This window comes from Symsagittifera roscoffensis, chromosome 6 (genome assembly GCF_963678635.1).
Source record: "Symsagittifera roscoffensis chromosome 6, txSymRosc1.1, whole genome shotgun sequence".
Taxonomy (NCBI): Eukaryota; Metazoa; Xenacoelomorpha; order Acoela; family Convolutidae; genus Symsagittifera; species Symsagittifera roscoffensis.
This window is the reverse complement of record NC_087067.1, coordinates 20,188,572-20,249,519: the sequence shown is the minus strand read 5'-3', so window position 1 is coordinate 20,249,519 and position 60,948 is coordinate 20,188,572. Positions and strand designations below refer to the sequence as shown.

Genomic DNA, 60,948 nt, shown 5'->3' with positions numbered 1-60,948 from the left:
TTATTCAATTCTAGAAATTGCGAATATTTCTCCAATTTTCAAAAGAATATTTCTTCCGCTTGGCCTTGACCTTAATAAAGCTCTTATGCCGGAATTCAGATTAGAAGAAACTTCTTGAGTGAATTCTTATACCTTTCGCTTAAAAATTGTTCCTAACAATTATTTTCAGTCATTGTCTCAAATAGCTTAACCATTATGTACATGGTCGATTTGACGCCAGCTTAAATAATAGAAAATGGTCCACGATATTCCTTTAAAAATCACACATTTTAGGAACAATTGTAACTACCTAAAATAGATTTATATCATAGCAACAACTGATAACTTTGCTGTTTTCTCTAGCAGCAGAATAGTGTCTTTGAGAGTATCTGTTGGTAGAATGGCTTGCTCTTCCGCTTGTTTTTGTTCGTGCCCGGGGGAGGGGCATGCATCTCCGCCTGCATCAGTGACGTCATCACACTGGGTTTCTCCTTCAGACGAAACTGAAGCAATAAAAACACCTGTCGCACTGAGTTGATAATGAAAAATAAGTCTTTAACTGTAAAGCGTGTTTTTGTGGTTCCTCAGTTTTCAAATTAGCATGTGAAATAGCGTTAACAAAAGTATGGAAGCTTTTAAAATACTTCAAGCTCTTCTAAAAAAAAACGATGAAAAGTTCAAGCTCGATATACTTCACCAAGCCTTATTCGTGCATGTACGATCGATGATGCATATTTGAACCATAATTCAAGCACATCAACCCTGGGGCAATGGTCCGAATTATTTTTATGTCACCTTTTCTTAGAAGAAAAGTTTGTAAAGGGGGAGTTAAATTGCACGTTTATACAATTCGTCTGATACTTTCTATCGATACATTATTTAACTGGCGTTTAACTTGATTTATGTTTAAGAAGTCCTTATGTTGACATGTTCAAATGGCAATATTTTAGAATGTTTAAGGCAGTCAGCTTTTAGAAAATGTCATACGAAAGGTATTGTTGTCCTTAACTCAAATTTGAAAAGATATTTCACCTGTGATCATTTTTCGTAAAGTTACGGGGGTTTAAAGATTGCCATTTTAGTTAATTTGGGACAATTAACGCGCGATATATTTCGCGTTATTAACGCGTAAGCGGAGAGTTAATCCATCTTAGAAATCGTTCCAAATTGGTTAAAAGAAGCCTATTTGCCATAATTGGTTTGTCACATGGAGCGAAATCTATCCTTTTGTACTGTATATCGCGTGTGGGGGGATTATTTTTTTTTTTCATTTTGTTTTACTTCATTGAATTTTTCCAATGTTATTACTGCTCCATAAACCTTAAAAGGCAGTCGGAACATTCAGGGCTTCGCCCTGATACGAGCAGTCTTGTTAAATAATTACGATGGATTAAGTTATTGATGGCAGCATGTGAGGTAACTACGACCTAATGAGGCCGGATAAAGAATATTATTTAGGAGGTTAATGTTTTTACGAGAAATAACCAAATTAATAGGGTGCGCTCTGCCGAAAATTAGTAACACATACGCTCTGCCTAGAAAAATTACAAGTCTCATTTTTCTGTCAGTAATCCAAAATTCGCGCATCTAACGACTGTAATCTTTTAATAAGTACATTTTAGTAAAATTTTACTTCATCAAAAATAAGTTTTGTGATTTTTTACAAAACTTATTATGTATTTATAAGTGAGCTCTGCCTAAAATTCATAGTTATAGCAATCCCTGTTGTGTCGATTTTTAATCAAAGTTCAACATCTGTAACTGATTTAAACTACATGCCTCGATTGCCTTCAAGAAGAAAACATGGTTTTATTTTAGTGTTTTTTTTTGCCAAAAATAATGTTCATAAGTGCGCTTTGCCGTTTGCTATTTTTTTTCGATGTTCAACAGGCAAGGCTAAAATATAATGAAAAATGCTAAAATAATATACATTAGAATGCACAATGTCAGCAACCGCTTCGAAGCCTCGTTTATACTTCTTGATAATCAGATACTATAATAAGTGTGGGTTCTAATATGTTTTTCAAGATTTTCAATGTTTTTGAAAAGTTTTCATGGGGGCAAAAGTTTGCCATTAAACAGAAAAATGATTTTTTTTCCATGGTAACATTCTTTGCCGCACAGGCGTTATCTTCAATCCTTTGAACCAGACATATTAGGGGCAGAACAAGTTCATATTAAGCTATTTTATCCCAACTCCTTTTTTGCGCCAAAAAATTGACAAAATTTTACACATTTTAAAAAAGTTTGCGTTTTAAAAAAATTGACAAAATTTTTTTTCTGCTATTGGCAAAAAAACAGTGTGTTGCAACATATTTTATGCATAGTAAAGGTGTCGAAACTGACGAATCGAAATGAGCTTTTTTCTACATTTATTCTGGGATTTTTTTAATGCGAAAATGCACAATTAGTTTATTTTTAGGTAGCAATGTACTTTTTTGGGTTTGAAAGGAATGGATTTTTTTAAATGAAAAAGTCAATTTTCACTGAACCGAATTAGCTTGATTATGAGGTACCAGTTGAAGGAGAATTTGCCTATTTGATGTTCACGCTCACATTTGTCGAAGAGTGGAAGAACCCCCCCCCCCCCCCCCCCCAGGATTTCGATCCCCTCAACAAAGGATCCACCCTACTGGATTATTTTTCGATATCCATTTTCTGCCGACCGACACTGAAATTTTTTATAAAGACGTCATTGGCGCCATTTTATACTCATTCTGAGGGATAGCGCGTTGCGATTTCCTGCGGCGCAATTTTTTTGTCCAAATAGGGTCTTCTTTATGTTTTAAAAGAGCTCGGAAAATCAATTTTTTTGACGTAAAAACGGGCACCAATTGTTTTAAAAATCCGCCCTATCTCTCCCTCGAGAAAATCTTAGATCCGCCCCTGATTTTGAATCTTAGATCCGCCCGAATTTTTTTTCACAAATGACGGTTTTTGTTTAAACACTTTAGCCAATTTACTTGTCTTGGCGTTCTCTTCTGGCAAATATATTTACTTGCTAAGCAAAGAGCAAACTCAAAATCACACTCATGTCAACTGAAAATCGCGTCTTATCTTAATTCACGTTTGGAGTTTACACGGTGTACAAACTCAATAATCTAAATTCACTTTTGCACGAATACGAATTAGCTTCAAGCTTTCTGAGCCAAAGAATTTAATCTTACCATATTTGTGTAATAGTTTAATCAAAATATTGTTCAACTAATAAAAAGTTTTTCATAATTTATGGATTCGGAAATGTCAAATGTACTTCTGTATAACTACTTTCGCAGCTCTTGTTCGTGGCGTATTCGTGCTTTTCTCGCCTTCAAGGGAATAAAATACGAGTACAAAGCAGTCAATCTTCTCAAAATGGAACATAAGCAAGAAGAGTTTTTGAAAATAAACCCTAACGGTCAAGTTCCAGCTTTAGTTTACGACGGACATGTGATGTCCGAATCAAGTACTATTCTGGAGTTCCTGGAAGATATGTACCCAAAAAAGAACCCATCCTTGCCCTCAGATCTTTTTCAACGACAAATTGTTCGGTATGCGACGAGCATTTATTGTTTCCTGAAAATAGTTCATTAATTTGGGTCTTTTGCTATATTCCCAAAACTGATCTTTTTGTTTTTTTTTTCGAAATTTCTATCAGAATTATCGAATTTGATTGCTTGAAACTATTTGCCGTCAATCAGTATCAGTGTTTTCATAAAAAAAGGAGCTTAATTAACTTTTTCGTAATTTTGTGCCGTAAAACAGAAAAGACTAATTTTCGATCAACTCAAATTTTCATTCTGAAGAGGATTCACATATTTTTTAGAAAAAAAATGAAATGATTTTGAAAAGTTTACAAAACGTAAAGTTCATCTGTGAAATGCTCTTCAATGGAATAGACAAATGTGCTATCTAATTGGAGGTTTCATTCAGCCAATTCAGAATCCGTTTTTGGCGGGGAAAATAGCGAGAAAATTTGTTCCTGACGACGCTGAAAAACAGGACGTGACCAAGAAGGAATGGTCCCATGATGCTATAAAAGTAGGGTTCATGGCTTTTGAGAAGTTGCTGCAGCAGTATTCAGGGAAGTGTAGTTTCGGAGATGAAATAACTATGGCGGACTTTTTCTTGGTCCCACAAGGTACGTTTCCTTGAATTTATCTTAAATTACTCTCCCTGGTCATCGTTTTGACCCACTTGTCGACGCAATTTGGAGCACGGGAATTTGGAGAGAAAAGAGTTGTTTTCCACCTTTCTTTTTTCAGGGACTCTACCCCTTTTAAAAAAAAAAACATTTTTCCATTTTTAGCCGACTGAACCTAAGTTTTTTAACGATGCCTTGGAACTTTGGTCATAACCTTCCAAAAAGTGTTTTAAAACGTCGTTTAGCCTAATTGTGAGAATAATGCTTGCGGTGATAATTTTTTGTCAAAAAATGGGCTTTTAAATTTTTGAAAGCTGTGATTTATTGATACAGTTTTTAGCTTTTTATCTAATTTCGTGAGAACCTGCGAGTATTTGAAACAAGTTTCTGACATTTCCCGGATTTCAATCAAGAAAAAGTCTGAAACGTGAGACTTAAATCGGTATTCGTTTCAGTGGCCAATGCTATGCGATTCGATGTGGATCTGACTGAGTTCCCGCTCATCAAACGAATCAACGAAACATTACTAGATGAAGAGTGTTTCAAATTGTCCCATCCAGACATTCAGCCGGACAACCCCAACACCAAATAGAGCAAGAATAATCTTCAAAATCATTAAAACTATTAAAAACCAAATTCTTACTATATTTTATCTATCAAAGTACCCAGGTTTTTTTAAATAATACTAGCCTAATAGATGATTTAATTCAAGCTTTATCAGGAAATCTTGTTAATGACGATCCCATTACGAAAGAATATTGGACAAAGCTCTCTATCAAAGTTACAAAAGTCTAAACCTACGCGAATTTGCGGTAAAACCCATCCAATAGATGCCCAAAAATATGCCTGGCTTTTTTCAATCGTTTACCGGTGGCACAGAAAGTTTGCAAATAGTTTGGTCAGCCTAACCAAAAAATATAATTATAATTATCTTGAGATCAAACTTAACACATGTTTTACCAATCATCATTTTTTTGTAAAATTGCCCGTTTGATCAATTCGTGAGGGATATTTATAACGCGCTAAAGATCCTTTAAACTTGAAAAAGGGATAATTGTTAACATGATGCTATTTTTTTATTTTTTTTCTCAATTTTTCCAAAAATTACGTCGCAGTTATTGAAGGGCACTCGGTAGTGAGAGTTTACTTGTTTGCAAAATTAAGGCACAATAATTTCGAGCCAATCGAAATACGAACAAAATGTATCAGGAAATACAGTCTTCTATCTAATTTGGAAAAATTGGATCTACTTGCCAATTACCTCCCCTTTTAAGAATGTGGAGGTAATTCTTAAATAGATTGAGGCTACAAAGATATTCGAATTTCTGGCCAATGATACAACAAAATAATATAAGCAAATAGTAGCAACAGCTGGTAAATTATACAAGAGGTAAATTAAAAGGGAGCCGAATGAATCTTTAATAGATACATAGGGGGGAGTAATTGATAAGAAGACCCAAAAGCTTACAGAGCCGAAATGTTCGCTAAAGCTCTTCATCTATCGATGATAATTGTTCCGACTTTCGAACAAAGTGGCCAATATCTATGCTGTTTATAGTTTTTTAAAATCAATTTTTGTCTTACCTAGGCGTTTTTGACGGAATATCCTAAGCTCAAATTCAAAAAGATCTCTCACCTGCGATATTTTTTCGTTAGGTTACGGTCGTGTGTAAATTACTGATCTGGTGATATTTCACCTGTGTGTGGTGGTATTATGCGTGAGCACTACTTCATAATAAAACTCAGAGAATCAATTTTGTTTCTTAACCGTAACGACAGCCAATGGCTGTACGCATGTTGAACGTTAACTGTAACGTTGACCTCGACAGTCATATGACGTTACGTAATGGAATAATATTACATATAAAATTGTTATAGGATCATATTATGACCTCTACGCCACATTCCCCCTTCAATTTTGTTCAATATAAATCATCACATCAAATAAATATACTATCCAAATGTCTTTAATAGTCCGATAATGTAATAGTTTTCAAAATGTCACTTCATTTTTGTCGGTCATTTATACCCACTATTTTTCCCCATCACGGTAAGGCTCCCCATTGCAGATTTTCCAGTTGTTCCAGAATTTGTCTCTGGTCGTCTCCGGTCATGCTTATAGCACAAATTTCATCTGCTATATCCAGATCATCCGATGCAAACGAGCCGCTCGAATCGCCGCTGATGTTTACTACATCCGCCTTCCCCGGTATCATTCCAGTTCGAACGACTGTTGTTCCATCATCTTCTAAAGCCCGTTGTTTTTCCTCCGTTTGTACTAAATTTCCCTCCGGTGGCTTTTGCTTCGCTCCTGGGCAGCCCAAGGCGTGCACTGTTGTACTATGTCCCGATGTTCATCTCGTTTGATAGGTGTGCTGATCTTAACTCGTCGTTTGATCTGCACTGACGTCCCCGACTCTTCTCCAATTCGCTCCAGTAAATCTTTCCCTGCACGATCTATTGCCTCACGCGTTCTCTGTATTTCCGCTTGTGCAATGTGCAATGTCCACGGACTTCCCCAGATCAAGGTTTTTCTGCTATTCCTAATCCTAGCTTCTAACCGGTGGATTCTAACCGGGGATTGTAACAAGGGTTGTGACAGGAACCCGTCTATAGCATTGCCTAGGGAATCTGCAACCGAGGAAACCCCCGCTGTGTGTTTAACAATTCGTCTCAGCTTATCCAAAGCATCTACAAAATTCCCAGATACCTCCTCGCATAGCCCCTTTATGTCTTCCTGCACATAGTCCTGCCCTAATAAAAACGAGACGTCTCCCTATCAACATAAGTCTCCTCCGCGCTTATCTTCTTTGGGCTGGGTATTTTCTGTGGTGAGATGAAAATCACCGGTTCCTTCGTTGCATGACCCCTAATCTTGTCCTGCTAACCATTCTTAAAAGCACACTCGGTATTGTTTTTGACGGTTCCTCAGGTTCTTCGTCCGATGTGTCTTCTGGCATGCTAACGGAATTTACTTGACTAGTACCGGTGGCGATTGCACCAGAAGAAAATTGTTCTCCAAGAAACTTTGGTGGCCTCCTTTCTCGAATTAGCCGTGTGTTGTGTCGTGTTGCAACCGTCTTTGATGACGTCCCTACCGTCCTTTTCTACTTGTCGCTTGTCCGCCTAGGTTAAAGTGTTCTAGGTCTTTGATCTTTTAATTCCATCGGCTTTGCCCTGGGCGATGATGTGTCTTCTCACGAGGATTGTGGCTCCTTGGTCACCCCCATCCTCTGAGTCTTCTCCTTTCTCCTCCGCTGATGATAGCATCATCTGGAAATCCGGATGGACGGTAGCCTCCATTTGCACCACACTCCCATCTTCCGATTTCGAGTATGGTACAGTTTTTCCCGAGGGCGGATGAATTACCGATGGTTTCGCCTTTGGCTCGCTTGCTCCCCTTGTGCTCTTAAGCGGTCTGCAGACCTCTCTGATGCCAATGGTTTCCCGGCTGTATTAATCTTCATTTCCTATCCCAAAACGACTATATACTACTGGGTTCTCCGGGGACATTAGTCGTTCCGATGAACTATCAATGTTTATCGGGTTTTCTGCGGATCCTCTGGTATTTATTCCTCTACGGCCATTGGAAAAACCTTTCCAGGTGAGTTCTCCGCTGTTTCCGCCGTTGCTTTAAACGCCGCCGTTTTCCTTGCATCCCACTCTTGTTTCCCGCTCGACTTCATTGGCTGACTTTTCGTACAATGTGCGTCTGAGGCCTTTGGTGTTTCCGACTGACTGCCTAATTTTATTGAGATGCCATATTTATGGAACATTTCTCCCGAAAACAAGGTAACCGCATGATCCATCTCCCTAAGTATTTTTTCTTTGAGTTGTTCAAATTAAGGTTACGTTTTGAAACGATCCTTGAATTTCCGAAAAATTGTCTTATCTTTTCCTGGACATGTAACTCTTTGTGTGGTACATTCTCGACATTTGCACTTCATGAAATTCCTGGGACTACTGTGCCCGAATTTTGCGGGTGTTCGATACGCTCGAACATGTCCATGGTTGACTCGTCGTCTGGTCTCCCGTAGTCTTGCATTATCTTGGCATGGAACATCTTCTTGTTGCGATCTATTGAAAACAAAACATTTTGCCAAAACAGATTTTAAACCGAGAGGCGCTACGTGATACCGAGTGCCAGATCGTGTTCCGTTTTTTACTGAAATGTGCTTCAAATGGGGTACACCCTAAAAACTGAGGTATAGTTGTTCTTATATTGAATTAGAATTAGTTCTGAACAGGTTTCAAACGGGTTTAGGTTTCTGGAATGAACAAGATATAGCTCTTTCACGTGTGCGGACACAAAGTGCGGAGACAACGTTCCGCTAGGCCCGTGGACCGATGCATTCCTATTGGCGCAAAAATTATTTGTTTGTTATTTGTGTACAAAATTTTCTTATCGATTTAGCAGAAAATTTTGAGCCTTGATAGGTTTTAATCACCCGTGGTATTGCATGTAGCGTTATTTAGTTATCCACGTTTTTGTTACAACCGCCGTTGTTGTACGAATAGTTACCTGAAATGTTAGAAAATTCGAGAATCGATTAACGCAAATTAGCAAATACTTTTTTCGTACCCCAGGTTTGTGGCAACAGGCCCAAAAATCTACTAATTTTTTCTGATTTAGTTTTTCCATTGCATCTAAATTGCGATGTCCGTCATTGGTATAGCTGATTTGAAATTCTTACACGATTTAATGCACTCTTTGCAATTTACCGCAGTAAAATGAATTTGACGAATCGTATGCGGCCAGCAAAAAAAACTAATGGGTACACACTGCATCTTGAGCAGATCAGCATGGTCCCTGTGTAGCCGTGCCATTATAGGTGCCCGTAGCTTTGGTCGATTTACCATGTTGTCTTCCATAAACAAAATCTTGTTGGAATTATAAACAGTTTCGACTCGTTATGGCTGAAGAAAGGTCCAAGGTTTTGAATAGCTGTAAAATCTTCAATCAAAAATGCCTCCATAACGCAGCTCAAGATTTCATCCGTTTTCGTTAATACAGAAGTAAAATCGGCATCAAAGAGTTCCGGCAAATCAAAAATAGTTAATCGAAAAAAGTTTCTTCGCAGTTTTTTTTCCGATTACGTAATTCGTGTTCAGGTTTGTTTGTAAATGACATTCAGATTTGTTTGTCATTTGCCGCGAAGCTATCTTTGGCTTATTCATGTACCAACGGCGCTATTAACCGATTAATTGCCCTAAACTGCGCAAGAACAAAAGTATTGTCTAATTGTACATTTTCGCGGGTTCACCAACTGAATGGCGAGATATGTAGTCAACCAACCTCATATTGTTTCCTGATATATGTTTGATTTTATAATTGAATGGGAGTAATCGATCCACCCGTTGACCTAATCTTGTTTGTGTTGTTTTGGAATTCTTTTCCTCTGAAAAACACAATTTAACGCTTTGTGCTTCGTGAATAACTTGAATGGAGCTCCAAGAAATGTTTATAATAATGAGTCACTGCCGACACAACAGCTGGCAATTCCAGTTCGTTGAGACTATACTTTAACTCTGCTGCATTCAAAAACCAGGAAGCATACAAAATGGGTTTCCATCCGTCAATGTAACTGTTCTAGGGCAGCCCTAGGCCTTTTTTCGACGCATCACATTTCACATAAGTTGCTTTTTTCACATCAGATTGATGGTTATGCACGAAATGGTCAACTATGCTATTCATCGTTTCAAACGCTGCATCGTATTCCCTTCCCCATTCAAACCTCGAATGCTTTTTCATTAGATCCCGGAAAGGTTCTATTGTAGCCGTTAAGTTCGGAATAAACGTAATGAATTGGTTTATTGGTCTAATCAATGACCTAATAACCGTGATATATTCCAGGTTTTCCATGTTGACAATCGAGTCCACTTATCTTTCCAGCGGCACTGTACCTTTATTAGATTATTTGAACTTCAACCAAACGATATCTTTGGCGAAAGTAGTGCGCTTAATTCATTTTACGGCAGCTTTATGTTCCTTCGTCTCATGCGAGACTTTTCTTAAAATTTGCCAATGGCGTTCCACCGACCCCCGGGTTGCAATTAGGATATCTTCCAAGTGCACATAAACCCTTCGCAGATGGCCCACCGTCGAATCCGTAACCCTTTGAAATTCATCAAGCATGTCCCCTAACCCATAAAACCTGGTCTCAAAGGTCCGTTACTGTTTGGCTTTTGGTACCGAGCTCCGATAAATTTGCTTGTTTTTCAAAATAGATTTTAATGCCAAATTTACGGAACCGTCTCGTTTCGCCGTTACACCCGTAGGTAAGATGAAACAGTTTTCGGTACATTTACTTAACTTTACAAAATGACCTTCTTGAAGCATGCTTCTCATTGTCTCTTCGAAATTCGGTAATACAAGTGTTGGGACTTTTTTCCCTTAACTTGTACTGGAGCTAACGTTTCGTAAAAATTTGTTCGAACCTCGAAACTTTTGAAGGCCCTTTTTCTTTTGATCAGCTTCTTGATTTTTTTTAGTATACTTTATAATAATATACTTACGTTGGACCGGTGATTATTCAGCGGCCGAATCACTGGTAATGTCATTTTCCCACTTCATTGACGGACCCTGAGCTTTTCTTTTGTCGCACCTCAATACCCTGTGCAGGCAGAAAATTGTTTTTAGAGATATCACCTTAACCTCCCTTTGTGATATAAAAAATGGCTCCCTGTGCTAACCAACGTTCCGATTCAATCTCAATACCTCAAACTCGTCGTCGTCATGTTGTTCGAACTTGCGAATGACAATTGTCTCATATTGCGTGAGTTCGTACGATACGTCCCTCGCTTTACCGAAGTTTTCTTGCAAAACTTTGCGAAAGGACCTCAGCAGCTGCAGGTGTTACAAATTATATTTTTTGCTTCAGAATAATCCATGTGGTTTGGTTTCAGAGGGTTTGCACATTTATGACGTTTGTCTAACGCCGTAATGTTGAAACCATTAACCGGTTCACGTTAAACGTAACTCCCACTTTGTCCTGTATTATTGGAGACGGAATTGTTTGGTCGATCGCTATTAAACCTTTTTCTACTAAATTTTGGCAATCTTCCACTAACTTTCTTATACATGAGTTGGCCTCTCTCGGATTACAGCAAAATTTAAAGCATCACGGTTTGACTCAGCATTTCCATGCACAATTGTTTTTTCACTTCTTCGTTTTGTTGAAAATGAAAATGTTACGTAGTATCGATTCCCTTCGATCTCCGAAATCGCATCCCGGGCTGAGATCACTCAGTGCCCCCAAATAATTGTTCCATGCTTTCATTGTCCCTCTGTTTCCGTCCAAATAATGTAATTCTCCTAATAATAACATTAGGTTCTTTTTGGAAAGTATGCATTGATAATTTCCACAACTCAATGAAAGTAAAATCCACATTCTTTGGAAACAAAATGGGTGTTTACGATTAAACTATCCCTACTCCTGTTTGCCCAATGACAAAAATAGCTTCGGTTTCAGACGTTTGTTCGCTTCACCCCTCGTCGATCACTTGAACATTCTCCGCCCATGTTCCGCCCTCCGGTGCTCGTCGTCTTGCCATAGCGTTTTTGTCGCGGTATTTGTCGTCTTTCATTTCATTTTTGCCAGTTCGTCCTCCATTGTTGGTGGCTCCTTCAGTGTCGGATAGGGGTTGTGTGGCAATACATTAACTTGTAACAAATCTTCTATGTCATTTTCTTCTTTTGCAATGACGATTAGTTGGAATCTTTGAGTCCAGTCCTCCCACGATGCCGTGGGTTCCTTGGAAGCACCGGATCAGAAATTTCAAGGCCGCAATAGGTCGAATCCGTATTTGACCTACCATGTGGAAGTAAGCGTGAGCACTACTTCATAACAAAACTCAAAAGTTAAACGTAAGAGAATCAACTTTATTTCTTAACCGTAACGCCAGCCACTGGCTGTACGCATGTTGAACGCTAACTGTAATATTAACCTTGACAGTCATATCAAGTTATGTAAAACAAAAATATTAATAAACCATATAAACATGTTATAGTATCGTATTATGACATTTACGCCACACTGCGATCTTTTTGTGAGGTCACGGGCCTTTGAAAATTGCTGATTTGGCCCCATTGGGATAACTACGGTGCTATATATTGCGTCCGTATAAAAGAAGTATAAAATTTTTGTTTTGTTCTTGCCGACATTCCAAGAACAGGTGAAATATTGTCAAAAATGGATGTGTTGTTGACTCACAAAAATTTATTTTCAAATTTAAGCGTAAAGTATGCGACAAATTATTAATGCTCAGAGAACATTATTATTTGAATTGGGATCTTGTATATCTAAATGTGTTACTTGAAGCTTTTCAAATAGAAAAGGATGAATAAAAAACCTCCATTCAATTTTCTTATCAAAAGCTCTTAATAAAAACAAGTAAGTAGATTTCTGTGGCAAAAACAAATAAAAATTTTTGGTTTAAACTTTGTTGGTTTTAATTGAAATTCTTTAACTAAACCAATTTAGTTGGCTTTTTTGGGCTTTTCGCCCAGCAACTGCCTTACCTCTCCTTGTTGTTTTGATCAATCCACTTCGGCTATGTTTTGCTCTCTCTCACTTTGAACTCCTCACAAAAAGCTCGTAGCCGGTCAGTTGTGATCCTTACTTTTTTGCGCCAAATTCAGATTCGATTGAAAGTTATACTTTGAAAAATGCATGCAGTATAGCGAAAGCGTATGAGTAATTTGTAGTTTGGTCTTTTTTTGTTAAATACGATAAGTATAAAAGTACACAAAGGTCGAGCCCAAAATAAGTTCAAACCCTTACAGATTTTGTCTCTCTTATGGCTGAAAACCCTAGTGAAGTAAAATTGGCAACCACCTCCCTCAAATGGGAACTAAGGAAGCCTTTTTTTAACGAAACTCAATGGACGGATACTAGAGACAATTTGACACGGGCATGCAAAACACGGACCACGCGGACCGCCTCCCCCCCCCCAGCTCAAGTAATAACGGTTACCGGATTTGCAGAGAGCCCTATTAGAACTCAGCATCTGGAGGTTGGAATGGGACGAAACTTTTATATGTGATAGACTTAGGTAAAGTAAGCTTAACTTTAGAATCCCAGACCCAAGCACCCCTACTTCCGGTGTTATGGCCCATGCAAGTAGTCCCCACCCCAACTTCCAGAAGTTGTTGCTCGGAGCCGACTGAACATAGGGAGCCAAATTTTTCATGTATGATAGGAAGTGGCAAAGGACATCATGTAATACAGTTTGAGCAAAATTCAGAGGTTGAACCGGAATTTATTAGTTTTCAGAAAAAACACTACTTAGACCAGAAACAGGCGATTTACGCCAAATTATGAGCAAAGGCATATTGATCAAATAGCGGCAATAGACCCTAAGCACAAATCCTGTAAAAAGTGTTCTGGTAAGTGAAAACCCTACCGCAACGTCTTCAGTTGTTAATAGCATTTTCTCGGGAGAGCTGAAGTTAAAACTTAGGAATGTGATAACTAGGGAAGTATTAATGGGATACGGACCATTGACTACCGGCTCAAATACGGACCATTGACTACCGGGTGACCCCAGAGCGACCTTTAAATGACCTTTGGATGCTTAGGACTAAAATTTCAAACCATGGGAATGACACCGGAAAATGGCGTATACCCCAGCCCAGCTCTCTGAAATGATAATTATTAAGAATGGAAGGGAACTCATCTTCTGGGAACTGAAGCAGAAGCTGAAAAGGATATGTTTCACATTGTAACATTGTAGTTGTGGGATTAATTTTGGTGGATGTGGCGAACATTGGGTTCAGCTTAGCTTGGCGAAAAAAGGGTTTGTTACAAAATCACCCAGACTAAAGAAAAAAAGTCCCAGGTGAAATCGGCAGCAGTAAGAGCGCGGCAGGGAATTTAGGTCTCCTAAATATAATGAGTGGACGGTAAAGTTACTTCGCTGCCCGGAGTTGACTTTTTGGCTTAAATTGAGGCCGAATAGACCAACTACGTTCCTTGATAGCTAGAAGGACGGGATTGGAATTATGTGTAGATAGAGTGTTTAGATGCTTAAAATGATTTAGTTTCGCATGAAAAGGATCTCCCCCTCCCTCCCCTCGGAATAACACAAACATTTATGGTATAAATAAAATAAAGACCTTGGGAGGCTCACTGAGTAAACAAAACCTTGTTTGGATTTTGAGTTGAACTCGGAGCTAGAGTTCAAGGAGGCCAGGAAAAAGTTGATCAGGATCGTATGAAAATTGATTGTTTGGTCGGATTTTGACACGTATCGCATGCCGGATATCTATTAAGCGTGACAATTTTGTTGAGAGGAACCGAATTTGGCCCTTGCAAATGTTGACAAGTTGAGGGGTGTACAGAAGAGTGAATAAAGTGCGGAGGGTGAAATTGGATTTTATGTTGTCAAAATTTACTTGGAGATATCTATAAAGAACTTGCAATTTAAGACTATTGTCTTCAGTGGAAGAAACAAATTAGGATCTTATGTAAGAGTTTTAATAGAAAAACATAAAAAGCATTAGCAAACAGCCACCTTTTAGGCAGATCAGTTATTATCACGTAACAAGATAGTTGGTTCTCATCAGACAGTTAATTCTCATTATAGCTGGTTCTTAACAAGGACTCCTGAAGTTAGCGAGATCAGTTAAAGCATCTCAAAAGATAAGTGAACAGTAGAGACACCTAATTTTAGCAGGTCGAACTGAGTAGTTGTGTGAAATTACGGAACGTATATGGATAGTTAGGATTCTCTAGGGAGGTAGAATCATTAAGCAGAATAACAATAGTCGATAAATCGCGGACCTTTTCCTTTTCACTAGATTATTAGGCTTTTTTCCAGTCTCCCTTCGATTTCAATTTTGAAAAGCTTATTTAACGTTTTCATAATGCAATGAAGTTTGGTTTCGCGTGGTGAACAAATCAACAACTGCGAACAGATTTGTTCCTCATACTTTTCAGCTTAACATCACCAATTTGAGCCCCCTCTCAATTCTGGTGACAAAAGTTTTCCAAGTCCTGGGTATTAAACTTTTCCTCCCGTTAAAACTATTTCACCCACCTCACTTTGTTCGGCCAACCGAAGGCACCAATATATTTTAAACTTCAACGAAGAGCGCGCGCCAAAACAAAACGCTTTTTTGTAAAACTTTGGCATAAATTGTAGTTCGAAAACGTCATTTTTGGCCTTTTTTACCATTTTTTTGTGGCGCTGTAGTTTTCGGCAAAATAAGTTTTTTGATAGTATGTTTGGGGGCGTTTTAGAAGAAGTGTGTTATGTTTAATCAAATAAGGTTTGAAAACCATTTTTGTCACCTTTTCTAATCGCTATTCACGATTGTATTATCATTGTATTATCGGGTCTTGAATCTGAAATATATTTTAAAATTTCCTTGTTACTCAAAAATGTTACTCCTTTGCTTTAAAGAGCTGTTCAGTTAAGTTTGTAATGATTTGTCCTGCATGTAGTAATTTTTGATCAGGAAGCAAAAATTAAACAAGAAGTTTTGCTTACAATAAAATGATTTTGATCACTATGATCCCTGAATTCTGATTGCCATATTTTTTCAAAGGTTCTCATTTTGCTATACTTTTTTACGAGACATTTCAAAACAATTGGTCGGTGTAATAGAAAACTTTGTCAAACTGGGGACTTTATAGGGTTTAAGGGAAACTGTGAAAACCAAATAAGTCAACACAACATAAAGGAAAAAGTCAATTGTGTCAAGTTTTTCCAAAACTTCGCCCATTCCCCTCTGTGAACATGAAGTAATAAAAAAAAAATTTAATGCCGGCTTTGTTTTTCCGTTGCTTTTTTAGTCATAATTCAAACAATTTCATGATTCAAACATAATTCAAACGATTGAGAGTTTGAGAGTTTCAGCAATCTTAAGTCACAATTTCAGGCCTGGACTCAAAGCAGTTAAGGAAACGATAAAAACGTAACGAATATGATGGTTTTTACTTCATTTCAACATTTATTTAGTTTTTGTTTTTTATAACAACCAAAACGTTGTATTATTTATCATAGATTTAAGTTTCAGATTTCTCATCATAGTATTTAGTTTCAGCCTATCAATTTTAAATATTATAGATTAATTTTGAGCTTAATGAGAGAAAAAACCTAAATGCTTTAGTCAGGCCCGGATTAAGGATTTCCCCGAGAAGGGGGTTCGAATAAGTTTCCAAAAATAAACTTGTCGACCGAAATGGTTTCCTCTAGGTTTCCCAGAGCACTATGACGAACCTATTTTAACCCTATTTTGACGACGTTTCAAGGAATTTGGTGGATTTTTGAAGTGGTTTTAGCGTCACCTTTTCCCTGGTGTGCTTCCTCTTCTTTTCTCTCTCCACCTCAGCATACATGTGTTTCTTCTTCCTCTCATACTCCTGCATTGCCAGTGCCTATAAATTAGTCAGCAAAATAAATAGTGAAATATGTCCAGTCAATTGTCAGGTAAAGTTTGTAGCCAGCCACAATTCGTACCGGTAGAATGAGCTAATACTCATTATTCACGCGCCTTATACCACTCGTGACGAAAGTAATCGGCTGCAGAGCAAGCGTTCGCTACTTTTTAAAACCGTGTATCAAATTTTTGCCTGTTTTGAGTTGCCTCTTGTCACAAATTGGGGCTTGTTCCGAATTTTTGTCTGTAACGAATTGCCACATGTCTCAAATTGTCGCATGTAGTTAAAACCTCCATATTATTCGAATACCAAACCGCTAAATTAAGGCTGTTTATTTTGCACCGAGTTATCTGTTCAAATTTGTTATTGCATTTCGAATCAAGACTGAAGGGGTTTCATTATGGCATTTACTCTACATACTTTTTTAATCTCAGACTTTCACTCAAAATAGGTTTTTTTAATTTAGAAAAAAAATCAATTTTCTCTTAACAAAGTTAAGCTATGGGCGAAAAAATGTTTTGTTTAAGAAATCGGAAGCTCTTTCCCTTTCTATCTCTAACAGTTTTATCCAATTGAATTCAGATCAAACGAAAAAATCTAAATTCAGTAGCATGAATCTAAAAAAAAAACGATTTTTATGCTGGCTTTTTTAGTTTGAATAGTTTGAATAAAAACTAGGGAATTAGTTTGAATAAAAATTTCTTGCTATTAAAATGGGTTGTTTAAAACTTGGTGTGTTTTACAGGTAAGAGCATTTATTCACGAGCGAAAGCTGTTTAGCTATCTACTAGCTGTTTAGCTATCTACTAGTTCTACAAGCTGTTTAGCTATCTACTAGCTGTTTAGCTATCTACTAGTTCTACAAGCTGTTTAGCTATCTACTAGCTGTTTAGCTATCTACTAGTTCTACAAGCTGTTTAGCTATCTACTAGTAACCTCTCTTCCGCCCCTGCTTAAGAGTTTTTGAATTTTTTGGACTGTTTCACTGGGTTGCGTAATGTTGCCAACCCTCAAGCTACAAAGTACAGAACCGAAGCACAGCTTTAAGAACCGATGAACTGACCTGATTCAGCTCTCCTTCATCAGCCCCGTCTTCCTCCCCCTCCCCCTGCCCCTCTTCTCCGTCCTTTTCTTTGTCCTTGTCCTTGTCTTTGGGTAGCAGACCTTTGATCCGGTCTAAAAGGAAACCATCGCTTCTTTATTTTTTACCCATGAGGTTAACAGTGGTAAAGGAACCCATTACTGGATTTTCATCCCATAGAAGTTTTATTCACTGGAAATCATCCTGGTTCCGTTGTCCATTTATATAAGAAATGGTATTCAAGTCAGGTTTATAAACAAATGTTGTTTCAGTAAAAGATTTAAAGAATGTTCCTAAATCACATCATTGAACATAGTAAGCCGATTGATACGCAAAAATCATGGAAAATTGCTTCGATTACATCTATAGCCACAAGAAAATAGAAGGGTGACCGATTGCTGTGCAAGAAGCACAGAAAGTTCCGACTCGGTTCTTGACTCAATCCAATGACATTTTGTGTTACTGGATTTTGCGCCGGAGTAAAAGAAAAAAAATCTTGCCTGAAAACAAGGTTCCTCCCCATTTTGTGGTTCGGGGTGAAAACGACTTCGAGTTTTTTTTATCAGTGCTAAAAAGGTTATTTTATTCTGATTAATGATCACATGTTCAGATCGTTTTTCGTACACAATTTTTTTTTCTAATTTTTTTTTGCAGTTCGAATAAAGAGAGAGAGAGAGAGAGAGAGAGAGGGGACACTTTATTGTTTCAATATACTTATGCAGTTGCAGAACTGATTGTATAAGAATCTAGTGTACAATATTACGCAATGGTTATATAACATAACAAGAAAAAACATAAATTACTACGAGGTTGAATCAAATATTTGATTTAACAAAATAAATGTCCTTGGATACGGAAAGACTCTCCTTATTGGGTAACAGGGTGTCATCTTTTCCTATGATGAAATTTTTAATCAGAGTTTTTGTCAATGTGTACGGCAGTTTTCGATTAAACAAGGTTCGGATTATTGTGTTAAGGTTCCTGATTGATGTAAATAAGAAAGACTTACGAAGGAAATCAGTTTTACATGTTAAAGGGAACAGTAATGTTCCAGTTCGATGGTTATAGCGGAATTCAGAATTTGGGAATCTTATATGCGTGAAAGATGGGGCATCGTTTCGGCATAACCTGTGAAGGTAGTGTGCTGATCGGTACTCGATAATATTCCGAGCAGTAGGAATTTTGTGCTGTTTCCTTAGAAGTGTAACGGAATCACGTTTGCTTATATTCATTATTATCCTGATTCCCCATTTTATTTGTTTTTCGAGTTTCTCAATATTATCTTGCGTACATCCGTTTAAGAGCATGCATGGATAGTGCAAATGGCTCAGTACAAGAGTATTTAACAGGAGAATTCTAGTACGCAGAGGGATTTCGTCACGGATGCATTTTATCGTTTGGATTGCTGTAGCCATTTTTTGTAAAATTTTGTTAATTTCTTTGTCGAATGTTAAGCTTATGTCAATATTGACGCCGAGAAATTTAACTGTCTCTGTTAAATTAACTTGATAATTTCCAACTTTCAATGAAAGATTTTCAGTTAGTTTCTTTTTCGACGGTGCAGAAAATACAATGAACTGGGTTTTGTCTACATTAATCATTAATCGATTTAAGTGAAAATACAAGAGAATTTTATTGAAATTGTTTTCAATGCTCTTTGTTGCTGTTTCGGGATCTGAATGAAAACTAAGCAGAGTCGTGTCGTCGGCATATTGTACTAACGTACATGATTTGTCTATTGTTTGTGGTAAGTCATTTACATACAAGTTGAACAGCAGTGGTCCTAGTACAGTACCTTGGGGAACACCTTGCTCTAATTTAAGCCAATCTGAGTGTTCGCCGTTTACTATTGTCAATTGCTGTCTGTTTTCTAGAAATGACTTAATAAGAGTTGTTGCTGACTGTTCAAAGCCAATGTGACTTAGTTTCCTTTCAAGGACTGAATGAGAGAGTGAATCAAATGCTTTAGATAAATCAAGAAATGCAGCCGCTGCTATGTTATTTTTATCGAGATGGAATCTGATTTTTTCTGTTTTGTATAAAAGAGCATCATTAGTTGAATAACCTGGACGAAAGCCAAATTGTTTTGGATTTAGAATATTGGAATTTGCTAAGAATTCGTGAATTTGGGATGAAAAAATTTTTTCAAACAACTTCGATAGCGTGGGTGTAATAGAAATTGGACGATAATTTACTGGATCTGTCGAGTCGCCTTTTTTGAATATGGGAAAAATGTGTGCCTTTTTTAAGGTATATGGGAATACGGATTTCGAGATGCATTCATTGATAATCATCGTAAGAATTGGGTTTACAGTATTAATGCTGTCTTTTAGAGCCCAAGCAGGGATTTTGCTTGGTCCTAATGGCTTGTTTAAGGGAAGTAATAAAATTGCATCTTTCATTTCTTTGTGAGTTATGAACCTGAATTGAAAGTGCCTATTTGTTTTGCTGTGTACACTGTACTCAGTTGGTACATCTATGGGAGGATCTGCGTTTTTGTATTCTCCTAATGTTGAGAACCTGTAGTTAAGGAAATTTGCTTTCTTCTTATTTTCAATTATAGTGTCGCCAAACGAATTCCGTAGATCACCTATTTGCGTTGACTGTTTCATGGTGTTCCTGATAGAGTTTATGAAATTCCATTGTTTTTTTGGACAGTCAAGCATTTTGAATTGAGCTGTTTTCTCTTTCTTGTATAAATGTTTTAGATGATTGTTGTATTTATTTCTTATTCGTTTATAGTTTTCAAAATTGGCATCTGTTCTTGATAATTGATATGCCTTTAGAAGATTTTCTTTTTCCTGTTTTAAAGGTCTATTGACTGAGTTAAGTACTTTACCAGACAGCTGTAGCTGCGGTTTATTTCGGATATACTTCTGCTCTAGTGGTGCGTGAGCGTTTAGGGCATGCGAGAAAATATCTTCAAATTTTATTAACATTTTAGAGATATCGTTTTCTTGGTAGACGAGAAACCATGGACTCTGTTTAAGTTCCTCGCAGAACCTATTTTTACAATAATTGGTTTTGTTGAAGCGAAAAGTTCGAATTGGAATGGCTTTTTCGAATCGTTTTAGTTTGCTAATACACATTGTTATTAAATGGTCCGTGTTTATAGGTGGTTCTGCTACAATAGTTTCTTTACAAAGAGATTTGGTTGCTATAATATTATCTAAAATGGATTGGCTGTTTTTAGAGTTGTATGTCGGTATCGACTTATTGGTTATTGACAAATTGTATGGTTTAATAGAATCGCTGAGAAATTTAGCTTCATGTTTATTCAAGTAGTTAATATTGAAATCTCCCAAAATCGTAACATCTCGCGCTTCGGAGGCAGCGTAATCGATACCCTTTAGTGTATCTTCTATAAAAATTTCCTTGAATTGTTTGTGTGGATTGTAGGCAATAGCAATTATCTGTCTTTTTGATTTTTTTGAGATGATTGGGCTATATTCCACCCAGAGTCCTTCAAAATGGGAGGGACGTAGATAATTTAAATCTTCTCGAATCTTAGGGTTAAATTTTTTTGGAATAAGAAGAAGAGTACCACCACCTGCGTGTTGACCAGTGCATTTTTTGTTACGGTCGCATCTAAAAATTTCATGGGTTGTTTTGCAGAATGAATAAGTTTGATGATCGCATGTTTCGTCAAGCCAGGTTTCCGTAAGACCGATAATTGTGTTTGAGTCAACTATTTCTGACAGGAAACGCATTTCCATGTGTTTGTTCTTTATGCTTCTACAATTTAGAGTTATATATTTGAGGAAGTTGTGGTGTTCCTTTGCTTTGTTTGCCAGGATTTCATATGAAAGTGCGGGACCTGGATTGACTTCGATGTCCCCACATTGAAGAAGCAGGATTTCCAATATTCCAATCTGAAAGGTTAGTACCACAACTGCGCAATAGATGCCAGCTGTGAATCTAAAGTGGCGGTTAGACGTCATGTTTCTAGTTTTGAGTAGTGCGGTGCTGTTGGGTTCATTGTACTTAATGGGAATGCTAGTTAAAAGGAAGAAAATAAGGAGAGTCTTTAAAAGCCATTGGCTAAACATAAATTTGATAGATCCAGATCATTGGGTAATAGACTACTAAAACAGCATTAGTATGGATAGTATCTATTATGGCGTAAGTCATAATTACTACGATTGGTATTCATATAATTGTAGGTTTGATTGTTGCTGAAACCATGGCTCGCAAGACTCTTTGGGTGCTCGGGGCCCCACGAGACTTGGCTTGAACCAGGTTTCATACGATTCCTCTGAGGGTGCGCTGGGCCCCTAGAGTTGGAAGTATTCGGAGAAACAACTCGAGGTGATAAGCTGGATAATGGTAGCACCTTTTCCATGATTGCATTTTTTAAAGTACTAACAGAACGCATCAAATGTACTTCATCAAAGAAGATTGACTGATAGTCGTTTATGCTGACAATTTTATCGTATATAGGAACAATTTGATACTTTTTTTTCTTAAATTTATGGGCAATAAGGCTGTTGAATTCAGTTATACGTTTACCACTTACAGAATCGGGTCCCGACTTCACAGGCGGGACTTGGCATATATTGATTATTGTAGGTGAAAACTTTGTCTCAATTTCACTAATGGTGGCGCAAAAAGTTTCAAATATATCATCTACAGGTTTGTGTAGTTCCCTTGTGAGTGAATTGGTGCCGTCCTGGAAGGTTACTGATTTCAGCTCAGTATCGTCGTACTTTTTCACAACTGATTGTTTCTCGCTGCAAAATGACCCGCGGTAAGAATGAACGGCCACGTCTTTGGGCAGCTCCTTCGTGTCAAACTCCGCTAAAAAACTCGAACCAATAATCAAGTTTTGAGTATCAGTGGGGATTACTTTGGCAGCAAAATCAATAGGTGCTCTGAGTCCTTTTGCGTTTTGATTACTGTTTGGAGGATTACTGGATGTTGCTAGTACATTGACAAGGTTATATATTTGAACGTAGTACTTATCTTTTTGTTCGGGATTGAGTTTCGTGAAGTCGTCGGGCAGCATCAGAAGCATTGGTGTTGACATTGTGTGAAGCCAGGAAAATGCCAGGAATAATGGTGCTGTTGGTGTCAAGGATAATATGCTGAAGTTAGTAGTCAGTGCCCAAAGAATGGCAACTAGTGTCTCATCACTCTCTATTTAATAAGTTTATCACAACAATTAGGCTAACTCGAAAGACAAAATGGATTTCAAACTTTCATTAACTCTACCTGTATAATTTATCTTTTTGTCATGTAGTTTTGCATAAAAACCAATTCTCTTAAAATGTTCATCCCTACTTTTTGTACCATGTCTTGAAGAAAAAATATTTCATCTAAAACTTGTCAGTCTGATCTGTGCGGTCAAATAGATTACTCCAAACGGTCTTACACGTCTTGAAGAAAAAAATCTGATCTTATTCTGATTTGGTCGATCCAACTGAATCCTTCAAAAGGTCTCAAAGGTCTTGAGCAAAAAAATATATGTAATCTATAAATTCACCATCTGTTCTGGTCAGATAAGGATCTCCAATCGGTATCACTCGTCTCGAAAACAAATATATCTCAACTAAAAAAGTTTTCAGTCTGAACTATTTGGTCAATTTAAATACTCCGGAAGACCCCACAACTTTTTGGGGAAAAGTTTATCTCATCTAAAAAAACACCATCTGATCTGGTTGGTCAAAAAGAAACGTCTGAAGTTCTCATTAATCTTGTAGAAAAATATCTCATCTGAAATTTGACAGTCTGATATGGTCGGTAATATAAAATTCTGCAAAAGATCTTACAGGTCTTGAATAAATGTATAACTTACCTAAACTTGACCTTCTGATCTAGTAGCCCAAATAGATTCCCCCTAAAATTCTTACTCGTCTTGAAACAAAAAACATTAGTGAGCTCAATGTCTAATCTGGTCAGTTAAATTGAATTCTTCAAAAAATCTCACAGGTCTCCCTATTAAATTTATTTCTACTAAAACTTCATGATCTGATTTGCAACAAGGTCTCACAATCTCCAACAAGGTCTCACAACCTCAAAATCTCCAACAAGGTCTCACAGGTCTGGAAGAAAATTCATATCATCTAAATTTTTCTTTTTGTTATGTCGATAAAAAAAAAATCTTCCAAATGTCTCGCAGATTTTTTTCTACAAATTTTATGTACAAGTTTGGCACAAAATTTGTGTAAGCTGATGGTTTCGATATTAAAACTAACTTGAAAACTAACAGTAGTTATATAGGAGGGTTTAGGATTAACAACGGATCCTCAAAAATTTTGTGAAAAAATGTTGATCTTTATTACAGTTGACGTAATTGTATTTCCGAGCTTTCTTGATTTTCTATAAAAATCCTGTTTCGTAACAAGTCCAGTTTTGTCAAAACTTTTTCAATGCTGCGCCATTGGTCGCCAAGTTGACTGTTTTTGTAGATTTCATTAACCCGTTTTTTTTAATAGCGAGCTGTCCATTAACCATTCGCTCACCATGAATTATTTTTTTCTATTCTTTAAGTGAATAGAAGTCGGAAGAAACGTTTCTGCACAAAAAATTATTGTTCTCATTTTTGACAAAAGCTATGAAACAAATAGTCTTGCATTGATTTCATAGTTAAACTTTTATCCGATGGGTTTGTCAAATTCTGAGAGGCTAAAACTGTCATTTTGGCAGTTTTGAATGACATAAGTTTTTAGCTATATTCAACTGTAGGCGGCAAAAAAGCCGACTCAAAAATTATCAAAAATTTGAATGCAGGCAGTAATCAGTTTTGGTCCAACTTTTGTACGCAGCATTTTTTTCCTTGCCACTGGAATGACAAAAAAGTTAGGCAAAAGTTAGGCAAAAAACTAAGAAAAAACACGCATTCAAATGCAAAAAAATTTTAAGGTCTTCACTTTGAAATGAGCAGGATTACTCAACAAAAAAAGCTATTGGTTTTTTCAAGCAAAAAAAATATAACTCGAACGTAAAATTGTTTGCTTTCTGCTGAGACGCTCATTTTTTGGCGTTCAAAATGAAGTATTGGACAAAAGTTTTTAAAATAAAAAAGTCTGGTTTTTCTTTCGGAAAATATTGATTTACAAAACAATTGTTTATTTTTTTACTTTTGCAAACATACCTAGACAGGTCGTTTTTTTATACATGCACAATGACGAATAAATTTGATATAATTATCTTAAAAATGGGCATCTTGGAACTTTTGGCTCATTTATTTTTTTATCTCTTAAATATATTTCAATTTATAATCAGGGCGACAAATATTGTTGAAAGTTATGTTCTGGTTCAGAAAAACTTCAAGAAATTTTGTAGGCAATTTAAAAGTCAACTCACCAGAACAAAAGCAAATATTTTCATCTCCCATTCACTTCGATTTATTGTTCAACTTGAGACAATTCCACCAAGTTCAGTGCTATTTGGGTCCAGTTTCTCATCCTCAGAAAACTTTAAATTAGTTGTTCGACAATTCAATTAAATTTTTTGGTAAATTTTTGACATTTCCGCCTCACCTGTGGATATATTTTTGTTTGGATCATTGAAAATAGAAAAGAGGTTTGAATTCGGGTGTGTTTTAGTCTAGTGGTTGTGTTTTTTTTCTTTTTTTTTTGTTTTTAACGCAAAATCAGGTATCACAAATAATCATTGGACAGGTTTGATTGATATATCAGATCAAAGCTCTTCGAGTCGTGATTGGAAGCATTTTTAAAAAATTCAAAAAAGTTTCTACTGTTGAAAAAAAAATGGTAAGAACTTGGTTTTTTCTATTTTTGAAATTTCGAGCGAGTAAAGCTATTGGGTAACGTTTGTTATATAAGAAAGTTAGAAATTTAGGTAAAAAAAACATTCAAAAACTTAAGAGCAAAAAATTGAAGACAAGAAAATGAAAAAATTTGTTGAAAAAACTTTCATTTTTTTGAAGAACCATTGCATTCGCTGATGCCTAAAATTTGACTTGTTTGTATAATTGTATCATCACAGCAAGCGGCTATTTTGGTTTTCAATTGCGTTCTGCCCATAGGCCATTTTCCGATTGTCTTGTACCAAACTGTATGCGCATGCGAGTAATCTCGCTTACACAATTTAATCAGGTAAAGCATATACACTAAGCAAGACGGTTCGTATCAGATGGAAGAACACAATGTTTTGACTTCCGTTGAAAGTCTATGGAAAAGGTTTTTCAAGTAAAAATTATCCCAAATTAGCAAAATAGCAAATTTTAAGGTAAAAATATCACAGGTGAAACAATATATATTTTTAAATTTGAAAAAAAAATTAGTAAAATTCAGATGATATAAAAAAGAGTTAAATAATCATTTGGTCTGGAGAAAATACCACCCGAGCAGAAATCTTTCATACTTTTCTTCGAGAGTCGAAACAAAAAAAACTTATTTGGAAAAAATAAGGCAAGCACTTATAAACAAGTTGACAGAGAAAATAGTTCACTGTTATTACAAAAAATATATAAATTAAATCAGAAATTATCCTTGGAAAAATCAGAGAGTTTAGAAGTGACGCTTGGAAAACAGAAAAAAAAGACAAGAAAAAGCGGATATTTCAGAAAAACAATTTGAATAAAAGAAATTATCCTGGGAGTACTCAAAAAAACTAAAAAATATTATAGTTCTGGTCAGTCCTCAATAAAGTTTTCGAGCAGAACTTTAAATGGGATAGATTTCTTCATAAAATGCTTCAAAAAGGCGGAGAAAATAGATATTTCTTTTCAAAAGCTTCAACGCATGTCGCAGGTGATTCCAAGTACCTTTTTTGAACAATAACTTGATTTTGCGATCGTGACTTCTCCTCATACATTTTCATACAGGCCATGTCTCTTCATAAATTTTCAAAAAATTGAAACTGAGCTTAAGGTTTTGGTTCTAGTGACAATTCAAAAAATTCAATTCTGGTGGAAATATATTTTTTAAATAAACCTTAAAAACCTAGCATGTATGTCCGAGTTTTGGTTTTCTGGTGATTTATTTGATACTTGTACATTGTACTCACTGACAACTAGCATCTGGAACATCATCCCCGCCATTGCAGCTTCTTCAGTCAGATGACTTTGCAAGCAATGATACAGTAAACAACAATTTTAGAATATAATTTAGAAAAACTGTTGAAAATAGTAGGAATCAGGTTGCTTTGAATGTAGTTTTGCTAAATTTAATAAGACTGTATTTATATTTGTGTTTTTTGAAACCTGATTTTTCTACTGAAAAAGAAATTATTTTGGGTTATCGCTTTTGTACAATTGTTTTAAAGTATTCAGCATTTGATATTACACAAACCACAAATGTGATTAATCATGTACTTTTGTACAGTTTCTTTTAGCAATGTATTATTTCTTCTGAGCTTTTTTTATTAGTTATTGAATCAAGCTATACGTCATTTACAGACATTATATCACGTAATGATCACAAAAGTAAAAAAAAATCTTTCAAGTAATTTTTTAAATTGTTTTAAGACATCCAATTAAATGAAGAAATAAACTAAGTATTCATTTCAAATGAGCATAAATAAGTCTTATAAAATCTGCCCAAAATCCACATTCTTACTCGTTGCCTGAAGTTTTTCTTCTTGTAGAGAAACCAAACAATTCCAATTAATAATCAAGTGATTATAAGAAGAAAAAGTATCGATAAAGTTATAGTCAGTGGGTTTGATTTTGTGAATTTTGATGAACTTGGTGGTTGACCGTAGGGGTACATCATTTGGTTATTGCCCCCGTAAGGTGCCATTTGACCCCCGTAACCTCCCGCCGGCGGCATTCCTTGATTTGGGTTATATTTTCCATCTTCAAACAAACTTTTCTTTTCCATACCTTCTTTTGTAAATTTATCGAAAACAGCATTACAACCGTCCCATGTACAACACGTAGAATGACATTGATACCCTCGGTCTGGAACTTTTTCCAGCTGGAAAAAAGCCATGATGGTTCGCTGGCATAGCGGGTCAGGAATCGGGTCCATGCATACCTGGGCAGAAGGATAAAGGTCGGGCCCGAGTTGAAATCCATTAGCCGACAGACACCCAAACGCGAATATTATTTGCCCTTTGAAAACAAGGTTGTCATCTCAAATTTTGCTTTATTTTTTTTATTAACTCTAAAGTGGGAAGGAACAATGGCGTAGAAGGTTTTTTGTTATTTTTTAGCTACTCTTTTAAGGTAAATCGAAAAACGGTTATTTTGAAACATCTGTTTTATGAATGAAGCCCTTTCAGTTTTAAATTGGATTCCGAAAAAAAATAATTGTTTCAATTTATCTCAATGTCGAGAAAGTTTGGTGTGAAATGTTTGCTATCAGACTCAAATATAGCTTTCCCTTGTAGGACATTTTTTTCTTTTTCAAAAATTTCACTTGAAATCTACTTTAACTTGATCGGACACTTTTTTTGTTCATTTTGCTATTTTTCGGACTGCTTTGTTTCGGATTGCTATGTATGCGACTGTATTGTATTTACACTGTTCGAGTTCGGTCGTACCTGTAACTTTTTGCACATTTTTGTTTGTTTGGTTTCTTCATATTGCGATGTGTGAAGGGCAATTTTCCAAGCTGTTACATGTTTCGGGGGACGCAATAGATTGGAGCTTCAAAATTTTATGGCACTAACTTTTTAGAATAGTTAGAGTATACATCTATTCCAAAAACTAAAAGCCTTATATTTGGGCTATAATTATTTTGAAACTAAATTATTAGCGTAGTTACTCTAATTTAATTTTCTATCTCAATTTTTCTCGTCTCATCTTCATGTTTAATTGGAAAAACTGTAAGATTAGAACCATGTTCAAAAAGTTAAAAAAAACTCTGAAACCAAAGTACTCTGAAACCAAAGTTTGGTATTTGTCAAACTCGCCCTTAATTATGGTCGTCAATTTTTCAAAATTTTCCATCTGTTTTTTTTGCTACAATCATTTCTACAATCATTAATCAATCAGTGTCCTAGAAATTTTGCGTAGGTACCTTTATGCCTTCAGCCCCAATGTAGAAAGATACAGTAGGGAGCACGCGTAAGCACGCGTGTTAATTTGCTCAAGAAAAACGCTCAAAACACGGAACTTTCTTCCTAAAATTTCTTGCACAGATCCTACTCTATTTTAACATAGGATGAAAAAATTTGTACTCGATTTTGTTAGTTCACTGAACAATAAAAAGCAACAATTGTTAGTTGCTTTTTGAACAATAAAATCGAGCTTTTCCTCTGTTATTCAATTTTTTCTAGTTTTTTTTAATTCAATTGGTTAATTTTTGTACACAGATTCCTTTCAGACTATTATAAATTTCAGCGGATTTACGAGCAGGGGGCGGGGGCTCACGCACTTTCTTTCAGGGGTTCGACCTCATCGCCATTCAAAGTTTTTCCCCTTTTGATACTAAGTTGCGATCCCCAATTTTGGCAAGTTGACCCTAAAATTTTTTGTGAAGGCACCTTAGTTAGACGCCAATACTAGTTTTAAGCGGTAGCACGCGCCAAAACAAAGCACAGTTTTTAACTGAAAACATTCCAAAAAACTTTTGCTTTTTGGTCAAATTGGGGTCTTTGCAGTGATTTGTAAGTGCTCAGAAAATCCAATTTGGTCGATCTAAAAACGGTCAATAAGTTTTACGATTTTTTTTTGAAAATACGCCCCCTCCTTCTCGAGAAAAACCTAGGTCCGCCCCTGATAAATGTGCAAACATCTTTGCTTACTCCGCGTACTTTTATGACTAGAATTATAAAACACCAATGTCTTTTTTACAAAAATTTGTTCAAATTTAGTTTTAAGAAACGGAACCCCATTACTGTTATAAAATAACTTTCATTAATATCTCCATCCAGAATCGTTCAGTACTTCATCTAGTTTTGATATCATAAGAAATCTTAAAACCAAAATTGGTTGTCCGGAGTTTCCAATTATGGATTCACATTTTGGATCGAAAATGAGTCGCGAATCTCGACCCGGGTCGAACCGATTATAATTTTTTAAATATAAATTCAGAAAAACGAATTAAATTGCTTAAATATGACAACCCTGCCTTTGAATACGAATTTACTCGTTACGCATGTATTGTCTCGGCCATAATCACTGCACCTTGTAGGCTCATTCTGTTCGAAGATCCTTTGATCCGGCGACAGATGGCAACTTTTCCAGACTTCCAGCTCTCCGGTGTGGTTGGGAAAAATTGGGGGAGAACACTCCCAACATAAAATTCCGTCAACTTTGTTTGTTTGAAACAGCAAAATCACCAACACCGTAAAAATTGTAATAGCAAAATAGTTTAACTTAATTTTTGACTTCATGTCAAAATAGATGCAATTGAAGATCCTCCTAACGGTAATTTTAAAGGAAATTCTGTTAAGACACTGATCAATGAAACCACAAAACTCATAATTTGTTTATAAACAGAGATTCAGTTAATCTTAGTCACAGATTCTTTACTGCAACGATGGTCAAGATGTGATCAAATAGGGAAAACAGATTGATAAGGAAACGCTCCGTTGTAGGTCCTTCGACGATGTTAGGACGACAAAGACTACCCATAATTGAAAATATGGATCTGTTCAAAAAGGAGGAGGAAGTTCGTTACAAGATTTAAAAAAATCCGCATCTGTGAGTTAGGACCGAGTTGGTTAACTCATAGAGTAATTTCGGATAGGGTACACCGTCTGCTCGTCACGCTATCTTATTTTCGGCCGGATAGATTCGTGCAACTCCTTAGTCTAATACCGATCCTAATCTTACTCTTATATTATCTAGTCTCAGGTTGTTTAACTAGTCTCTGCTAGGCTCAATAGATCTAGGGTATACTGGTTTATTGCGGTTGCTGAAGTGCTCGGGAGAGTCCAACTAATTTCTAAGTTAAATTCAAATCTCTCTGGTGCTGAAATTACAAGTAACTTCAGCACTTACAAATAAGTGGGTTGTTAGTTAGATGGATCATGATTGGTTAATATTAAATACTTTACATTGGTAAAATATCTAAATTATCCAATCATAAAATGTAGTTTAGATCAGGTTCCACCCATCCGGGTTTTACAGAGTTTTTTAGAATAGTTCTTCTGCAATTCGAAGGATGGATGATGGACGTTGGTGTTTGGCGAACATCTTATTTCTTCTGTTTCCTTTTTGTTAAAGAAGTTCCAGGAAGCTGGAGTTAGAGACATAAGACGTTGTGTCTTCTAGTGACAACGACTAAGTCTTTGCAACAAACTCAAATCTGATTTCAGAATGGTTTGCTATGTCAGGTTTTTCTGTTCTGCGTGGAGAACTTCTTTTGTGTCTGATCTAATTTGGGAATGGCGTGGAGATTGTGCGTGGAGGGGATGCCTGGTTACTCGGATCTGTACGTATACTTGAACATCGAGGTGGTCATTGGTCTAGTTCAATGAAGTCCTTTTCTGCGAAGTCAAGTCGTACTCTAAATCCTTTGAGTTGTGATTGTGAGTGGCATATCGATTGTGGTTGGTCATTCTCTCTCGAGTGTAGTGGGGTCGTTTTGTCTTTGGATGTTCGTCCTTGGTGTTTTATTCTGATCTATGTATTGCATAATGTAATTTACATTTTATAAAACATTTATTAGTTTAATATTTTTTAGTTATGATTTTAGTTAGTTGTTTTCACAAAAGCTTTTTGTTTTAGTTCGGTTATTTTGAAGAGTTACTCACACTTGAGTAGCTCTTATTAAAAATAGAGGTGTGGTCACAAAGCGTGGATGTAGCGCGGTGGGTTAGGCCGGCTATAGAGCATGCTCAGGACGTCCTTCCTGGTGGGTTAGGCCAGGAGTGGGAGTATGATTTCATGCGGTTTTTGTGAGGGGTCCTGTTATGTGACAACGTTTTATGTTGGGTTTGTTGTGGTTTTTCTTATGTCTTGTTGGTTATGTCCTTTTTCCAAAAAGCAAATTGTTCGTGGTATGGGTTTGTCTTTCGACTTTTTTGTGTTTTATTATTTCTTTCTTAGACTTTATAATAGTCTTCAAAAGAATAAATTATCCAGTTTTAAACTGGGTTAATCCGGTTTGGGTACCGTTGGTTTCCTTTTCTTAGTCATGCTGTTATTCTATGATTTGTGGTATTTAGTAAGCTGCGTTGGTTAGTTTTGTTTAGTATATGATTCCTTTCCAACCGGGTTAAAGGAAAGTTTGAAACATGTTATTATATGTTAGAGTTGTTGAGTGTGAAAACTTGAAACTAAAATTCATTATTTTAAACAATTCTTCGTGGGCGAGCTGTGCGAGTGTGGATAGAATTTCTGTGCGAATAAATGAGAATATCAAAAGGTTAGTACTGCATTTGCATTTTATTAATTTACTGCATAGAATTTGGAAATTTACTGCTAGTTATGGGGGAATTTTAAGTTACAAATTTTCATCATAATTAGATTTACTGCTTGTGGGGAAAATTTTAGAAATGAATTTACTGCATTGGTATTAAATTTATAAATTTATAAGTGTAAGAGATTAATAGAAATGATTGAAATCTGTTTGATGAAATTTGCGATTTTTATTTGTCTTTTGTGGTTTTTGTAGGTGATTGTCGGATGAAGGCTAAAAACCTAAAGAAAACATGGATAAAGTATGGTGAGTATTTTAATATTTTAATTAGTTAGTAATATTTATTTAATTCATACTTACCTGTTAGTCGTCGGGGAAAAAACCGTGGGGGAAGATGTCGTGAATTAGTTCTGAAGTTGTTAGTAGTTTAGCTAAGATGCGGATGATATTTTTAGTCTGAAGCAGTGGCCAAAGCAATTGGAGTGCCTTGATAGTGGTTAGTTCTTCAGTGCCAACTGCAAACTCATAAGGTGTGTTTTGGATTAGATTATATAATTTGTGATTGAATTTAGTGTTGTGGATGAATTCTAAAATTGGGATTTCTATAGGTTGTACAAACTCGTGCGGGATAAGGAAGGGTCGGGATTCTTCGGCGTTGAAGGTCTTGGTGATGGGACAGAAGATGTACATTTGGGTTATGGGGTCATAATTACGAAGAATACCATGGAGGTTAGTGTCTTTAATACAATATGTGAAATTTAGGAAAAATGGTGAAGTGTATTTGGAATTAATGAATTGAAAACGATGGTGTGGTTGTCTAGAGGGTGTGTGTAGGTCAAAGTGATTTTGGATGAAGCGATAATAACTATATGTGTGGGTTTGTTTAGTGCGCAACATAATATCGTGTGAGCAGTGTAAATCTCTTTCGTGTGGTGCAAGGAAATGAAAGGTTAGTGAAAATATTTGGAAGCGTTCTTTGAAACTTTCGTATGCTTGTGTGTCTGTTAGTGCTTCTGAAATAATGTGATCAAACTTTCGGTCGAAGATGTTTAGTGTAAATATATATGGTGTCTTGATGAAAAATTTCTCAGTAATTTGTGGATTAGCGAAGCGATCGTCGTCTAAGAATTGATCTTGGTTAGCTCTGATGATGTTGTGATCATAGTATTCGAGTGTATATTCGTTAGCTCTAGGTGCAGTGTGTGTTTTTAGTGATTTTTTATATCCAACGTAAGTAAATTGTCTAGCGGTTAGTGGTGTAGTGAGTCGATATAGCATGTCCGTATTTCGCTCTATATCGATGTGAGTGTTAGATAAAGGTAAGCAAAGAGGGTTAGTAAAATGATAATATGAGGTCCAAGAGAGAGTGGGCATTAAAACGTATTCATCTACAAAGTTGCGTGTTTCGTTAGTGTCGTGGGGGGTGTTTAAGGTGTATTGTGGGAATGAGGGTAAGGTGATGGCTAAAAATTCTTTTGTGTTAGTATGCTTGGGATGGTTGATGTATTCACGGGCTGTTCCTGGTTTTGCTGGGAAAGGATGGTTGGGGAACTTTCTTTTAAAAGTGCGGTAAGCTCTATTAGTGTTGAGTGAAGATTCAGTTGATGTGGATGATGGTGCTAATGATTCAGTATAATTTGAAGAGGGTGTAGGGGTAGGGGGGTTGGATGAATTTATTGTGGAGGAGATTTGGTTTATGGTTGGGGTATTAAGGTGGTAGGGTTGTTGTTGAAGGGTAATAAAATTATCTAGCTCTGGGGAGATTCGGGGGGTGTCTGGAGAATGAGATGATTGGTCAGAATGGTATGAGGAGTAGGTTGGGGTAACTTGGGAAGCATAAGAGGGTGTGGGAGTGATGGGGTCAGGGTTATTGGATAATATGGGTTGAAAAGGGGGTTGAGAAAAATTAGAAGAGTTATGAAAATTATTGGATGGGGATGGTTCTGAGTCGGCAAATTCATCGGGGGTTTCAATATTCGGGTTATTGAGTTGTGAGATGGAATATAAAACTGAGATGTGTGAATTAGTGTCGGAATTCATGCCTGATGTTACATTACTAGATGGAAAATCGGGTGGCGGAAAAGCAAAAAGTTGTATTATTGGGATTGGAGAGGTAAGATTGGTTGGGTGGGAATTTGATCGGTGTAGTGATCCAAGTTGGCGGCTCATCGTGGGCTAAAAAAATGATTATTTTGAGACTGAAAAGCGGTGGTATGGGGTTGTTCAATAATTTGTTCATAAGTATTATCATCTTGTGACTGGTGTGTCATTATATGTTGGATGGGACTTTGTGATGTGGTGAGTCGAAAATTTGGATTATGTGTGATGGCTAAATTTCGAAAATTTCGTGGGACTAGGGATAGTGGATGGTTATTTGGTAGGACTGGTAATTGTGGTGCCGTTGGCGTTATGTCTACATTGTTATGTTCTTCGTCGTATGTATTTTGTCGTGTTGCTATTTTTGTGTTATATTCTTTTATTTGTGCGTCTAAAAGAATTTTGTTTATAGATGTAGAAAAGATTCCAAAAAATCCTGCAAAGAGTATGCGTGCTACGCTTGCTTGTCTGTTTACTTGTGTGTGTATAGCACATGTGTTGTAGATTCCTTTTAAAAGTGAGAAAAGAAATCCAATAAAGTTAAACATTGCGTATAAAATAGTCAATTTTTCTAAGATGTAGTAGGGCCATCCTAGAAAATCGAGGATCTCATTTTTGAGTGTAACAAAGCTAAAAATGTTAATTGGTGATATATCTTGGGGACGGTATTTTTCACCGTTTAGATATATATAATCTTTAATGTCTTTAAAATATCCGCTATAGTCTTGCGTGTAGATATCGGCAAATCCTGCGGTTTCTGCAAGTTTGCGTAAATTTTGGTCTATTGATTGTCTTTGTATAGTGTCCATTTGTGTTAATAATTCTTGGAATTGTTGTGTTCTAATGTGATGTTGAATATCTGATTTTGAATAGATTCCTATTGATTGTAAGTCTATATTTGGGTTTCGAGCAATAGCGCGAATGCTTTCTGGTGAGAATTTTTTGAGTGATTGCATTAATGTGGGATATGGAGTGAGAAGGTAATATTTATTTTCATCAGGGTTTAGTTGTACTACATTGTGGCTGTTTTCTGATCCACATGGGACTGCGGTATCCCAGAAATATGTTCTTCGTGAAAGTGTATCCACGAAATGTATTTTATTCTTATAAAAGATAGGGATTCTTTTATAACATCGTTTATCTTCAAAAACGTATAGTGGTGATACTTTTTTAGTACAAGTATAAAACCATAAGATGTTTCCTTCATAGTCTAAAAAATTTGATCTATTTCCAGATAATAAGTATCCTGCATAGGGTATTTTTAATACTGCTAGTGCAAGTGATTGTAATATTTGTGTTCGTTCTAATTCGCATAGGTGGTGTAGTGTTTCTAATTCGGAGAGTGACATTTCTTGAAAAATTCGGCTAATTGTATAATCTAGTTTCATATCTAAATGAATATCATAGTGGATATTACCGAAATATGTAGTATTCATTAGTGATAATTCTTGTAAGCGTGTGCTTCTGGTGTCATGGGGTTTTAGATGTCCACCAGGTTGTCCGTTGCTTTTTTCAAAATTAACTGGTATATAGGATGTTCCTTCGTTTAGAGGATGACCTGTGGCATATGGGTCGATTTTTACTTTTCCAGTGGTCATGTCGAATCCTTTTTCGTATTCAACTAATATTTCAGAATATTGTGTTCTGTGAAGTGGATTCCTGTATTTACATGCAAGTTCTGTTTCTTGATATATTTGGAAACGTGTCAATTTATTTTCTATATTGTCTATGTTTCTAAAATTAGAACTTAGTTTTCGTGATGGATGGACTTGTTCATATGGAATTGATTGTATAAAATATTTTTCGTGAAATTTTATCATACGAGCGTGTATTTTTGCTACTTGAAATGTTGTACATGTATCTTCGGGGAACCAAACAATTGTTGCTTGTGTTCTCGTTGTAGGGTCGCAATAACCTTGATCATTTTTACAAGGTAATCGGATTCCTTGATAGATCATTGTATTATCTGATAAATCTCGTGTTAGTTGTATTTTTTTGAGTTGTATTTTCCAATCGAAAAACATTATTTCTTGGTATCCTTTATTTTTTGTGTCTGCTTTGCAGTTTGATGGGTCATTTATACCAATGTGTGGTATCCAATGTTTATCGTGTAGGTCATAGGTTAATCGTCCGTGTGCGCCGTTATACGGGTATTTTTCGTCTAGTTTTATATGTCCTTGGTGTCTTTCAAGTTGTGATTGATGTACAGAGTCTGGAAAAACTTGAAAATTAACTAACTTTCTTGCGGAGTTTTTATTTTGTGTGATGTTTAGTCTAAGTAATTCATTTTTACAATCGTCGGGATTGAGATGTAAAAGACGTTCTATATTACTTTGATAGAATGATTCATGGTCAAGTCGGTTTTTGTTTCCATTCGAGACTTGTGAACAATGTACTTTCTTTTCGGAAAATGTTGCTGTGAATTTATAACCTGTAACTGTTGTTGCTCGGGCTTTTGAATAGAGTGTTGCTATTACATCTGTGGTTTCTATAGCTTGTGGTTCTGTTTCACATTGTGATACTTGATTTATTGCATATTTATGTAGTGTTTTTTGTTCATTTTCTTCACAATCGTAATGTGTTACTAATAAATCTTGTGGTCCTGTACGAGGAGAAGGGTTTATGTTTTGATTTGAGATTACTAGAAAAAGGAGTTGGAGAAAAATTAATAATTTTAGAATATACATGTGTATGATAATCCTGAGTATGGATTATAAAATGTAATGTAGCCAATTGTGTTTTTGGTATATCTGTCGTATTTGTATATTACTTCAGTAGTTATAAACGGTGGTGGTAGTGATTGAGCTGTTATGTTAGGTGGATTTAATGGGTAGGGATGTTGGGTAATATTATTTAACTTAACTGTGATTTCAAACTTTAATTGTAAACTGTTTTGTTGGAGTATTTGAATATTGTGATCACGGATATCGTTGTGAATATCTTGGCGATATTGTAATCTATTAAGTGCCCAGTTATGAAGGCGGTTACTTTCTTGATGTTGTCCAAATAATGGTGGAGGTGCTGTAAATGTATTCCAATCTAGTCTTAAAGGAATATTTGTTGTTGATTGTTCTCGATATCTGGCGTCGAGATTATTTGGAAAATTTAAGTTAAAAGGTGGTGGTGAAATCTGGCTTATTGATGGTGTTGATGGTAGTGATAATGTTTCTGGTAGTGATGAGGATGTTGTTGTATCCGTAGAAATATCTATGGGGTCATTGACTAAATTTGGTTCACCTTGTGTAAATGAATGTGTAGTCCAATATGGGAATCGTGATGTTTGGTTTGTGGGGTTGAAAGGATTTTCACGTATTTGCTCAGATGTTGGTGTTGAACCTAAGTAATCTGATGGTAGGCTTGAGGTGCTACGTTGTGAAAGAAGCGTAGGGGTTTCTGGTAATATACCAATGGGGTTTTCTGGAGTGTTTTGTGATGGGGATTGAGGTATATCAAAATGAACTCGGGGAGTTTGAAAATTTCTGTTTCGTCGAGGATGTATAATTTGTCTATTTATTTCGACTGTATTTTGGTTTTGACTAGAATTTCTTATTCTACTTAGTTCTTGTGGTAGTGTTGGATATAGGTTATATGTTGGTTCGCTTAAAGGTGCTTGTCGTTGAACTGGTTCTAGTGGTTCTGATAAACGAGCATGTCGTTCTTCAAAAGTGTATGGATTGTCTTGAAAAGAAATTCGTGTAGATGTTTGAGGATTTTGAGTAGTTGAAGGTGGTGTTTGGTTATCTTGGGATGATGTCGGTGAAGACTGACTTTGTGACTGTTGGGTAGCAATTTTTGATAGTTTTTTGAATTATTACTTTAGTGAGAAATTTTGTGTTTATTATAATATTCTTCCAAAAAAAGAATTAGAAGGATTGTTGCTAGGGCAAATGTGAGGATTGCTTTCTTTATACATTTACATATTGTCAAAATGAGGGATGATAAGAATGCTATGAAAATTAAAAACAATAAAAAAATATCGGTTCTACTGAAAATTGTTCGTATCATTTAGACAAGTTATATGACTCGTACCTGTGGATGTAATCAAGGGTTTTGGAAAGTTGGAGGAATAGTTCGAGTATAGTGTAGAAAATTAAAAAAATGTTACAAAAAATGATTAGGATTATTAGAAAAGATTCAAGTATATCAAAAAGAAATATTATATAGGTTTCAAGTATTGTAAAAAAATGTTTAAGATTTATGAGTATTTGAGTAACTGATTGAGAGAAGAGCATTTAAGAAATGATCTCTTGGTCGAATATTTTTTGCTGTTTGAGGCGATTTTCTAGTGTGGTCGGATTATTTATTAGTTTTTTGACAAGTGGGTTGAGTTCTGTAAAAAATTGTTGGGGGCAATTTTCATGGTGACTGGGAGGTCGTCTTTTTCTTTATTTTTGTTTGTCAAATGATCCGGGGTATGGTGAGATTTTTATACTTTAGGCTAATTAAAATGTTCATTTTGTTACTTTAGGCTAAGTTAACAAATTTGCTTTGGGGGTATTCGTGGTCTGAGTTGGGGAAATATTGTTGATCTTTGGGTTATTAGATAAGGGAGGGGTACGGTATTATGGTGATATTTATTTTAGTTGTCAAGTTGGAGTGGTTTGCTTATTTTTGACCTGGAGGTCGTAAAGTTATAGTTATAGATGTGCCTGGAGTTCTATATGATTCGTCTAATTGGTCTTAGTTTGAGTTAGAGAAAGTGACGGATTGGATGAATCCTATTGGTTTATTTTGAACTAGAATTATTACGTACTTGTCAGCATGTTATTTTGAAAAATGTAAATGAAAAATGTTTCGAAGGTTTCAAGATTGTGAAGTATAATGTTAAAATTACTTTTGAAATTCCACTTTCTTTAAAATTTTAGATTGGGGGATGAATATTTTATAGTTTTTACGTGGTTGATTTCGGAGTCTTGTTGTTTTTCTATTTTCTGATTTGTCGATTTGTTCTTGGGGTATTATTTGTTCGGTCATTTTTCTATTTTTTCTTTGTTTTGGAGATTCTTTATGGTTTTGTGTATTGTTTTTGGTGGCGGTTGGTTTTGTGTTTTGATTTTCGGTGGGGTTATCATTTTGTTCTGTGTTTTTCAGATGTGGTTCATTTTGAATGATTTTTAATCCTGTGAAAGAATATAATTGAGTTAATTCGCGGAGTGCGTATTCTTTTGGGTAATAAGGTAATAGGTTGTTTCGATGTTGAACGATTTCTTTTTTGTTTGAGTCGGTAATTTTATATGTGACATCAGTGGGTTTTGCAATTATTTGGTATGGTCCTTTTCGAAGGGGTTGTAATTTTTTAGAAATTCCTTTTTGAGTATTAAAATTAGGTATTAAAACAAATGTTCCAATTTTTAATTCGGAGGCTGGTGTAAAACGTGAATTGATTTGTTCATTAATGTTTTGTCTTTGTAATAACTTTTTTGTTATTTTTTGATAAATTTCATTGTGTTTTTTATCTCTATTTAGAATCCATTCGGTGTGTGTACCGGAGGCTAGTTTAAGAATTTGTGGGTGATGAAAATGATCTTCATCGTGTGTATGTAAAGGTAGGTTATAACAAATTGAGTCTTTATTTGGTTGACAATAACCTTGTGCGTTTTTATGAGAATTTGCTGTAAACATTATTGGTTTGCGTGGCTTTTGGTTAAAAACCATTTCGTATGGTGACATTCCTAAAGTTGTCGTAATTTGTGAATTATACGCTAAGGGAAATAATTTTACATCTGCTGACCATTCGGTATATTTTGTATCATTTCCGTTGATGATACATCTAAGATATTCTTGTAATGAACGGTTCATACCTTCGACTAAGCCGTTTGTCCAAGGTGCATGAGATGTACGTGGTTTGTGTTTAATGTTATATAAATGACATAGTGTGATAATTTCATTATTTATGAATTCTGTACCGTTGTCTGTAACTAAAATTTCTGGTAGTCCGAATTTTGCTATCCAGTGTTCATAGAGTGTTGTGTAAGCGTAATAAGCGTTACAATGTGGTACTGGGTTAAGTGCTACATAATGTGTAAATGCGTCAACAATTACCATAATGTAGGAGTTTCCTTCTGATGAGGGTGAAATTGGTCCTTTAGTATCAAATGAGATACGATGATTAAAGTACAAACTTTGTCCTTTGAAATCTTGTTTTTGTGCTATTTGTTTTTGATTTGGGTAAGGTTTATTTAGTTGACATACTATACAGTCATTGCATAGTACTTTTATCCAAATTGGTGCATTTGGAAAGTAAAAATTTTGTATAAAATTTGAATATGTTTTTTCTGATCCAGAGTGTCCTTTAATATTTTGTGTATGTGAAATATTAAAAGCTATAAGAATCATACTTAAAGGGAGACATGGAACTGTAGATTCATTCAGGTTATACTCTAAAAGGTCTGTATTTTCGTTAATTGTTGTGTTGTTAAATTTGCGAAAGTATCGGAGGAGTGTTTTGTTTCCTAGAATGGTTGAATCTGCTTTGATAGGTTTAGTTTTATATTTGTGCCATGATTTCAGTTGTCGAATTACTGGGTCAAGGTTTTGATATTGTTTCAGTGTTGAAATTGTAATTATTTCTGTTGGGGGGAGAAAAATGTTTTCGATTTCTAATTTAGATAAGGGTATTGTATCAAGTGGGTCGTGAAGGTCAAAAACTTGATTTATTGTGTATTTTGAATCATTTGTTTGTGGTCCTGATAAATTTATTTTATCAGTTAAATCTTCTTTTTCAATTAGTGGAAAATGGTCTTTCTTAGGCAGGTGTTGTTTTGTTCGTTTTTGTTGGGTGTTATTTTTTATCCATTGAGAATATGGGATTGGTTTGAAAGTTGATGTTCCAAGTAAATCAACTTCATAATGATTATTTTGACAATCTAAATAAAGTGGGAAATGTTGTAAATTATTTATTTGTGATTGTTCAATATCAGTTTTTACTGCATATTTGCATTCCAATCGGGGTGATGTTTCGTTTTCTGCAAGGTAGAATTTTATGTTTTTGGGTATTTCAACTGTTGTTTTTCGTGTAAGTAATTCAGGTGGTGTATTTCGACTTAAGGTGTCTGGTAATGCAAGATTTTTTCCTGCAGTCCAAACTATATGTAAGTTTGGAAATTTCATTAGAATTAGTTGAAATCTGTAAACTCGGTGGTTTGGGTTAGATTTTTGTGTAAAGAGAAAGATGATTGGTTTATGGTCTGTGAATAGAACTGTTGGATGTTTTGATCCAAGTATCAGAAATTCATATTCTGTCAGTGTATATATTATGGCTGTACATTCTCTCATTAGAGTTGAGAGTCGTAGCTCTGCTTGAGTGAATAATCGAGAATTTGCTGATATGAGGTTCATTTTATTTGTACCATTATGTGATTGTAATAGTGCTGCACCGATGCCAAAGTTCGAAGCATCGCACATTGCATAAAATGGTTGATTTGAATCTGGAATTGTGTTTGAAATTTGTTCAGTTAAAAGTTTCTTTATTTCTTCAAATCGTGTTTGATGTTCTGTGTTCCATTCAAAGTTATTTTGTTGTCTAAGGATGTTATAAAATGGTCGTAGATATAATTGCATTTTATAAACATATTTACTTAAAAAGTTTAACATTCCAAGAAATTCTTGGATTTTCTTTTTATTTGTTGGTGGTTGAAGTTTTTGAATAGCGTCAATGCGTGATTTCAATGGAGTGATTGTTTTTCTTTCTATATTATGTCCTAAGAATTTAACTCTTGTCAAAAAGAAGTGTGATTTATCGGGGGCGGCCTTCAGATTTTCGTTCTGAAGTATTTGGTGATATTTTTCTAAAACATTGAACATCTCGTCTTTTGTTTGTGATTGCATAAAAACATCGTCTAAATAGGTGATTGCGTTTTTCTTGAGTATTAGTGGTCTAAAAATTTTGCTCATAAAAGCTGAAAATGCTGCTGGTCCTATGGATATTCCATAGAATAAGCGGTTGAATTCATATTGTTGGTTTCCGATAACAAATTGTGTTAAACGTCGTGATTGTTCATCTAGTGGCATTTGATTGTATGCACTATTCATATCGGCGGTTGTAAAGTATTTGCCGTTTATTTTTGTTAAAATAACTTGTATTGGTTCAATGGGCCAATTACATTTTGATTCATCTATAAGTGAATTGAGGTATCTAGCATCGAGAACGATTTTTAATGATTCTCCTTTAGCTAGAATGATAACGGGGTTGATAAATGTGTTGCCTTTTGGTTGTTCTTCTTTGTTTACTGGTGATATAATGTTGTATTGTTCTAAAATGTCGAGTAATCTGTTCACTTTATCATGTAAGTGAATTGGTACTTTACTTGCTCTGTTTTTTGAAAACTGCGTCTGGTTTTAACGGGAGATGTAGTGATGAACTGATTTTCCCAACATCGAATTTTGATGTTGCATAGACTGATGAATATTTAATTAGCTGTTTGGCTAATTTTTCGAATTCGTCTTGTGTTATTTGTGAATGTTGGAAATTAAACATTGTTAAAAATTTTTGTTGGTCCTCTGTGTAGTTACTTATGTTGAATGTAGGTTTGAAATATGGAGTTTTTGTGAAATAATCCGTATTTCTGTTTTCGTTACTTATTATATTATTTATAGATAATTCTTCATTAAGAATTGTAGATTGGCAAATATCTAGTAGTTGGAGTATATTATTTACGCGATAGGCTTTTTCGTGTTTTGGTGATATTGTAGCGTTGGTTTCACAATATCCTAAAAGTCCTAAAGGTAATGTTACTTGGTAAGGTGTGTTGTTATAGACATGTAAGGAAATGATATCTGAATTCGAATTTTTCAAATATTTTATGGATGTTATTGTGATTTTGAAAAATTTGTGAATAGGTTTGAATTCAAATTCTGACATATAAAATTTTTGTTTGTTTTGTTCTTTATCATATTGGTGAACTTGTTTGATTGAAAAATTATAGATATTTCCTGATAGTGGTTTCAAGTGTTTTCTTTGTTGGTTAAATATCGGGTAGAATTTTGAAAAGAATGGTGGTTGTTTATTTAATCTTTGAAAAAATGTTAAGGATGTTTCTTTTGTTTTTGTATATTTATCTTTGATTAATATTTTACTATTTAGTATGTTAATTGTTGGTATATACTTCGAAATAAATGGTATTCCAATGATATTATATTTAATATCAGTGATATGGAATATTTGTTTAAATGGCTTATTTAAAATTTTGCTTTGTTCCATTGTTCTGGTGGGGAGGAGAAATAATTGGATTTTTCCGTAGTTTATCAATGTTGATCCTTGTGCTGTTGCTAGTTTGCTGGAGGTTTCAAGAGGTGTTAGCTTTGGGTGTAAGGTTTTTATTTCATTCCATGTGGGGATGTTTATTATGTTTGATTCTGCTCCTGAATCAATTAAAAAATCTATTTCAAGGTCTGGTGGTTGAAATTCTTTATTTCTTGGGCTTTCTAAGAGAAATGGTATTGTCCAAATTTTTTCTTTGGGTTGTTCTTTTTGTATATTTTGATAAATATGGTTTGTATTCAAGCATTTTGTTTTGGTATTTTTATTGGTTTGATTTGTAGTGTTAATCTCATTTGTTTCTTGCGTCGTTGGTGTGGAATTTATGGGTGTAGTGTAATAATTTTGAAGAAATTCTGATTGATTTTCATATATGTGTGATGAAAAGGGTTGTTCATATATGACAGATTCATAGTCATTTTCGACTTTTATCATATTGATAGAAAGAGTGTTTTCAGTATCACTTTCTGAATCTGATGATGTACAGTTTATTTGATTGAGTTGTAACGTATCAGTTACTGTGTCATCAATACCTGGAGGGTCTGATGTTGTTTCTGGGTTAGATTGTACTTGATTGATTTGTCTTTGATGTTTAGGTGTACTACTTCTGTGGCGATTATTAGAATTATTATAGTTATTATTATTCCGGTGTGGTGATTGGGAATAATTTCTATAACGATTATTATAACTTGAGTGTCGATTTTGTGAATTATTTCGCGATCTGTTTTGGTAATTATTGTTTGGTCTGTTATAGTTCGATCTTTTATATGAGTTATTCCTTGATTGACTGTTCGGGTAATTCTGGTTTCGGTTGTTTGAATAACTTCTATTTCGATTATAGGAGTAGTTTCTATTCCTATTGTATGATGAATTTCGTGATTGGTTGTTTGGATAGTAGTTATTTCTTGATTGGGAATTAGATCTAGAAACAAATCGTTGTGTATTTGAATTTGATCTGGAGTAGTTATTTCGACTATTTGGTCTATTGTAGTGATTTTGTGATGAATTGTTCGTGTTTCTTCGTTCTGGTGATCTTCCTCTATAACTTGAGTTATATGGTGATTGATTTCTTGTATAATTTGTATTGTTCGGGAGTGGTTTTCCTGAACTGTTGTTGCTGTGGACTGTTTTGTTCGGTAGATTTTGATCTTTTTTCATGTATTGATAGAATGATTTATTTGGTTCTTTATATTTTTGAGGTTTATTTTGATTGTCTTGCTGTTTTTGTCTACATTCGGAAATACTATGTCCGTATCGTCGGCAATAATTACACCATTTTTTGAAAGATGGTTTGCCTTTGAAGTTTGGGTTCTTTTCATAAATATTGAGTATTTCAGTGATTTTTTCAACGAGGTCTGTCTCTGATTCCTGTATATTATTAATATTAGTGGGAGTCGTTTCAATTCTGTTAACGTATTGTAGTTTCAGATTTTCCGTTTCTTCTAGTTTCATCGTGATTTCTGCTTGTTCTAATTGTTCTACTAGTTTTCGAAAATCTAAATCGGGTTCTCGAATTGAAGAAGGATGGGATGCTCTCTTTTTTATTGCTATTTTCCTTAATTGTGGTGTTAAGGTCATCATTAAGATTTCTGTCATCTTTGTGTTTTTATAGTCATGTGTATTTAATGAATATGCTTTTCGAACTAGTGTTTCGATTCGTACTGCTATTTGCTTGATGGTTTCGTTTGGTAATCTGCGAATTTCATTACATAAAACTCTTTGTTGTTGTTTGTTTCTTTCGGAGTCAAACATTTTTGAAAATTCCTGTGTAAACCTTTTCCAGTTTGATTTTATTTCTAGAGGTAGTACTGAAAACCATTTTTGGGCTGCGCCATCTAAGGTTGTTTGTATTAACGCTGTGCGTCGATGTATCCAGTTTTGATGTAGTGGCGTATTAATTGGTTCAGGTCCAATATTTAAAATCAGGTTTGCTGTTACTGCATTTAAATAATCTTCTACAGAGTATTCAGGGTCTGTTCCTGTGAAAACCATTAAAGGTTTGTTTGATGTTATTGATGATCCACCCATAAGGTATGGATTCATTGTCATTTGTAATGATTCTGCTGCATTTGGCATTTGAGAAAAATTCGAAAGTTGGTTTCTTGTTATTTCATGTTGTTGGAGATAATATGGGAGTGGTATTTCATTTTGCATTTGTGATGCTTGATACGAGTGTGCAGTCATTGGATTTTGTTGTTGAATTGGTTGAAAAGATTGTGTATTAATTAGATTTTGTTGTTGAATTGGTTGTTGATGTTGTGCATCTATTGGTTGTGGAGAAAAATTTCTATGATTTGTACGTGTTCTCTGTATTCCTTGTCTACGATATTCTTGAGTATTTGGTGCAAATATATCTGGTTGTAAGAAATCATCATCTGAGGATAAATAATCCATTTGATAAGATGTCTGTTTTTTATTTCTATTTTGTTGAAAAAATGGGTAATTTTCACTGTGATCCTGTGGAGGATTTGTTTGGAAATTTATTGAATTAGGTTGGGTCATTGGGTTATCCCAATTTCGAGATCTTGTATATTGGTTAAAATTTCTTTGTGGTTGATTATATGTTTTTGATGGATGTGTATAATTATAATTATGGTCTGCAAAGTTGTTTCTAGTGAATGTTTTGCATGTTTTTGATGGTATTGTCATGGGTCTGTATGTTTGGTAATCCATATGTGAGTATTTAGGGGCAACCGAAGGTTTAACGGTTGATTGTAAGGTTACCTGTGTTTGTGAAGGATTTGTATTTCTTGGTGTTGTTAAATTTGGGCGTATTGGTGAAATACTTTGTTGTGTAGTTGTTGTGTGTACAATTTCTTCATTTATGAAGTGTGATGGTGTCTGGATATGTTGTTGAGTAAGATTCCTAGTTCCATTGAGGTTTTCATTGTGTATAACTGTAGAGTTTAAACTATTATTTTGTGTATCGGGCAAAAATGTATTATAGTTTAATGGTGTTGCATCAATGGTTAATGGTATTACTTTTACATAATCTCTTATGTAAGATATCGTACTTATTGCTTGACTTGAGATTGATTGTGGGAAGCTTATAAATGCGGGATGAGACCATTCGGGGTCCCAAACATAATCTGATTGTTCTGTGATAGCTGTATCATCGTTCGAGTTTTGGGGTCTAAAATTTTTTCTTGCTTGTGCAATTAAATCAATATTGTGTGTGAAATAATCTATTATAAACCATGCCAAAATTTTTTGTAGATCGTGTTTTGTATGTTGTGAAACGTCGTCTTTCGTGAATTTTTCTTTAATGATGTTTAAATAACTAGAGAGTAGTGTGATTTCATGTCGTACTCTTAAATGTTTAGATGTTTCTGTCGGTGAGACATTTGTTATAGGGATTTCGTTTTCTAATATCGAAATATAACTATATATTATTGCGAAAACTTCATTGGTGAATATGGAGTTTGCTCTTTGTGAGTTATGATATTGGATGCTTTTTATATATTCTGAAAAAACTTTTGAAAATTCTAAATCAAGATCGTCTGTTTGAATTGTATATTTTCTATTATTATGGTTTGGTGAGGTGAATTCTATGGAGTAGATTCCATACTGTTGTGTTATGTTGCATATATCTTTTAAGTAGTGGTCTATGATTTGTCTTTTGATTTTTACATCTGGGAACTCTGTTTTACATGGACTAATTCCGGGTTCAAATAAATTTACGAGTAAATTTTGACAAAATATGTGTTGTCCTCTATCAGTATCTGCGTCTACTATAAAAGGAAAGATTTCATCATCATCTGGACTTTCTTCACCTGGGGTGTGCGTTGAGCTCATTTTTTCGTTCGATGACTGTTAATATGTAATTATCAATGTGTCTAATTGGTTGATTCCAATTGTATAAATGTACTGGTTTGTGTTTATACTGCTTTTTTATTCTTCTTTTTCCTCTTTTTGATGAATTTGAAGTTGTTTCTGAGTCAGAGAAATATAATTGATCGTGAAGTGGGCAATTTTTATCTATTGATTCTTTTAGTTTGTAAAGTTCGTCTAAACTGTTGGTTTCTGATTCTGAAAATGCGTTTCGATTTTTTGAAAATCTTTTTCGTGTTATTTGTCTTTGTTTCGTTATTATTTTTCTTTTTAGTGTTTGTCGTTTTGTTCGAATGTATCCAACTGTTTGTGTATGAGGTGTGATTACAAGGTCGTATTTTTTGTTATCTATTTCACAATTGTGTAAAACGATTGTCTGTTTATTTCCTAGGTTTTTAAATGACATAAGGTTTAGAATGACGGATGCAAAGGGTTGTTAAATGGTTTCTATTTTCTTAAACTGTTAGTTCTTACGATTTTTTGGTTAGCTTAACCTGGGTCTGTTTGTTCAGGGTTGGAGAGAAAAGTATATCGATTCCGAAGAATGATTCTTTACTTTCTCGTGGCTAGTATAAGTTAAGGTGTTAACTTACTTAATCTTACTTAGGGGTAGTGATTGTGTTCAAGGGTTGGAGAATAGTAAATCGATCCACAAGGTTCAGGTATAATTAGAACGCGAGTAGTTCGTTAGATACTATTTTAAACTTACTAAGTCTAAGATTTATCCTGGGTCTGGTAAGAGGGGGGGGTCAAGTGAAGGATGAATAACCGAAGTTCTTCACTGTTTATCCTAATTTGAATGATTAGTTTTGTTTAAAAATTTCTATTAGTCTTGGGTCTTTAGAAAGGGTTGGGTAGTGAATCGACGTTTGAGGTCGTTAGACACTAATTAAGTGGGTGGGGGAGAACAAAGTTGTTCTGTTTGATCCAAGGATAAGCCTTGATGATCAAATTTGAAATTTAATTATTTAGAAAATGATTTAAGATCCAAGGATAAGCCTTGATGATCTGGTTTTAAAATTAAGTGAATTTAAGTTTTAATAAATTTTTAAATGTGTGTAAAGGAAAGATTTAGTGTTTTGATGATATTAGTGGGTTTATGATTGCTGTTATGTTTTAGATGATGGAGCTGGAACAACAGGATGATTTATGATTACTAACCATTTATTTTCATGCTACTAATTTTTATTTTTTATTTTTCAATAAATATTCTTCAAACATGTTTTGTATATTACTGCAGAGTTTTAGGAAAACGATCTTAGATCTTTTTATCAATCGTTATTGTATATTAATAATTTTGTTTAGCGCCTGAAATGATTTTGAAGATTAACTTCAAGGTTTTATGTTTGCAAATGAAAATCTAAATTCATTGCCAGTAGTATTCTAAATATAAAAGTTTGTTCTGGTTTTTGCCTAACTATCATATAGCTATATGGCAAGTTTCTACTTTGTCGTATGTCGTCTCTGGTTCGAGGTCTTCTTCCAATTCCGGGTAGTTCTGTTATGGTTCGGAATATTGGCTCTGATCTATTGAGTCGTAGAGACATTTCGATTAAATTATTGTCGTATAACATTTTTTAAATGTTTTTGTCTAATTTCTAATCTATTTTGGTTAATTCTAAGCGATTAAGGTCTTGTTCGAGACTTATGGTCGCACCAGATGAGTTAGGACCGAGTTGGTTAACTCATAGAGTAATTTCGGATAGGGTACACCGTCTGCTCGTCACGCTATCTTATTTTCGGCCGGATAGATTCGTGCAACTCCTTAGTGTAATACCGATCCTAATCTTACTCTTATATTATCTAGTCTCAGGTTGTTTAACTAGTCTCTGCTAGGCTCAATAGATCTAGGGTATACTGGTTTATTGCGGTTGCTGAAGTGCTCGGGAGAGTCCAACTAATTTCTAAGTTAAATTCAAATCTCTCTGGTGCTGAAATTACAAGTAACTTCAGCACTTACAAATAAGTGGGTTGTTAGTTAGATGGATCATGATTGGTTAATATTAAATACTTTACATTGGTAAAATATCTAAATTATCCAATCATAAAATGTAGTTTAGATCAGGTTCCATCTGCTTAGCCGTTGAATTTTTTCATTATAGGGGTGGCAATTCGTTGCTAGGTATTAAACAGGGGAAATAGTTGAAGAGATCCAAAAAAAACTCGGGAAACGACCTCTGTTTTGCTAACTCTGCTTTGGTGGAGTTTTCCTACGCTGAAGTTAGACATCTTCACTACCCTTTGGTACTATTTTACTGCATAACCTGAAAAATGAACCTAGAAAAATTTATTCTGAGCGGGGATGAGCCGAAAAAACGCCTAAATTTAGAAAACATATTTGACATGACACTTTTTCACGACCAATTTTATTTGAACCTGCGATTTGTGAATTGTATCAGGTTTATATCCTCCCACCCAATTAGAACAAATTAAGATACTCCACCCAAGCGTTCAATTTTAATTAAACTTGCTAAACGCTGCGAGTAAAAAAAAAACTCAATTCTGATTGGCTGAAAAGTTGAACTTAGAATCAAGTTGACATCCTCCCCCCCCCCTTGCTGTTTCGGCTGAAGTTGTGAAGTAGAAACATAGATATTACAATATTACATAAACTTTTGCTACCTTCAAGGTGAACGTTACTATGATTAAAAGCAGTTGATTATTAAGAGTACGCGTTGCCAGTGACCACCGTTAAAGTCACGTTGAAGTCACGTTGATTATGTTACGTTTGCTTTTATCGTTACATTAGCAAGTAGTGCATGTGCGTACTTCCACTTAGCGCAGAAAAATTGTATGATGAAATTGGGCTGTTTTCATTAGATAAAAACAAGAAGATGTTGCCAGCTAAAGTCATGCAAGACTACTCGTTGCTAGACGCTGAGGCGACGATGGGGACGTAGGATAGGATTGAGCACCCCCTAGCACCGGAACCGGAGACAAGCGAGGGCACCCAGGGCACGCCCAGAAGGAGTCGGGATCAAGCTAGTCACAAAGCTACTAGGTTGAATGCGCACCGAAAAAGTCAAGCTAGATCAAGATTGGAAATCAAGATAGAAAAAGTCGCAGTCATATTTTGAGTAACTGACTGAGAAAATTAGTCGGGAAACAAATAATTCATTAAGTTATCATTCACAAACCTGACATATTAAGAGATTCAGGTTCAAAAATGATGACGACAGAAGACAACAACAGGCAGTCACAGCAAATTGATGTTACAGAAGGCGGAACTGACATGAACATGCCCAAAGCAGCTGCATTGAAAGCCATGGCAAAAATGCCAGCTGACCATCTAAGGTCAGTCTGGGGCACGGCAGGAGGGCCGCCCCTTATGAAATTGTTATTGCGTTATTAGTTGTTGTTAAAGGTCATAGTGTTAGAGTGAGTGAGTATGGTGTGATGTTGGTTGATATATCAAGGTTGGTACCAGCCGACCGAGTTAACGACTTGATGTTGAATGAGAGAATCACTCTCTTGTTTTCTGTTGAAAGATACAGGGAATGAAAGATACAGGGGCTACGGGGAAATTGAGGACAAGCTACCGATTGAAATTGAAGTGATAGAAACTCTCGGGGCGATGATGGCGAAAGGCACAATGCAGTTTAGTAACGTTAGCGGAAATTCTAGTGACGCTATTGCAACTAACGACTCGTTTATTGCGGTTGAGATGTCAACTATCAGCATGATAGAAGAAATACAAAAACGGATAGAAAAAAGTGAAACATACAGACTTGAACTTTGCACAGGAGGTAACAAGAGCGATGATAATTAAACCTGCAGCTTAACTGATATTGGACTTTTTATATTATACTATTGCAGTAAAATGTATTAATTTTGTCATTGTTTTTAAAATAATGAAGGGGGTTTGCAGATTAGACCTATATTATGCTCATTAGACGCATAAATATTACAATTTCACATAAATTTGTGCGACCGTCAACGTCATCACTATGTTGATTCTCTTACGTTAATTTATAATTTTAAATTAGCAAGTACTGCAAGTGCATACTTCTACAGGAAAATGTTAAATCGGTACTGCAAATCAGGTCGAAATTTTTCCAAGACAATTTTCTAATTTTTCTTTGTTGATATTTAGTACTACTGAAAAGCCAAAAAATGACAACTATGATCCAAGGCTGACGTTTTTGTATTTGTTCGTTTTTTTGTGAGAAATTTTTTATTAAATTATTGAAAAAAAAACAGAAACAATTTCAAAGTTTTAAACGTAAACAAATGACTCGAAAAATTGAAATAGAAGAAAGGCTTAGGCGATTAACTGAATTTTCAAGGAGTAGTTGTTCTAGGAACTTCTCAGTCAGATTCCGAGTCAACAACACTCCCATTTTCTTTGTCTTTCTTTTCCTTCTTGTCTTTACGCTCTTTCCTCTCCGAATCTCTCCTTGACTTTTTTTCTGACTTTTCCTTATGGTGTTTCTTTTCAGATTTTTCGTCCTTTCCTCTGCGCGAGTTTTCACCTTTTTCTCTATCTTCATCCGGTTTCTCGTTTGCTTCATCGTTTTCAATTTCTTCGTCGCTTTTGTTTTCTTTGCTTTTACTTTTTTTCTCCTTCTCAGATTTTTCCGTCTTTGCCTTTTTCCCTGACTTTTCCGATTTTTCTTCATGACGATCACCATGATGTGATTTTTTCTTGTGTTTTGAACTTTTGTTGGCATTTTCATGTTCTTCATTTTCAGAAGTCTCAGCGTCTGATTTAACAACACTTTTCGATTCTCGATGTTTGCGTTCTTTTTTCTCTGACTTGTCTTTGTCGTGATGTTTTTTCTTCTCCTTTTTCTTACCTCCTTTTTTGTGATGTTTCTTCTTTTTATCCCGGCTTTTTTCGGAATCTTCATCACTTGATGCCAAAAATGGGTCTGTGCCTTCAGATTCTTCATCGCTTTTATTCTTTTTCTTCTTTTTTCCTGTAGTTTTTGGAATCAATTTAAATATGACCGCTGGTTTTTATGAACTTGGAATTTTGTTCAGTAGCATTGGTGATTAACCCATAATCAAAAATCGGAAAACTTGAACCCGATTAAAGGAAACTATTTTTTGGACTCATCCATCGCCAAAAACTTGTTCGCTGTGTAACTCATTTTGTATGTTTTTAATATACCAGTGAGACCAAAAAAAAAAATTGTCCAATTTTTTCAAAGCGTTTAAAAAATGCAAATATACGACAATAAAGATTTATAATTCCAAGAACCTTTCTGTTTGAAACAATGTGAGAACTATTAATGCAATCTTAGCAAATTGGGACAAAATAATTTTATTCCTAGACATCGAAAAACAAATCAGAACCCAGCCAAAAAAACTTTCTCGATTCAATTTTGATTGATCTAATTCTCGCTCACGTTGATAGGACAAAATATGTCTCGCCTTTTTTACCCCAAATTAACAAGTTTCAAGAATAACAAGGCTGTTCGTATATCAGGGCAAAGCACTGAATGTTCCGACTGCCCCTCAATCTATATTGAATATTTTTAGGGAAAACAAAGTGTTGGTTAAAAACTATAATTTTTGGACAAAATCAAAGATCAAGTGTAAAAATGTGATAGCAAAAGTTGATTTGCAAAAAGTAATATCTATTTGGATCGCCGAAGTTTTACTGAATAAAAAACCAATCCAACCATACATATTCCGTTTGCTTCGAAAGCCGGAACAATAACTTTACAAAAAAATATGTGCATGAAAAACCCCTTTTTCATTTTTGAGCTCTGAGCTTTGAATTTATAAGAAGAAAAACACTTCATGATTGCATATTCTAGCTTTTTTCAAAAATTGGAATTACAAAACTGCTCGGTGATATGTAACAATAGTGAGTTAGGACCGAAGTGTATAACTCATAGAGTAATTTCGGATAGGGTACACCGTCTGCTCGTCACGCTATCTTATTTTCGGCCGGATAGATTCGTGCAACTTCTTAGTCTAATACCGATCCTAATCTTACTCTTATACTATCTAGTCTCAGGTTGTTTAACTAGTCTCTGCTAGGCTCAATAGATCTAGGGTATACTGGTTTATTGCGGCTGCTGAAGTACTCGGGAGAGTTCAACTAATTTCTAAGTTAAATTCAAATCTCTCTGGTGCTGAAATTACAAGTAATTTCAGCACTTACAAATAAGTGGATTGTTAGTTAGATGGATCATGATTGGTTAATATTAAATACTTTACATTGGTAAAATATCTAATTTATCCAATCATAAAATGTAGTTTAGATCAGGTTCCACCCATCCGGGTTTTACAGAATTTTTTAGAATAGTTTTTCTGTAATTCGAAAGATGGATGATGGACGTTGGTATTTGGTGAACATCTTATTTCTTCTGGGTTTTCTTATTAGAGAAGTCCCAGATTCAATCATTGTGTCTTCTCAAGACAACGACTGGGTTTTCGCAACAAACTCAAATCTGATTTCAGAATGGTTGGCTATGTCAGGTTTTTCTGTTTCATTGGTGAGAACTTCTTTGTGTTTGACCTTGTCTGGGAATGGCGTGGAGATTGTGCGTGGTGGGGATGCCTGGTTACTCGGATCTGTACGTATACTTGAACATCGAGGTGGTCATTGGTCTAGTTCAATGAAGTCCTTTTCTGCGAAGTCAAGTCGTACTCTAAATCCTTTGAGTTGTGATTGTGGGCGGCATATTGATTGTAGTTGGCCATTCTTTCTCGAGTGTAGTAGGGTCGTTTTGTCTTTGGATGTTCGTCCTTGGTGTTGTATTCTGATCTATGTATTGCATAATGTAATTTACATTTTATAAAACTTTTATTAGTTTAATATTTTTTAATTATGATTTTAGTTAGTTGTTTTCACAAAAGCTTTTTGTTTTAGTTCAGTTATTTTGAAGAGTTACTCACCCTTGAGTAGCTCTTATTAAAAATAGGAGTGTGGTCACAAAGCGTGGATGTAGCACGGTGGGTTAGGCCGGCTATAGAGCATGCTCAGGACGTCCTTCCTGGTGGGTTAGGCCAGGAGTGGGAGTATGATTGCATGCGGTTTTTGTGAGAGGTCCTGTTATGTGACAACGTTTTATGTTGGGTTTGTTGTGGTTTTTCTTATGTTTTGTTGGTTGTGTCCTTTTTTCAAAAATCAAATTGTTTGTGGTATGGGTTTGTCTTTCGACTTTTTTGTGTTTTATTATTTCTTTCTTAGACTTTATAATAGTCTTCAAAAGAATAATTTATCCAGTTTTAAACTGGGTTAATCCGGTTTGGGTACCGTTGGTTTCCTTTTCTTAGTCATGCTGTTATGCTATGTGTTGTGGTGTTTAGTAAGCTGCATTGGTTAGTTTTGTTTAGTATATAATTCCTTTCCAACCGCGTTAAAGGAAAGTTTGAAACGTGTTATCTTGTGTTAGAGTTATCGAGTGTGAAAGCTTGAAACTGAAATTCATTATTTTAAACAATTCTTTGTGGGCGAGCTGTGCGAGTGTGGATAGAATTCTTATGCGAGTGAATGAAAATATCAAAAGGTTAGTACTGCTTTTGCTTCTTATGAATTTACTAGATAGAATTTTAATTTTACTGCTAGTTGTTGGGGGAAATTAAGTTACAAATTTTTATCATTATTAGATTTACTGCTGGTGGGGGAAAAATATATAAATTAATTTACTGCATTGGTATTATATTTATTTAATTGTTGGTGCAAAAATTTAATAGGGTTTTAAACAGTTTTGAAGAAGTTTGCTATTTTTTATTTTTCTTTTGTGAATTTTTCAGATGATCGTTGGATGAAGGCTAAAATTCTAAAGAAAACATGGATAAAGAATGGTGAGTTTCTAATGTTTGAATTAATTAGTAATATGTATAATTCATACTTACCTGTTAGTCGTCGGGGAAGAAACCGTGGGGGAAAATGTCGTGAATGAGATCTGAAGTTGTTAGTAGTTTGGCTAATATGCGGATGATATTTTTAGTTTGAAGCAGTGGCCAAAGCAATTGAAGTGCCTTAATTGTGGTTAGTTCTTCAGTGCCAACTGCAAATTCATAAGGTGTGTTTTGGATTAGATTATATAATTTGTGGTTGAATTTAGTGTTATGGATGAATTCTAAAATGGGGATTTCTATAGGTTGTACAAACTCGTGTGGGATGAGGAAGGGTCGGGATTCTTCTGCGTTGAAGGTCTTGGTGATGGGACAAAAGATATACATTTGGGTTATGGGATCATAATTTCGAAGAATACCATGAAGGTTAGTATCTTTAATGCAATATGTGAAGTTAAGAAAGAATGGTGAGGTGTATTTGGAATTGATGAATTGAAAACGATGGTGTGGTTGTCTGGAGGGAGTGTGTAGGTCAAAGTGATTTTGGATGAAACGATAATAAGTATATGTGTGTGTTTGTTTAGTGCGCAACATAATATCGTGTGAGCAGTGCAAATCTCTTTCATGTGGTGCAAGGAAATGAAAGGTTAGTGAAAATATTTGGAAGCGTTCTTTAAAACTTTCGTAGGCTTGCGTGTCTGTTAGTGCTTCTGAGACAATGTGGTCAAACTTGCGATCGAAGATATTTAGTGTAAATACATATGGTGTTTTAATGAAAAATTTCTCGGTGATTTGTGGGTTAGCGAAGCGATCGTCGTCTAAGAATTGATCTTGGTTAGTTCTGATGATGTTATGGTCGTAATATTCTAGTGTATATTCATTAGCTCGGGGTGCAGTGTGTGTTTTTAGTGATTTTTTGTATCCAATGTAAGTAAATTGTCTAGGTGTTAGTGGTGTAGTGAGTCGATATAGCATGTCCATATTTCGTTCTATATCGATATGAGTGTTAGATAAAGGTAAGCAAAGGGGATTTGTAAAATGATAATATGAGGTCCAAGGAAGGGTAGGCATTAAAACGTATTCGTCTACAAAGTTACGTGTCTCGTTAGTGTCATGAGGGGTGTTTAAGGTGTATTGTGGAAATGAGGGTAAGGTGATAGCTAAAAATTCTTTTGTGTTAGTGTGTTGTGGATGGTTGATGTATTCACGGGCTGTTCCTGGTTTCGCTGGGAAAGGATGGTTGGGGAACTTCCTTTTAAAAGTGCGGTAAGCTCTATTAGTGCTGAGTGAAGATACAGTAGTTGTGGATGATGGTGCTAATGAATCAGTATAAATTGAAGAGGGTGTAGGGGTAGGAGGGTTGGATGAATCTATTGTGGATGAGATTTGGTTTATGGTTGGGGTGTCAAGGTGATAGGATTGTTGTTGTAAGGTAATGAAATTATCTAGTTCTGGGGAGATTCGGGGGGGTGTCTGAAGAATGAGATGATTGGTTTGAGTGAAGTGAGGAGTAGGTTGGAGTGACTTGGGAAGCATAAGAGGGTGTAGAATTGGTTGGGTCAGGGTTATTTGGTAGTATGGGTTGAAAAGGGGGTTGGGAAAAATTTAAGGGATTGGTGTGAAAATTATTTGATGGAGATGGTTCGGAGTCGGCAAATTCATCGGGGGTTTCAATATTCGGGTTATTGAGTTGTGAGATGGAGTATAAAACTGAGATGTGTGAGTTAGTATCGGAATTTATGCCGGATGTTACATTACTGGATGGGAAATCGGGTGGCGGAAAAGCAAAAAGTGGTATTATTGGGATTGGAGTGGTGAGGTTGGTTGGGTGGGAATTTGATCGGTGTAGGGATCCAAGTTGTCGGCTCATCGTGGGCTAAAAAAATTATTATTTTGAGACTGAAAAGCGGTGGTATGGGGTTGTTCTATAATTTGTTCATAAGTATTTTCATCTTGTGAGTGGTGTGGCATTATATGTTGGATGGGACTTTGTGATATGGTTGGTCTAAAATTATTATGTGTTATGGCTAAATTTCGAAAATTACGTGGGACTAGGGATAATGGATGGTTATGTGGTAGGGGTGGTAACTGTGGTGCTGTTGGTGTTGTGTCTGCATTGTTATGTTCTTCGTCGTATGTGTTCTGTCTTGTTGCTATTTTTGTGTTATATTCTTTTATTTGTGCGTCTAAAAGAATTTTGTTTATAGATGTAGAAAATATTCCAAAAAATCCTGCAAATAGTATGCGTGCTACACTTGCTTGTCGATTGACTTGTGTGTGTATAGCACATGTGTTATAGATTCCTTTTAAGAGTGAAAAAAGAAATCCAATAAAGTTAAACATTGCGTATAAAATAGTTAGTTTTTCTAAGATGTAGTAGGGCCATCCTAGAAAATCAAGAATTTCATTCTTGAGTGTAACAAAGCTAAAAATATTGATAGGTGATATATCTTGGGGACGGTATTTTTCACCGTTTAGATATATATAATCTTGAATGTCTTTAAAATATCCGCTATAGTCTTGCGTATAGATGTCTGCAAATCCTGCGGTTTCGGCAAGTTTGCGTAAGTTTTGGTCAATTGATTGTCTTTGTATTGTGTCCATTTGTGTTAATAATTCCTGGAATTGTTGTGTTCTAATGTGATGTTGAATATCTGATTTTGAGTATATTCCTATTGATTGTAAGTCTATATTTGGGTTTCGAGCGATAGCGCGAATGCTTTCTGGTGAAAATTTTTTGAGTGATTGCATTAATGTGGGATATGGGGTGAGAAGGTAATATTTATCTTCATCAGGGTTTAGTTGTACTACGTTGTGGCTATTTTCTGATCCACATGGAACTGCGGTATCCCAGAAATAGGTTCTTCGTGAAAGTGTGTCAACGAAATGTACTTTATTCTTATAAAAGATAGGGATTCTTTTATAACATCGTTTATCTTCAAAAACGTATAGTGGTGATACTTTTTTAGTACAAGTATAAAACCATAAGATGTTTCCTTCATAGTCTAAAAAATTTGATCTATTTCCTGATAGTAAATATCCTGCGTAGGGTATTTTTAATACTGCTAGTGCAAGTGATTGTAATATTTGTGTTCTCTCTAATTCGCATAGTTGGTGTAATATTTCTAATTCGGAGAGTGACATTTCTTGAAAAATTCGGCTAATCGTGTAGTCTAGTTTCATATCTAAGTGAATATCATAGTGGATATTACCAAAATATGTATTGTTCATTAGTGATAGTTCTTGTAAACGTGTGCTTTGATCGTTTTGGGGTTTTAAATGTCCACCAGGTTGACCTGTATTCTTTTGAAAGTTAACTGGTATATATGATGTTCCTTCGTTTAGGGGATGACTTGTGGCGTATTGGTCGACTTTTATTTTTCCAGTGGTCATGTCGAATCCATTTTCGTATTCAACTAATATTTCAGAGTATTGTGTTTTGTGAAGTGGGTTTCTGTATTTACATGCAAGTTCTGTTTCTTGATATATTTGAAAACGTGTTAATTTATTTTCTATATTATGAATGTTTCGAAAATTTGAACTTATTTTGCGTAATGGATTTACATGTTCATATGGTATTGATTGTATAAAATATTTTTCGTGAAATTTTATCATACGAGCGTGTATTTTTGCTACTTGATATGTTGTACATGTGTCTTCGGGGAACCAAACAATTGTTGCTTGTGTTCTGGTTGTAGGGTCGCAATAACCTTGGTCGTTTTTACAAGGTAATCTAATTCCTTGGTAAATCATTGTGTTGTCTGATAAATCTCGTGTGAGTTGTATTTTTTCGAGTTGTATTTTCCAATCGAAAAACATTATTTCTTGGTATCCTTTATTTTTTGTGTCTGCTTTGCAGTTTGATGGGTCATTTATACCAATGTGTGGTATCCAGTGTTTATCGTGTATGTCATAGGTTAATCGTCCGTGTGCGCCGTTGTATGGGTATTTTTCATCTAATTTTATATGTCCTTGATATCTTTCAAGTTCTGCTTGATGTACAGAATCTGAAAAAACTTGGAAATATACTAAATTTCTATCTGTGTTTTTATTTTTGGTGATGTTAGTCGGAGTAACTCGTTTTTACAATCTTCGGGATTGAGATGTAAAAGTCGTTCTATATTACTCTGGTAGAATGATTCATGGTCAAGTCGGTTTTTATTTCCGTTTGAGACTTGTGAACAATGTACTTTCTTTTCAGAAAATGTTGCTGTGAATTTATATCCTATAACTGTAGTTGCTCGGGCTTTTGAATAAAGTGTTGCTAGGACATTTGTAGTTTCTATGGCTTGGGGTTCTGTTTCGCACTGTGATACTTGATTTATTGCATACTTGTGTAGTGTTTTTTGTTCGTTTTCTTCACAATCGTAATGTGTTACTAATAAATCTTGGGGTCCTGTGCGGGGAGAAGGGTTTATGTTTTGATTTGAGATTACTAGAAAAAGGAGTTGGAGAAAAATTAATAATTTTAGAATATACATGTGTATGATAATCCTGAGTATGGGTTATAAAATGTGATGTAACCAATTGTGTTTTTGGTATATCTGTCGTATTTATATATTACTTCAGTGGTTATAAATGGTGGTGGTAGTGATTGAGCTGTTATGTTTGGTGGGTTTAATGGGTAGGGATGTTGAGTAATGTTGTTTAATTTAACTGTAATTTCAAACTTTAATTGTAAACTGTTTTGTTGAAGTATTTGGATATTGTGATCACGGATATCGTCGTGAATGTCTTGTCGGTATTGTAATCTATTAAGTGCCCAGTTGTGGAGGCGATTACTTTCTAGATGTTGTCCAAATAATGGTGGAGGGGCTGTAAATGTATTCCAATCTAGTCTTAAAGGGATATTTGTTGATGATTGTTCTCGATATCTGGTGTCGAGATTATTTGGAAAATTTAAGTTAAAAGGTGGTGGTGAAATCTGGCTTATTGATGGTGCTGATGGTAGTGATAATGTTTCTGGTAGTGATGAGGATGTTGTTGTATCCGTAGAAATATCTATTGGATCATTGACTAAATTTAATTCACCTTGTGTAAATGAATGTGTTGTCCAATATGGTAGTCGTGATGCCTGGTTTGGGGGGTTAAAGGGATTTTCACGTATTTGTTCAGATGTTGGTGTTGAACCTAAGTAATCTGATGGTAGGCTTGAGGTGCTACGTTGTGAAAGAAGCGTAGGGGTTTCTGGTAATATACCAATGGGGTTTTCTGGAGTGTTTTGTGATGGGGATTGAGGTATATCAAAATGAACTCGGGGAGTTAGAAAATTCTTGTTCCGTCGAGGATGTATAATTTGTCTATTTATTTCGACTGTATTTTGGTTTTGACTAGGATTTCTTATTCTACTTAATTCTTGTGGTAGTGTTGGGTATAAGTTATATGTTGGTTCGCTTAGAGGTGCTTGTCGTTGAGCTGGTTCTAGTGGTTCTGATAAACGAGCGTGTCGTTCTTCAAAAGTGTATGGGTTATCTTGAAAGGAAATTCGTGTAGATCTTTGAGGATTATTGGTAGTTGAAGGTGTTGTTGGGTTATCTTGGGATGATGTCGGTGAAGACTGACTTGGTGACTTTTGGGTAGCAATTTTTGATAGCTTTTTGGTCTATTCTTTTATTGAAAAAGTTAATGTTTATTAAAGTATTCTTCTAAGAAAAGAATTAGGAGGATTGTTGCTAGAGCGAATGTGATGATTGCTTTCTTTATACATTTGCATATAGTCAAAATGAGGGATGATAGAAATGTTATGAAAATTACAAATAGTAGAAAAATATCAGTTCTACTGAAAATAGTTCGTATCATTTAGACAATTTTATAAATCGTACCTGTGGATATAATCAAGGGTTTTTGAAAGTTGGAGAAATAGTTCGAATATAGTGTAGAAAATTTAAAAAATATTACAAAAAATGATTAAGAGTATTAGAAAAGATTCAAGGATATCAAAAAGAAATATTATGAAAGTTTCAAGTATCGTAAAAAATTGTTTGAGGTTTGTGATAATTTTAGTGACTGTTTGATAGAAGAGCATTTAAGAAATGGCTTCGTGATCGAATATTTTTTGTTGTTTGGGGCAATTTTCAAGTGTGGTCGGATTATTTATTAGTTTTTTGACAAGTGGGTTGAGTTTCGTAAAAAATTGTTGGGGGCAATTTTTATGGTGATCGGGAGGTCTTCTTTGTCTTTATTTTCATTTGTCAAATGATCTGGGGTATTTTTGA

At 35.3% G+C, this 60,948-nt stretch overlaps 3 protein-coding genes across 3 annotated transcripts in view; 1 reads left to right on the top strand and 2 right to left on the bottom strand.

The window, feature by feature from the left end:
• Positions 1 to 236: 236 nt before the first annotated feature.
• On the bottom strand, positions 237 to 26,907 carry LOC134848092 (complexin-2-like). Its single transcript, XM_063865434.1, has 4 exons — positions 26,543 to 26,907; positions 17,552 to 17,664; positions 16,396 to 16,485; positions 237 to 482 (listed from the first exon to the last, which is right to left on the bottom strand). Exons 1-4 carry the CDS (start codon positions 26,574 to 26,576, stop codon positions 339 to 341), a joined length of 381 nt encoding a protein of 126 aa, XP_063721504.1. The 5' UTR covers positions 26,577 to 26,907; the 3' UTR covers positions 237 to 338.
• On the top strand, positions 3,083 to 4,827 carry LOC134847853 (maleylacetoacetate isomerase-like). The gene is made up of 3 exons (XM_063865089.1): positions 3,083 to 3,509; positions 3,858 to 4,099; positions 4,558 to 4,827. Exons 1-3 carry the CDS (start codon positions 3,208 to 3,210, stop codon positions 4,692 to 4,694), a joined length of 681 nt encoding a protein of 226 aa, XP_063721159.1. The 5' UTR covers positions 3,083 to 3,207; the 3' UTR covers positions 4,695 to 4,827.
• A 24,376-nt stretch (positions 26,908 to 51,283) lies between the features above and the next one.
• Positions 51,284 to 60,948, bottom strand: part of LOC134848640 (TRAF3-interacting protein 1-like) — a 52,667-nt gene continuing 43,002 nt past the window's right edge. The window contains exon 8 of the mRNA XM_063866159.1: positions 51,284 to 51,894. Coding sequence (XP_063722229.1) covers positions 51,284 to 51,894 — 611 coding nt within the window. The remainder of the gene's footprint in view (positions 51,895 to 60,948) is intronic.

What these genes read in the sequence shown, in the direction of transcription:
- LOC134847853 (XM_063865089.1), top strand. Translation starts at nt 3,208, where the DNA reads ATGGATTCGGAAATGTCAAATGTACTTCTGTATAACTACTTTCGCAGC. An exon ending in TTTCAACGACAAATTGTTCG is followed by an intron (nt 3,510 to 3,857) that starts GTATGCGACGAG and finishes TCAATGGAATAG; the next exon opens with ACAAATGTGCTATCTAATTG. An exon ending in CTTTTTCTTGGTCCCACAAG is followed by an intron (nt 4,100 to 4,557) that starts GTACGTTTCCTT and finishes TATTCGTTTCAG; the next exon opens with TGGCCAATGCTATGCGATTC.
- LOC134848092 (XM_063865434.1), bottom strand. Translation starts at nt 26,576, where the DNA reads ATGGCGGGGATGATGTTCCAGATGCTAGTTGTCA. An exon ending in GTTCCAGATGCTAGTTGTCA is followed by an intron (nt 17,665 to 26,542) that starts GTGAGTACAATG and finishes GTTTCCTTTTAG; the next exon opens with ACCGGATCAAAGGTCTGCTA. An exon ending in GGAAGCACACCAGGGAAAAG is followed by an intron (nt 483 to 16,395) that starts GTGACGCTAAAA and finishes TTATTGCTTCAG; the next exon opens with TTTCGTCTGAAGGAGAAACC.